General features: G+C 38.0%; 1 long non-coding RNA gene across 1 annotated transcript; it reads left to right on the forward strand.

Annotated features, from left to right (window-relative positions):
* Nucleotides 1-47,007: 47,007 nt before the first annotated feature.
* Nucleotides 47,008-52,860, forward strand: LOC128311372 (uncharacterized). The gene is made up of 3 exons (XR_008289771.1): nt 47,008-47,134; nt 47,942-48,067; nt 52,362-52,860. It is a non-coding gene; the product is annotated as an uncharacterized LOC128311372 (long non-coding RNA).
* The last annotated feature ends 19,229 nt before the right edge of the window (nt 52,861-72,089 follow it).

The following is a 72,089-nucleotide window of genomic DNA, read 5'->3' on the forward strand; positions in this document are numbered from 1 at the left end:
ATTGAGTTTTATCACATACAGGGTCTATTTGTCTCACATACATATGTGGCCTTTATACTATTAATATTGTTCCTGCTTATAAAGATCATATTATTTCAACACTTGGTTTCTTTGAAGGAAATTATGTCTGAATATCTCCCTCCTGTTTCTGCAATAATTATATTACGATAACTCTCCCAGCTCTTAAATCCTATGTGGTTTAACTGAATTATCAAGAAACTTCACTCTCCATCCTGAGATATTCCAATGTATCTTTTCCAACCCATTCTACTGAATTAGTTCATAGAGGGTTATCTGTTTAAACAGCAATCTGAGTTCTTTAGAAGCTCTGCTTGGGCCGGACTTCAGACATCACTACCAATTGGCAGTTCAGTTATCAGCAGGGTAATTCTTAGTAGCTCCTTCAGCTACACTCCTCCCTTGACAAAGCAAACAGACAAAAAGAACACCAACAAAAGCATCTTGCAACCCAGGGCTTTGGTTACTCTTAAAGTACCACGTGCAGGTAATATAACCACATGACCAAATGTTCCTTCCAGTAAAGTGCTTGCAGCAGAATGGAGTTCGGCGTGTTTGTTTTAACCATGCAGTGCATATGCCATCTGGCACATTTCGCATAAAAATGAAACTGCTTTCATGGCTGAGTAGATGCCAAAATGGAATTGTATAACAGTGATAAGGCCTTGTCTGGTTCATGAATATACCTTAGGTGCTGTTTCAAGCATGAAACTATAGATGATGTGAAAATAGTCACTTTTTTTTCTCTTCAGAGGTGAAGGATATACTAAGAGTGAAGTCACTCACTTCTGTGAGCTTAGATCCCCGCTATGATTTTTAATGTGGAGAAAAATAGTTGCAAATTCTTTGTCTATGATTTTTGAAACATAATTCAAGGCTTTAATTTAACTCTGGGTTTATGCCTCTGTGGAATAGCTAGGGGGTGGGGGAATATAAAACATACAGACTAGAGATTGGATGAAAAAAATGTCTAGAGCTTTAGGGTTTCTAGAATATATCAAATATGTAGATGATTGACAGAATTTCCTCCTTCTTTTCCATTACTTTCATGTCATGTTGTCAAATCCCAGGCCAGATCCCCTTTTCCACCTTCCCTGAGCCCTCTATACACCTTAAGAAAATGAATCTCAATCCATCTAACCTCCAGGGTTCTGGTGTAGGTTTAAGGAATTTTAGAAGACTGTACCAATTCTAGTGGGACATACCACATTGGTGACAAGGTGCCAGAGATTCATGGTTAAAGGTATTTGTAGAAAATTTGTGCATCTCTACTACGTTGTGCAACCTAATAGTATATTCTCCTCTGTCTATAATAACTTATTTTCTGGCAAACTTGGGACTCAACATTTCTCATGGTTGATATTCAGATTTACACAAAAGTGTTCTCTTAATGCACCTTCATGCATCTCATACATATTTGTATTTCTTTCCTGCATAATTTTAGGCCCAGTAGAGTGTCATAACAAACCTTTCCCTATGTTATCAGGACCAATATCTGTAGCATCTAAGCAATTTTCAAATCCTTCAAGTCATTTACCTCCAGAACTTACTTCAGTACAAGCATAAGTGTGATCAGAAATTGGGCATGTATCTATTTTTCCGGTCAACTTAACTCCAATGTACACTCGCCTTGGCACGCAGCTATGAAGTCATTAATATCTCAAACAGTATGTTCTCATAACATATGATGGACCTTATGTCATACAGCTATAAGAGATGCTTAGACATTTATGCCCACAAACTAGGTTTCTTACTTGCTTTGTAATATAACACCAGGAACCTTGTTAAGCTATTGCCCCACAATGATTATTTGTCTCTTTCAGGAGGGGTATTTCACCCCATGCCTGCAGGCATTTTCTGATATTTGTTGCTCAAGAAACTTCCACATGTTGATTCTCTCCAGTACTTGTCTACACAAGGTTTAGGACTATAATTGTTGTTAAAAATGTCTCTGAACCAGATACCAGTGTACTGAGGCTTCCCTTCACTTGCAATCAAATTTCAAATGATATGAAACTGTAGATCTGTGAGGGAGTGGAATTTAGTCAATGTTCTGCAGGAATTGATTTCAATCTCAGAGGTCTTTGGAGAACTATCATTTGAACTTTAGAATACCCTCTCTTTCTTCTAAGACTTTCTGTGTTGGAAACAGTTTACTTCTACCTGCACTGCCTAGAAAAGAGTGAAACATTATATGGACTTCTTGCATAGGCCCTTATAGCTGGGGATGAAAGCTTATAGCAATATTAATCTCTTAGTAATTTAGTTACAAGCTTGTCATTCACATGTAACTTGTGGTTATTACTCTGAGTTTTATAGTTCAATTAGGCTTTCAGGGTATAAAGATTATAGCAGATTGGCAGAGCCTAGTCATTACCCTGTTTTGCTAAGCCTCCATCCATTTTAGAAAACCTATTCCATCCCTACGAACAAAAACGACTCTGCTTTGGAAAAGCAGCATTGAGATCCCAGTGAGCATATGCACAGAGGCGCCATTTTGTCCCTGTTCAGGACTTGTAGATGACCTTGTAGATGAAGTGCCCAGTTTGAAGCTGATCTTGAGGAATGGCCTCATATATGTAGATTTGTAGATTGTCTTGGAGATGAAATGGTTAGGTTTCTAGTTGATTTGGTATTGATGGATTCACATCTAGCTGAGAGCCAGAAAAAGTGTCGTTGTGGCCAGTGGAGAATACACTTGTGATCTGCAATGTGGCACAGATTGGAAGAGATATAGCAGTGAAAATTATTTGCTTATGTTTTTCACCTGTAACTTGCTCAACTGATATGCTGTATTAAAGATAAGTGTGAAATAATCTGCAAGAATTGATAAAGAGGTTTGAAATCCTGAAGACTACATCAGTTCCCCCTTTGGCTGGTATTTAGAAGTTTTAACTTCAGTATCTCAAAATGTACAGGGGTGCAGGGAGTGTGGAACAAAGACTGCTGGAGTACTGGTCAGGTTTTGTCAACATGACCAAATAAGAGGATAAGAGAGACTGTTATAACCTCCCAATAATGTACAGAAACCCCAATCTCTCTTTAGATGGTAACAAATGCACACTTGGCATTGGCACAAAAGTATTTTCTGATGGTGTGGAAATTTTCAGTTTTTTCCTCTGTGTATTTTATTTATTTTTTAAAGTTTATTTACTTCTGAGAGATAGCACGCAAGTGGGAGAGCAGCAGAGAGAGAGAGAGAGAGACAGACATAGAATCTGAAGCAGGCTCCAGACTCTGAGCTGTCAGCACAGAGCCTGATGTGGGGCTTGAATCCATGGATTGCGAGATCATGACCTGAGCCAAAGTCAGACGCCTAACTGATTGAGCCATTGAGGTGCCCCTCCTCTGTATATTTCAGAAATGTGTAGCCCAAGAGTTAGACTGAAATCTCCAAATAACATTGTAGGATTTCTATCAACTACTACTAAATACACTATCATTCTTTCATTCATTCAACAGATGTGTATTGAGCACTGACTAACAGCTATTTCAAACGCCGCTGGTCCACTGGTGAATAAGCCCTTCTCCGTGGAGCTCACATTCCTCTCTGCATAGGGGGAGGAGGCAGGGAAAATTTCTGCCCTGAGATGGCGCTCGATATGCACACCTCCCTCTTCTTTAACGTCCCATTGGCAGTAATCAGGGAAGCCAGCTTTATATTCACAAATATACCAACACTTAACTTTATTAAGTACTTTGTACTAGTCCAACACGTGTTTTTCCAATTGTGCCTCATCTGCTATTTAATCCACTGGTTGACTTTCTAATGTCATTTTTAAAAATTATTTTAATTTTTTTTCTATAAGCTCTATTTAATTCTTTTCTGAGTATGTCTCATTATTTTCATAGGCTCCTTTTTGTTATCCTTTAAATAGATAATTTTATTTCTGTAACTGTATAAGCATAATTTTTTAGAACATGTATTTGATAATTCTAATATCTGCAGTCTTCCTGGGTCTGTTTCTGCTTTTTTTGAAATTGTAAGTATATGTTTTATGGAATATAATTTGTGGGAATTTTTTTTGTTTGAGGACCAGCTTTAAGATGGTTTCCATTTGTCTATGGTAAGTAAATTCTCATTCTAAACTAATTTTTAAGCTCCATATCCCCCCTTCCACATGTGAACATTGTAATTCTGGCTGTAACCCATGTGAATCAGCCCATAAGTATAAATTCTCAGGGAATTTATCTGTCCCTTCTCACCACCCAGAGCCAGGATGAGACACCATGTGTCCTTCAATATCTCGTTCAACAGAAAAATTTCCCCTAGCTTATCTCTTTTCATGGTTGGTATTGCATTCTGCGAGCCCTGGCTTTATGTGAGATCATCCTCTGAAGATACAGCATCCTTTCAGGTCTTTGCTGGTTTTAGGATCTTTATGCCTCAGCTCAGATCTTGCCTCTTCAAGGAGTCCTTTCTAGGGTGCCTGGATGGCTTAGTAGGTTGAGTGTTGGACTCGATTTCAGCTCAGGTCACAATCCAGTGTTGTGGGATTGAGCCCCATGTCAGGCTCTGCGCTGAGAGTGGGCCTTCTTAAGATTCTTTCTCTCCCCTCTATCCCTCTTCCTCACTCACATTCTCTCTAAAACAAAACAAAATCAACCCCCCCTCCCACCTTTCCTGACTGTCTGAAGTAGACTTTCTGGTCATATCATCCTATTATTGTCTTCATACCCTTACTAATACCTGAAACTGTCTAGTTAACTAGTTTGTGAATTATTTCTATTAAAAATCAGCTTTCCCAATCAAGACTACAAACTGCACAAGTATGAGAACTTTCCCTTTTATTCACTGTACCATTCTCAGTGCCTGAGATGGTACGTGGCCCAAAGGAGGTCCTCAGAGAATTTACATTGAATTAGAAATTGATGGAATGAGCTAATAGAATAGGTTAACATTATGTTTCACCATGCCTCTCAATACATGGAAGTTAACTTCTTTCTAGTCTTCATACCCATGTTGTTTTAAAAAAAAGTCCAAGGGCTTCTATGGTCAAAACAACTGCTGTGCTTTCTAATTGTTTACCTGGGTTCCTCTGCCCTTTACCCTCTTCCTTCTACTTTGGTCTGGAGGTTTCCTGACACCTCAGTTGGGTTGAGTGGAAAGGCAGGCTGAGTGGGGACTACAAACAGTCAAGCTTTCCACTGCATAATGTGTGAGTAGGATGAGATTCAAGTGTGACAGTACTATGGCTTGAATCCCTTAGTATTTGTAGCAAGACCCTGCCGACAGATGTGTGTACTTGAGTTGGTGATGGCAGGATACAGTGCTAACTCTCCATATTTGATGGAGCTGACTCTCATTGACTATGAAATGGTGCACTGTCATCCTTCTCAGGTGGTAGGGGCTGCTTCCTGCCTGTCCCAGATGGTTCTAGGCCAAGAAAAATGGAGCTTAAAGCAGTGGTTTTGCCCTGGATATGCTGAGAATGAAGTATTAGAAGTCATGTAACACGTGGCCAAAGATGTAGTGCAACTAAATGAAAACGTAACCTAATTCACTGCCATCAAGAATAAGTATGCAAGTATAAAACTCCTGAATATCAGCATGATTTCTCAGCTGAACACAAAAGACATCCAAGACTTTGCCTCATTTCTGATGAGATGATCCTAGGCTGCCATGACCCCTGAGGAAGAGTAGTTCTGTGCACTGTATTGCTGACTAAGCATCCCTTTGGCCATAAGTCTTGGCTGGTAGCTTAGTTCTCTCCAAAGAGGCAGAGAGTATGGGGACTATATTAGTTATAGGAGACACCCCATGATATGCCAGTGTATTGCCCCTTTCTTTCTTTTCTTTTCTTCTTTCCTTCTTTTTTCTTTCCTTCTTTCCTTCTTTCCTTCTTTCTTTCTTTCTTTCTTTCTTTCTTTCTTTCTTTCTTTCTTTCTTTCTTTCTTTCTTTCTTCTTTTCTTTTTGGCTGTAAATCTGGGCTTCTGTCCCTCTTTCCACTTCTAGATGAACTAATCCCAGTTTGTAACTTTGACTGTATAACAATAAAACTGCAGCCATACCTGGTTGATTTCAGACCTCTTTATGGCAGCTTCCATGTCTCATCCCAGGTCCCCAACTCAATTGCCTGTTTCCTGTTTCTTTTATCACTGCTACAATTTGCCTTGGTCCTCTCTTATTTGACAGTAAAAGATAAATTGAGGAGGAAAACAAAACCAAAACAGGTCCTCTGGTTAAATATTTTAAAATACCAGCATACTATTGCAAAAGCATATCCTCATAAAGTAAATGTTGAAAACAAATACAAAAATGGAAGGAAAACAATCACTTATAATATAGCCACCTAGTCATAGTAATGGCATTAATTTCTTTTGGTTCTTTTATAATTCTTAATTTTATTTTCCTCCACACTGTATATATAATTATACTAATTATACTGGATATACAATTTTTAATCCTGATTTTTTTCAGTTATATCTTTATAAACACTTGGATATGGTGTGCAATTGGTTGCGTAGTATTCCAGTTAATGGGTATACTTTAATTTCTTCAGGCTTTTACTATGAACATTTGCATTGTTTAACAGGACATATGTCAATGTAAATGTTTATAGACCTATTATATAATGCATATCATGTATTATATCAGATGCCACTCCTGGGAAATCAATCAATTCAGCAAAATCTATCATTAATTGAGGTGAGAGTTGGTTGTAAGGTGCTCTTAGAAAGTGTGCTTTGTAATGGATCACAACCTGAGAAGCAGACTGAGGACGGAGAAGCTCACATACACTGGACTGGGTGTGTGCAGACATAGGCATGTGCACTGAGCCTGGAAGGGATCCATCTGGGGGATGTAACATAAGGAGCATGGTAGGGATTCATTCTTTGGTACGAGGGAAACACATATCTATGCTTTTCTAAGCAAAATTTTGAAGTTCAAGGAAATCCCCAAATTTCAGTTTACTGGGATATTCACATAGAAATAAAAATAAAAATAATTGTAAATGCCTTTTGTGTTTCTAATAAGATCCAAAGTGTCATGTTCATTCAAATTTGCAAATTTATGAAGGAAAGCGACGTTTTAAAGTGAAATTGCTTCTATGTCAGGGATGTCATTGTTGCTTGGATGATCATAAAAAAGGAAAGATTTATGATTCTTAAAAAGCGTGAGATCAGGTTTGGCAGTGATTCCCCTTTATATGATACATGTACTTCAGAGATTTAATTTAAATTCAGAATTAAATAGCTTCATGAGATACACAATGTGAAAGTAAGATTATCTTGATTTTTAGAAAGTTCTTAAGAGTATCCTAAGTAATTTTTTTGAAAGCAAATCATTTTAGTATTTCTCTGTAAAACTTAAGCTAAAAAATAGAAAAAGTAAGTCTGTAGGGGACAATAATCTGGTCCTGATGGAAAAAAGAAATACAGCTAGGCTTTATGAAATATCTTTGCTATACTGACATGGAAGTGACATCATGTTTTAAAATATCCTTCCGGAGTAGCATAAATGAAAACATATTTTTCTCTGACTTCCTTCCTTCTAACTGCTCTTCACCCTGTCTTTGGTCTTTCTGTTCTTATCTGCCATTTCTTTTGTCCCTTCTTCGCCCCTCAGCCCTATCACTTTGATCTGCATTTCCTTATAATTTCCACTCCATTCTTCTTTAATTTGAAACTTCCTTCTTTACTTTTCAAGCATCTTTTCTCTCCTGTACTGAATCTTTCTTTTAAATGAAATAGTCACATTGATTGTGAAAAATGAAAACTGTGTCAGATGTTGCCCTCTGCCCATAAATAACAAACAAAACAAAACAAAAACACAGATGCAAGTATTAAAATGTTTTTCCCATTTTAAGAAAAGAATTTTGCTGGATGTCTTCGATCTGTGTGGCTTTACCACAGACTATCTACTTTCAATTCTTATAGCATTTATCCTTTGAAAAATGCTATTTGCACTTATCATTGATATTTTTACTCAAATAACTCCTCACTGACTGAGTAAACTTACAGAACTGACCAGTCCATCAAATTAAGGGTATAGACTGGTTAGGTTCAATCAATCAAGGCTTCATGGAGGAAGGAGAGGACACTCAAAATGGTTAAATAATACCACCCCGTATCAGGGATGTAATTTATATGTCCCACTCCTTTACTTGACTCTCATCACAGACATCACTAATCAACCATAGTACTCTTTCCTGCTCAACATGGATATGGTTCCACACTCCTAAGCATTACATCTATCATGGTAACTTAACTAGATGTGTTACTTAATTTGAAATCAATTTGTCCTCTTTGCTTTAAGACCAGGTCATTATATATCCCAAATGACCTATCTCATAGATGCTCCAATACATGTGACCTATAAGGGTCACATTATATTAAGGGTTTTGCAGGAGGAAATTTTGCAACTGAGAAGAATTTAGGTAACTCACTAATGTCACACAACTACTGATAGGAATACTTCAGTTCTTTTTATGGCAAGATCAGTATTCTTTTTTCTATAGTTGCTTAAAGATCTATTTGTGGACATTTGCCTGAGAACTCCTAAAGAGAAAGCTAGCAAATGGTAAAAGAAAATTCTAATTGTGTTGGGAAAATTTTTGTTCCACGGTTATAGCAGTGTCATTGAGGGTTGCTGCTGAGTGTAAGTGAAATATGTGACATCTATTTGCAGTGAATAGTAAATACCAAAAATGGAGCCTAATATTTCCCTGAAACTCTATCCTCTCATCATTGAGTCCATGCAGACCCATCTCATCTCCAGTGCTTGGAATCTCAGTGATATTTCTTTAGATTTGGGGAGTCCCTTTTTTTTTAAAGCTAGTCACCATTGATGAACCAAGAAAGCAATTCATTTTGTAGCATTTAATGGAAAAAGGTACATGTGATCATTTATTTTTACATTGGAAGTCTCCAACAGTACTTAAAGGAATGGAATAATCAGAGAAATGATATTGTTTTAAAGCTTGTTGGAGTTTACTCTGGAGGACAGGCTTAGATGTGGGTGATTCCAAAAAGGCCACTGAATGCATCTAGAAGAAACATGAACTTTTCAATTTTAAAGGAGACTGGCCCTTCAGCAACCCAGGGAAGATAAGCTCTCCCTGCCCCTGATCCTTTCTCTTCCAGGACTCAATCTCCCTGTGCCTTTTTCACATAGTGACAGAAGGACACTACTTTTTCCAAACAATATGGGCAGAGATCTTCCCCTTCCCGCCCACCCCTCCACCCCCAGCATTTAGAAGATTAGATATACACCCTTTAAAATATTTTAACCAAGTCTTCCATAGTTTTGCATATTTGCATAATGATAAAGTTCACTCCTTAGTTATTTTCCTTAACAAACTGAAAAATACCATGCAAACATAAAGTGGAATCGGCGAGGGGCTCACTCATATTGCCAATTCGATCTTCTCTATACTTCATCAAGTTACTTCATCTGAATCCTACTCCAAGTTACTTTTCTTCTCCATTGTCACAAATCAAAAAAAAAAAAACCTTAGAATAAATATGACATTTCAAGAGGCATCCTATTGTTCTTCATACTAGACCATGGTTCCTTACTCATGCTATTTTCTTAATACGAACTCTGGCTAGGAAGGAAGCACCTCATGCTCTGATAGCAGCAACCATGATCTATAGCCCTCTGAAAAAAGCTCTGGGTATGTTTATTGGATCAAGTAGCTATTTGACTTTACAATTTTGTAAACAACTTACAGTTTAAAATTTTTAAAAACATATTTATCTATTTTCAGAGAGAAAGAGGGAGAGAAAGGGGAACAGGAAGAGAGAGAGAGAAAGAGAGAGAGAGAGAGGGCACATACAACCGACTGAGCCACCCAGGTGCCCCCCAAATTTTGAAGAAAATAATGCTTGTATAAGAGTGTAAAATATTTCTTATGCCATATTTTTATGCTGTATGTCAGTATTATTTCCATATAATTTTAGTGAATATTTTCTCAAAGAATTATTTGTAGCAGTGGGTTGTTTAAAAATCATTTATGTGAAAATTAAGATCCTCTCTGCATTTCATTCTGTTGAAAATCAACAGATTTGAGAATTAATGTCTATATTGTTCATAATCTTCTCTTAAAGAGATGGAACAGAATTTAATTTTGGAAGATGAGATTTGCTAATTGATCTCTCTAGAGTGAACTACCGAGGAAATGAGAATATAAATAAGAAAAAGGACTTATGTCGTAATACACATTTATAAAAAAATGCATATTATCCATGACTCTATTATGTATTCTAAGAACTTCTATTATTAACTCCTGTGGCTTATAAGCCCTCTTTCAAGGTAAAAATCCTATTTGTTCATGTCAACATTGTTTACTATTTGTTTATTTCTTATTTGTTATGTGAACACTGGAATTAAATATTCTTTTGAAAATAAATAATTGCCAATTTTTCCCAGATCCAGAAATCCTAATACAAGGCAATAAAATTCAAGGCTTTGTATGCTCATGAGTGCATATAAGTCTTTAATTTCTGAGAGACTGAATAATAGCGAGTGATAAGCTGTAAGCAAGCAAATGGTTAGTGTGTTCTCTCAGGGTCCCTCCCTGGGGAGTTGGCATATATTCATCAGAATCGAAAACAGCTTCCTCTTTCCCTTAGAGGGGCTTCCGGTTCTTAAAGAACAGATGGGATAGAAGTAAACACACAACATTCGCAGGTAACTAGAGAACTACAAAAATATGTTTGGGGCAACACGTAAATCAGTACATGTTTCTTTGGCTAAAAAACAGATTAGCTTTCATAGTTACTTTCTAGATCCACTGGAAAAGAAAAAAACACACAACAACTAAAAACCACAAACAACCACCCATACCAAACTATAGCTGCTTGGGTCTTATCATCTTTTTGATCAAACTGAGAGTGTGTATCCTTCCTTTCAAGATTCTAGCTTTCTATTCCTATGTGCCACTCTGAGGATCTGTAAAGCAGATGTTCTTCTGGTATAAATCCATGTGCCTTGAATTATTTTAGCCCCTCTCAGTAAATCATCCCTCTCCAATCCCTTTCCAGGAAGCATTCCTTTTGGTAAATGTGAACACAGTTGACTAGTATGTCAACTGGGTTGGGGGCAGGCAGCAATAGGGCATTGTCCTCCAATCTCCAGTGTCCCCACCAGCACCAAACCATCTCTGATTTTGAAATGAACTAATCAAAATAGATTCTTTCACACTGGGGCGGGGGGGGAGGGGGGAAGACAAGAGGCTGTTAGACTTTAAAGGACTTATCTGAGTTACTTTAGGACAGAGTCCACAATTGGTCTCTTTTGATGTAGAGGCTGCTATGACCTGTCTGTCCCCTTTTTCCCTCCAAGGCACTTCTAGTAGAAGGGACGTGTGCTAATAGCTGTCACCACTGCCCCTTACCTAGGGGGACTGATGGAGAAAGAATGTCTTGCCTATAACTTGTCTTGTACTACAAGCAGATGTGTGCTATCTCCTCACACTCACATCCCAGTCCAATATAACCCCAATTTTTAGGGAATTTCCCTTCAGGGAATAAAACAGAGATTGTATGCTAAGAAAATCTTAGAACTTGTGGGAACAAAGATACTCTTTAGGTTGGCCAGATATACTTCTCACTTGCTAGAAAATGATCTGACTCTTAATGTCACTTTCACAGTGTGACTATTGCCACTGTCTGCGGGTGCCCTGGAAAACCTAATTAGACACAGGGGTGAACATTTTACTTTCAGTCAAGGGAATATTCCTCCTGGATAAATCACTGTGGGACCCTAAAAAATAATGGTGTTTGACTGGCTTGCTTTTAAAAGAACTGAATGAGCCCTCAGATTGTTTGGCTTTATTTGATACTTTAACACAGGACACAATCTGTAAGATGTATGGTTGGGAAATCTCTTTCTTTCTTAAGGGAAATTCTTATTTGAAACAAGCATTCTCCACAACAACCCTCTGTCTGACCAAAATTAGAGTACACTTATGTACCCTGTTCTAATTTTCTGTAGTTCTTTTTATATGATGAGAGAAATCAATTTTCTCTCTTCTTTCCTTGTAACACTGAATGTTTTGAAGATGATACTTTGCTTTAGCAAGAGAGACTCAGGATAGTTATTTGAAAAGCTGACTTGTATCTTTATTTGCCTGAATCTTGCTTATTCTTACTTAATCTTATTCATTTTATGTAGGTCTCTTCCCTATGAGTGGGTACTTAGGTAGAGTTATAGTTGTGAGGTGGCCACAGAAACTCTCCAGTCTAACTCTTTGTGTCTGCTTGGGATTCACCCTTCCTTGGTGTGGCTAATGACCCTGTTTGCCAGGCCCTGGCCTTTCAGGCCTTGCCCAGCCATGGACAGAGACAGCTCCTTTGCTTAGGCTCGGCCCTACTCAGCATCTATTCTGGTGCTGAGCAGATCAAAGAACACATGGGGAGTCTCTTCTCCAGCAATGAGTGAGGTCCAAGTTAGACATATTTATGAAATCTGATGTACAGTGTGACTGAAGCTCACAGATGCATCTTTACAGGGTTTCAGCCTTTCTCTAAGCACTGCCTTATTGGTCTGGTCTCAGGCTCTGGTTTACTATTTCAGTTCTCTTGCAGGGATTGGAAATTGAACTCCAGCTTGCTTGGATGGAGCTCTTCCCTTCTCTGGTCCTTGCTGATGGCCTCCAGGAGGAGCCTAGACTCTGTCCTCAGCATCACTTAGTCCAGATTTCAATGAATTTACCTCCACTTCCTATATATCCTGCACTTAATGACAATGTTTTCATCCCAACTGCCTTCAAAACTTGCTTGGAACTCATGTTATGCCTTCAAGTTTTGTGCATCAAATTGAATTGATTTAGATTTTGATGCCAAAATGTATCAAGTCCCAGATCACCCATTCTCAGACAAGTGTGTTGGGCTGGTGGATAATGTGGATAACACTCTTCTCACCTCTTCAGGCTGATCACACGTAGTCTGCTCTTTCTCTTCCCAAACTCGGACATTGTAGAGTGCTTACACTTAAAGGGTGGGGAGATAATGATTTACTTCCTTGTAGATAAAGGTAAGTAGGTCAGAATTTGGAATTGGAATTCTTTCGCAGTAAAGAGTTATGTGTTCTCCCCCTTTATTTATTTATTCATTCAATCATTTATTTAAATAATATGGATTTATGGGTGTTCTCCACTTTGTATAATAGTCCAGTATATTTTAGTCACAAGTAGATCAGATGCTTCTAGGGAATTAGAACTGATTCCTGCTTCTATAGGTCCCTCTGCCTGACACAGAACAGATGCAAAAAGACACTTCTTAGTTAATAGAACTAAAATAAGAATTAAGCTCACAATATCTGTAATGATTTGCCAAAGCAGCCCAACTGGTCTTCTGACATTAACTTACTACATTTTACTGCCTTTCTGATAAAGATGTCAGAAATGGGACGCTCTAATCCAACCCCTTCATTTACACATGATGAAATTTAGGACTGGAGAAGTATATGGAGCCATATGTGGAATGAGAGCCCACTTTTCCTAACTTCCAATGTGATACTCTTTAGACATAATGCATGTAGTAGCACCAACTACAGTGCCTAATGCATCCATGCACTTGACCCAGGTTGGTTGATTTTATATCTGTAGGCAAAAGAGAGCCATCACAGAAATTTTCTCTGTTCTGTTTTGCAAAGTGAATTTTCACTTTCCACTGATCTCTAAGGCAGAAATGAGCATGGATGTGTGTAAGAATGACACTGGGGTGACCAGATGAAAGCAGACCAAGTGATAGCCACTAAAGGCTGTGCCAAGCTGGTGGCAGTGAAAAAGAAGAGCAGATATACTGAGAGGTATTTTAGAAGCAGAATTGGCATAATCTGTTACCAGTTAATGCAGAGGGTAAGGAAGTAGGAGATGTTTAAGGTGACTCTGAGATCCCTGGCTTGGGCAGCTCGATGGAAGAAGAAGTCACTAATCAAGACATAGCAGGTTTGGAGAGGAAGATGAACTTGTTAGGTATGAGAGTTGTTAGACTCTTTGTACTTCCAGGAGGCAGCATACGTGTGGAGCTGAGAAGAGAAATTTAAATCCAAGGTATAGATCGAAGAGTTAATGTCAATTGACTGATGAAGTCTTCAGAGGTGGTGGTATCACCTGAGAAAGGCAGAGTAAAGACAAAGGACCCTGCCCAAGTTCACGAGGGAGAGAAGACAGAGGAGGCAACAGGAAGTAAGGAGATACTATCACAGAACCAAATATGCAGTAGTGGGGGGAAGTGAGGTGAGGAGGGATGGTGAGCTGGTTAAGTAGTCTGCGCTTCTTTGTCTCATTCTGCAATGAGATCAAATTAGATGAGGCTTTAAAGAGGCTGTGGGGATGATGGTACTCAGGTCATGGACAACTTTGCTAGAGTCCTTCCAGTGTAACGGTACAGGGCTCAATATAAAAGAATCAGACATTGCAGAAATAGAGAGCTAGATCAATACACACCTTTTCATTATGATTCTCCCTCACTCACACTCCTTTCATTTCCAAAGATTACAGACAATTACATAAGAAATAATTTAAGTTAAATAAGAATGTCTTAATAGTTTTTATGAGACATAGGAATAGATTAGTGGGGTTTCTGAATCTCTCATTTGTGAGTGTTTCAAGAGTAAAGACGTGGAGGGGTGTGTGGGTGGCTCAGTCAGTTAAGCATCTAACTCCTTTTAAAAAAAATAAATTTTTTACTGTTTATTTTTGTGTGAGAGAGAGGCAGATGTGAGTGGGGGAGGGGCAGAGAGAGAGGGAGACACAGAATCTGAAGCAGGCTCCAGGCTCTGAGCTGTCAGCACAGAGCCTCAGGCGGGTCTCGAACTCAAGACTGTGAGATCATGACCTGAGCTGAAGTCGGACACTTAACCGACTAAACCACCCAGATGCCCAAGCATCTGACTCTTGATTTCATTTCAGGTCATGATCTCACGATTGGAGCCCCGTGTAGGACTCTACGCCAACAGGTGACAGTGCAGAGCCTGCTTGGGGTTTTTCTCTCTCTCTCTACCTCTCTCCTGCTGGCACATGCTATCACTCTCTAAATAAATAAATAAATGAACATTTTAAGAAAGAGTAAAGACGTGGATATTTTATTTTTTTAACATTTAAAAAATGTTTATTCTGAGAAAGAGAGAAAAAGCAAGTGCGCATGTGGGGGACGGACAGAGAGAGAGAGAGACAACATCCCAAGCACGCTTCCTAATGCAGAGCCCAATGTAGGGCTTGATCTCATGTCTGTGAGATCATGACCTGAGCTGAAATCAAGAGTTTGATGCTTAACCCACTGAGCCACCTAGGCGCCCCAAGATGTGGATATTTTAAACTGGAGTGAAATTATTTTGAAGAATGCCTCTGAATCCCCCTTGACGTTTTTGGCTCTTATTCCAGAAGGGTGAACATATAAGGCTACAAGGAGGGCATTTTTATTTTTGCTGTGTACTTATGGGATAAATTCTCCCTGTCTGAAAATATTGAATTTGCTAACTAGTTGATCTATTCAGAGGTCTCTGAGTATTTCACTGTGCAATCAATTGTACTTTTAATAAACCATAAACCATGTTTACTGCCTTATTTATTGAATTGAATCAAAGTGACTTGATGGTTAACTAGTACAGTGCTCTTGACAGGCCCCAGAAACAGGGTCTGCGTACTGGAGGAAATAATACAGCAAGGTGATGGGATGATCTTATTCTTGAAAAATGCAACAAAGCAGAGCAAAAGTAAAAGATTTCTTGTTTGTTTGTTTGAGGGCAGAGTTTTTCTGGAAGATAGAAGGACAACCCTGTGAAAACCTTCCTGTGGCTCTTCCTGTCTTTCAAGCAGGTGCAAGTGACACAAGATTCCTATTAAAGAATAGCCTTCACAGCTCCTCACAGCCTCACTGCTGTGTTTGCCCAGAGGTGTAAATAGATTCAAAGGTCATCCGCTTCCTAATATCCCATTTCTTTTCTTTTGGAGTAGTTTCAGTTAGAGTGTGAAGCATTGAGATGAGGCAGCTCCCCAGTCAATCTGAGAGAATCAAAAGAGCCCTTATACCCCCTACAGAGCCTTTTGCAATCTTCTGGGTCTTAACACTCCAAATGATTTGATTATGTTTGGTTATAATTGCAATATTGATTGAAGTTAGAGGTGGCCAGGAAGGGTCGAACTATGCTTTATGTCTCCTTGTAGTCACATAGATCAGAGTCTGTTACTTTCACATTACCTGCAGGAAGGAATCACCATCATCTCTCTAAAAACAAAATGCACTGCAAAAGAAATTTCATAGGCCTAAAGAGAGCTTTGAAAAAACTAGTTGGCACAGTAATAATTTGATTTTCGTGAAGCAGTTTCCTTTACTGAATAAATAGCACTGTGTTTACACACAGAATGAAGATCACTGAAAATCTCTTTATCTGGTTTTGACAAGTTCATTGAAAAATTGACAAGAGAAACATCTATTTTAGACAGTGCCGGCCAATCCAGTAAAGAGCTTGCTGAACAAAATTTTTAGATTTTTTTTTTTAAATACAAATACACATACAGACTGGGGAGAGGCAGTTGTTTTCAGTATTTTTTTTATGTTTACACATCAAACACTCATAGAGGAATTGCCTTCTAAAATATATAAACCTTGGGTAGAAGCTTCTAACATGAAGGATTGATTTGGCATTTTGAGGGTTCTACCTTTTGCACTTGCCTCAAGTCCATCAACAGCAGGGGAAATCTACCCTACTAAACAGCTCTCTTCTAGTCCCATGTTGCAAACATTCAACACAGTGCTCTAGAAAGACATTCAATGAAAAGAAGCCATGTAATACAGTGTGAGGATTAAGTGACCCACAGCTTTTCCATATCTAGGGACTTCATAATGTGTAACATCTTCAAGATCACTCAGTATCTCTGGAGAGAGAGCAGAAGACATGCATGGCCCTGAACCTTGAGGATTCCTGCCGAAGTGTCTATGACTGGATTACCTCTGATTCCAGCCAGGGTCTCAGTGGCTGTCTTTGGCATGTATCTGTGCTTGTGTATGGGGAAGGGAGACACAGAAAAACTAAGGAGTTAAAAAAATCCATACTTTCTTAGGGAAAATAGGAAAATAAAATGAGCTTTATATCATTTTATTTTGAAAATGCATTTTATTTATATTTACTAACTTCCATAATAATACAGTAATTTTGACATGACCGTTATACTGTGAAGAGGCAAATATGACTTAACTAAAATAGTATTGTACTAGCTTTGAAAAAAGCAAACAATTGACAAAAGACAGAAGAAAGATAAAACACTCCTGTTGCCTCATATAAATCATAGCACATTGGAAATGGAAAATGTCTTTAGTGAGAGAGTAATGAATTAATAGATGAATAAAAAATCCCCATTAAACTGCTGGATATTTTAGGAATACAAGTATTCTGAGGATGGGAACTTTGTCTAAGCTCTCACTTTCTACAAGGTCTAGCTTTGGTGTGTATTCAATCAATACTTTTGAATGAAAAAACCGCATTCCAAAGTCTTAATGACCCTTTACTTGTTTAGAGGGACTTTTTCAAAACAAATTCCTTTCACATACCAAAAAGGAGATTGGGAAGCAGATTACAGGGTGAAATGGAACTGAGGTCAAACAAGGAGAGAAGGGTAAGAGCAGGGCATGCACAGGAAGCTAGGCATTCTTGTTTATTTGGTGAGGTGGCACAGGTCCAAGAACCTCATGTCTATGAAACTAGATGACCCTTGGGGACCTGATGCCAGAACCCCAGCAGCTCCAGTGCATAGACGGTCCTTTGGCCCCATTTCATCCTGACAAGCCCTCTCCAAGCTCTGAGCTTTCTGATGATGAAGACCCATTCTGGGATCCTGCCTAATCCAAAACAATCGAACTTCAGCACTGGCTTGGGAAAAGTAAGATTTCAGGGTCAAGGGGGAATTTTCCAATATCATCCCCAAACCCATATGCAATTTTTAAAAAAACTTTTTCTGGAATTTAAATCTTATTCTACGGGCCCTCATGGAAGTTAAATGTCTGGCAAAAATGAACTTGCATGGGTGGAATGAAGGCTGTGTTGTTTCATTGTGGCCATGCGAACTCATGTTGTTTATGAGATGGTTTGCAGGTTTTGTAAGGGAAAGTGTAGAAGAACCTGGGGAGCCTGGCATTACTAGAAACATAATGGAAGAACTTTGAGGGTTGAGCAAATCTGAAGCCTTCAAAATTTTGTCTAGATCTTACCATAAGCACCAAGGGTGATAACAAGACAAATGATGAGGCGGCATTTATGTCTAGTAGAGGCAACTAACTTCTATGCTAGGCCATGCTAATGTGCTCCAGATGTCTTAAAATCTCAGCTGATCTAATCAAGATATGCAAGTTTGGTTTATACTCCAGGTGGGTGCTTGTAAAAGAGAGAAAACCCTCTCCATGTCTGTCTTCTAGCTACAACTCTTCCTTTGCTTTTCTTCCCTCCTTTTCTCCCTGCTTCATTTCCTGCCTTCATCCATCCATTGCTAAACATTTTCCAAGACTACTGGTGTAGATGTCAGATGAGATGATGTATGTAGGACATGACTCTTGTCTTCATGGAAATAAAGATGCAAATAAATATTCAAAATATGCCTGAATATGTTATTCCATTCCCAGCATACTTGTTAGACGGGGTGGTTCCCTAACCCTAACCCGGAAAAGGGTCTCTAACCTGAAGGATGGGTACATGGACCATGTGAACAATGGAGCAGCTAAACATCTGTGTGCACAAAGAAACAAAAAAACACTAAGTTCATGATTCTGGAATCCTATATAAAATATGTAAGCTTATGTTGAATGTTTCAAAGGAAATAAAATCAACAAAGGAGGGGAAGCTAACATTGTCCGGAGACTATACAATTTTCACCTTCGTTATTTCAATTAGGTCTCACAATAACCTTAAGAGGCATGTATTTTCCTTATTTCTTTTCAGGCTCAGAGAGAGATTCACTCATTATCTAAGTTAAATTATGACTATAAAACACAAGTCTGTCTGATTCTTACATTTCTTTGGGATTAGGGATGTTAGACAAAGTGATAAGGGAATCTGAAAAAAATATATAGAGGATTAGACATGGGTCTCTTTTGGGTATTTTCTCACGTTAGGAATATGATAGATAGAGTTTCTTGTTTTTCTAGTGTTCTGTTGAACACAACAAATCCCATAAAATTAGATGTTTCTTTAATATCTTTAGAGTAGCCAAAGAGTTAAGTTTCCAGGATATCCTGAAACTTATCTAAATTCCAGCCACCCCAGAGCAGATTCAGATATAACTAGATACCCTTATAACTTAAATATAACTTAAATAACTTAAAATATCTCCCATTAGCAATGATGTTTGTTCTGTGTCTGAAAAGGTTTTCTTTTGTTCCTTCCAATTAAAGAGTTTTAATTCAAAGAGTGCTAAGTCAGATAAAGTGATTCAGGGGGATTTAATCAAGTGATCATGTCATTTTTTTCACTTTTATCTAATAATGTAATAGATGATAATGGATTTTTGGGGCGCCTAGGTGCTTCATTGAAAATAGATCACCACCAGTCTAAGAAACAGTTATGAATCCAATCTAAATCACATTTCATATATGGCCTTTGCCAATAAATAAGGTCAATCATTTACTACTTTCGCAAATAGTTAATTGAATATTTTAGAAGAATTTCTAATTGCAATGTCATTGTCTTGCCATTCCTTAGTGCTTAGCCCTCTAATTTGAGATCTACTGGAGGGCAACATTTGCAAATTAGAAACATAATTGAAATCTACTGCTGAATAAATTGATGTTTACCGCTACATAAAATTAGTGCAATGGTTTTAAATGGTACGGAATCTATTTCTTTTCACCTCACTGGCTTCTTGCTTTCCTTTGATGGAATTGTATTTGGAGATGACCCTCGGAATCAAGCAAGCTTTCTCCTTTGATATAGTCCCAAATTAGCAGTAGGAGGCAAGAAACAGTGACATTGCTGAGGACCCACAGGTTGCTGTGATTTTCCACAATGGCGGGCTCTCCCTAGTTCCCTGATTTTTTGAAGCAATTCTGAGTTAAGGATATTGTCGGGAAACTAATTCCATCTGAACAGACTTTCAAAACTTGAATAATTGAAAGATTCGAACAAAAAGTAAATTTACATCTAGACCAGGACAGAAGCAAGACTGAATTTTGTCAGTGTTGAATTTTTAATTAAGTCAAAGTGTTAAAAACAAGTGAACTCTGCAGAAAACACTGTTAAGAGAATGAGTAGACAAGCCATAGGCTGAGAGAAAATATTTGCAAATCACATATCTGATAAACATCCAGAACATGCAGACATACACATGGAGAATGTTAAAGAAACTCAAAACCTTTTTAAAACTAAACAAAAAGAAAACAAATTACCCAATGAAAAATGGGCAAAGGTTTGAATAGGCACTTTACCAAAGATATGCAGATAAAAATAAGCATATGAGAAGATACCCAATACCAACTGTCATTAAGGAATTGCAAATTACAACAAGGAGATACTACTGAGTAACCTAGTAGAATAGCTAAAAACTAGAACCTGACAATAACAATTGCTGATGAAGATGTGGATCAATAAATAATCTCATTCATTGCTGGTGGGAATGCACAATAGTACAGCCACTTTGGAAGGCAGTTTGTCAGTTTCTGACAAAGCGAAGCATAGTTTTACCATCTGTGTTTCTAGATATTTTCCCAGCTGACTTAAAAAGTTATGTTCATACAAAAACCTGTACAATAATGATTATATCAGCATTATTTCATAATCACCCAAAACTGGAAGCAACTAAAATGTTCTTTAATAGGTGAATGGATGAACTGGGGTAAACCCATAAAAGGGAATATTACTTAGTGATAAAAATAAATGAGCTATCAAGCCACAAAAGACACGGATGTACCTTAAATGCATATTAAGTGAAAGAAAAAACCCTCCAGTTGAAAAGCCTACATGATCTATGATTGTTTTTTATAATATTCCGGAAAAGGCAAAACTATAGAGACATTAGATCATTTAGTGGTTGTCAGGTGTTCGGGGAGGGAGTAGAGTTGAACAGATGAAGCCCAGGGGACTTTTTAAAGAGGGTTATACAGTTATCTTTATGATACTGTAATGGCAGATACATGACACGGTACATTTATCAAAATCCATACAACTTTGCAACACAAAGAGTGATCCTTATGTATGCAAATATAAAGATCAATTAGGAGGTTTAGGGATCCCAGGCTGGAAAGCAGATTGTTATGAAGGAATCTAACCAGATCACTGGAAGTGTGTGACATAACCTCACCAAAGGGGGAAAAGGGGGAGGAATCATTGTTTAATGGGTACAGAGTTTTTGTTGGAGATGATGAAAAGGTTTTCAGTACAGAGAGTGGTGATGGTCACACAACATTGTGAATGTATTTGATGCCAATGAATTATACAATCACAAATGCTTAAAATGATGAATTTTATATGTTTTGCCACAATTTAAAATGCATGGGAAGAGGGACGCCTGGGTGGCTCAGTCGGTTAAGTGTCCGACTTTGGCTCAGGTCATGATCTCATGGTTTGTGGGTTTAAGCCCTGCGTACGGCTCTGTGCTGACAGCTCAGAGCCTGTGGTCTGCCTCAGATTCTGTGTCTCCCTCTCTCTGTGCCCCTCCCCCAGTTATGCTCTGTTTCTCTGCCTCAAAGATTAACATAAAAAAATAAAATAAAATGCATGAGAAGAAATTATACACTTAAATGATTAGAATGATAAAACATTATGTATATTTTACCACAGTTTAAAAACAATTATAAGAAAAGGCAAAACAATGAAAGTAGGGACAATAAAAAGATCAGTGGCTTACAGGAGCACAGTGGACCTTTTTAGAGGCAGTGGAACTATTCTATATGATACTGTAATGGTGGACATGATATACATTTGTCAAAGCCTAAAAACTGTGTAACATAAGCAGCAAACCCTCATGTAAACTGTGGACACTATACGTGATAATAACATATCAACATTTGTTCATCAAATGTTGTGTCACACTAATGGAAATGTTAACAACTGAGAAATAATAGGGAAACTGTGTAAAGGGATACAGGGAAGAGGTACCTGGGGGTTTTCTACTTTTTGCTCACTTTTTATATAAACCTAGAACTGCAATAAAAATCAATTAAAAAATTAAAAAACAGGTGCTGACCTAATAACTATGGGAATGAGTGGAGATGTTAAGACTAAAGACAAAAGGAACTGTACATAAGTACCGCAGTCTTGTTAACAAACTTGTGTCTCATAGGGGAATAGCCTAACAATTCTGAAATTACTCTGCATGTACTCTAGGATTGAAAAGTATGTAAATAAATGCCTGGATGGTGGGAACTACTGACGGAAGAGAAGGTTACAGATACATAAAAGGAGGAAGGCTATCAAAAATCATTCAGTACTGGATTATGGTGAGATACATTGATATGAACTCATGTTTCGTTTTCTACAGATACAGAGAGCTAAATATAGAAACAATTACAGATATGTGTTTATGCATGGGTTAGTATACAGACATATATTTCCAAGTTCTGTTTGCTGAGAAGGCCTACAAGCAATGAGCATACCCAAGATCCATATCTTGGTTTCTAATATCATTCTCCAATAAAAGGAACCAGAAGCAGGAGCAGGGAATACACAAGATGAGTTTGGACCATACTGTAGTACTAAAATATAAGAAAGTGATGAAGAAAAAAATAGCCAACGGAGCATTCCAAAGGGATATAAGAACCAACCGAAAGAGCTCCCAAAAGCTAAAGTTGGAACAATTGAGCGACAAAATAAATAACATAGTATTGGATTAGAATCCAAGGTACAAAATAAATATTCGCAAGTCCATTCTAACATAAATATTTGATTGAATAAGTTAATTAATGAGGGGGAATAGACAAATCTCCTGTGTGGAATTCCAAACAATTCATGTAGATATTTTTCTTCACTCTCAAAAAGGTGGAACATAACTCTGATCCCTCCCCTATTCCTTAAGTGCGGGCTAAACAGTGATTTCCTTCTAAAGAGTTCAATATGTAAAGGAAGGAAGATGGAGATGAGTAACTTTATAGTATGGAAACCTGAGAAACACTACCTCAGCCATGTGATCAAGCTTAACATCAATAATGGGTAGCATGAGCCCTTTTGATATGATGTGATAAATATGGCACTTTACTTCTATGGTCTTCCTCCCTGAAACTCATATACTGTCTAACCATAAGAAAAATATCAGACAAACCTATGAATAAAGAAGATGTGATACACACACACACACACACACACACACACAATGGAGTACTACTTGGCAACCAAAAGGAATGAAAGCTTGCCATTTGCAACTATGTGGATGGAACTGGAGGGTATTACCCTAAGTGAAATTAGTCTGTCAGAGAAAGACAAGTATCATATGACTTCACACTTATGTGGATGTTAAGAGACAGAACAGATGAACATAAGGGAAGGGAAACAAAAATAATATAAAAACAGGGAGGGGGACAAAACATAAGAGACTCTTAAATTCAGAGAAAAAACAGAGGGTTGCTGGAGGGGTTGTGGGAGGAGGGATGGGCTAAATGGGTAAGGGGAATTAAGGAATCTACTCCTGAAATCATTGCTAAACTGTATGTTAACTTGGATGTAAATTAAAAACAAAAATAATTAAAAAAATAAAATTAAATTAAAATTAAAAAAAGAAAAAATATCAGACAAACCTAAATTGAGGGACATTCAACACAAGACCTGACCACTACTCCTCAAACACATAAAAAATAAGGAAAGTCTGAGAAACTGTCACAGGGGTAGGGGAGCCTGAGGAGAGGTGGCACTCTGGATGACATTCTGGAACAGAAAAATGATATTAGGGAAAAATAAATAAATCTGAAAAAAGTATGGACTTTAGTTAGTAATAATGTATCAGTATTAGTTGTGACATTCATTGTGACAAAAGTACCATAGTAATATAAAATCTTAACAACAGAGGAAACTGGGTTCTGGGTACATGGGAACTTTTTGTACTATCTTTACAACTTTTTTGCAAATCTAAAACTATTCTAAAATAAAGAGCTTATTTTAAAAACAAACAAAGAAGGGTATGAATGTAAGTACAACCTGAATTTAGCCCATAAAATATTTCAGAAGTGATTGTGATAGTAACATCACAAAGGCAAATAAAGACAGAAAAATATCAGGATAGAAGTATCTACAGAATTGTGGAATAAATATGAACACTGGTATTATAACCACTTGGGGACATACTACAAGTTTAGGAATTACCTTTCATACATGTGAAAATAAAGCTTCCTCTCTTGACTTTTACCACCATTGCCCTATTTCTAGTCTTTTTTTTTTTTACTTTATATATTCCCAAATTACCTTTCCCTTCTCATCTCCCACTCATTTAAACAAATCTGTCTTCCAGGCAAACTGATGTACTTACCACTTGATAAATACCACAAGGGTCATATGCTCAAAGTTGTTCCCCTCACATAAATGTACTTTCCTCTTGCAGGTCTAACCATCCATCCCCAAATTCTAACCATCACAACAAGAGTTCTTTGGTTCTCCTTGATTTCCCTAGATGAAAGAGATCCCATTCTCTCCTAATCCACAAAGTTGCTCTGTACTTCTCATGTCAATCATATACTACTTTGTATTATGGTATTTTATATACAGCTTCCCTAATGGTTATTAAATACTTTGAGAGTGGGGCCTTGATTTGTGCATCTTTGCATTTTCCATGGCTTTCTTCATAGATATTTACAGAAGGTTGAGCTAATGAATTTTATCAATGTGGGACAGTCATTTTCAATTAAGGGAAAAACTTGAAACCAAGATCAATTGGATTAAATTAAAAATAAAATTTTAATTATTCACAACAAAAGTCATTTGATGGAAAGGGACTGCTACATTTTCCCTACATCTGTTATTATTGTGGTCTCTCCATTTGTAGTCGATAATGCACTGAGTCCATGCATGTCAGGTAATACCTCTTGTGTGTGAGCGATTATTACAATAATTAATAACAATGGCAGCTCAGTTGATAGGAACTTGGCAATGTGTGTATCCTTATCTTCAAAGTTCCAAATGGTTTGGAATTCGGCTTTTTGTAAAACCATTTAATAGGAAAGTATGTGTTTAGAATCTGTTCCTAGCTGAAAGACTGACCCTTATCTCTAAAGTCCTTAATGAGAAAGCACCTGACAAATTGACTGGCACACTCCACTCCTCCAAGTAATTTCCCTTCCTGCCAAATGAGTCTCTTGCAGTCCCCACTTCTAACTTAGAAAGTGTTGAATGATGAACAGTCTGAAGCCAATGTCTGAAGCTACGGAAAGCTCTCTTCAAAAGGTTATTTCACAAAGTAAAATTAACTTATTGAAAAGGTAGAAAATCAATCCATCTTTTTACCCCCATTGTGTCAACTAACTACTTGACGAGTTTTACTTGGCTAAATTGACTGATGGGGTTAGTACTCCATAGCTGCCCCAAAAGGAACCTTCACGATTGTCCCAGACTTCTTTTATTTAATGGGGTTCAGTCCCATAGAGCAGCACTGCAAATAAACAAAAATATATTAGCAATCTTTACAAATACTACTTGAGTCTACTCATAAATTTTCCTAACTAGAATTTTCTTACTAATTTGTTTAGTAAACATTCCATAAATACCTAAAGAGAGTGGGATTTACACTGTGACCAAAATGCAAAAGAAAATATCTGGCCTTATTTCATTGAAAGTAAACTTGAAAGTAAAAGCAAAAATTTTTAAGTGAAAAGAATTAATCAAAATGAGGCTAGAAAGACTATAGTCACTGACTTCACTATCCTTATCAAGAGAAATAATTACTAGTTTATTACACTACAAAAACATTTCTGTTGTGTGAGATTGCAATCTTAAAACAATGTGGAAATTTGGAAGGTATTACACAGACTTTAGATTAGGTGTTCAAGAATATCAGTTATGGAAAATGCTAAAAATATAGGAGTTAAGAATTCAGTTGAAAATCAACAATGGATATTGTAAGATGGCACTGCTCTTCCCAAAAGCATGGCTGAAAAGAATATGAGATCATGAAGACAGTATAAATTAGATTACAGAGTAAAGGGAACTTAAAAAAAAAAAAAGAAAAAAGAAGATGTGTAGGGTCAGCATGATTATTTTAATAAGCTGAGGAATAAGGCCAGGAGTGAAGAAGAGACTGAGTATCAGGAGTGAGAAGTAATTGACCAGAGTGGAAGGTATCAAGAGAAACATACACAAGTTGTCCTGGAATAAAATGATGATTCTTCAGCCTTGAGACTGGAAGGAAGAGGAAAATAGGTGTGGATACATAGATACTCTTAGACCTTAAGCGCTTAATGGGGGCTGAAGATTTGCAAAAGGGTCAGCAAAGGAGAGGGGGAGATAACAAAGATCAAAAAAATACGTTGTTGAGCAGTACTGGAGGACCTACTCATTGTAGGGGCATTAATATGGATGGCGGTTTTATGATATTCTTTTGCTGTGCTCAGTAGTTTGGGTGTGATAATGGTAATGGTAACTTACTGTGATAAGTACTTTACTTAGATTAGCTCATTTGGTCTTCACAGGTAGCCTCTGAACGAAGTATGGTTATTATTTCAGTAAGAAAATAAAGGATTTGAGGCTAAGAAATTTGCCCATATCTATTTATCACTATTTATTTCAACCCAGGCAGTCTGACTCAGAGACTGAGCTTCGGGACAGCTGTTTAGGTTTGGAAGTACATTGTTTTAAATAAGAGACTTGGGCTGTTAAAGACCAAACATGATGAGAAGTTTCAATAATGCATGGAGACTAAACTGTTCAGGGACATAGTCATGCAGCCCAGGCCAAATCAGGAAGTAATGCCAGGAAGGAAGACCACTGGCTACCTGTGGAAGACCAAAGAACTGAAGGTCCCTGAGTCTGGGGAGAAGTTGTAAAGGAGATGGAATAAGGATAACTCTATAGGAAAAGATTATAGACAGAAAGTAGGATGCTGGAGGTTTCTGAGGTGGTACATTTCTGACTGATGACGCAGTTCAAGTTGTGGCCATTGGTATGAAGAGCTGGAGGCGAAGCTATAAAGAGAAGATGAAGGACTCAAAAGGATATGAAGAGTTAAAGAAATTATGGTGGATTCCTATTTATATAGAAGTGTGTTAAGGGATATTTATTTCTAAATGATAGTTTTCACTGAGCAGACATTCATGTCCCTGCTATAAGACAAAGAGAGCTCCAGGCTTTCAGGATGTGGTAGCAGGAAAAACAGAAGAAGCTGCTTCCCTCATGGAGTTTACATTCTGGTGTTCGTATACCGGGTAGTGATAGGTACCTAAGGAAAAAAAAATTAAGCAGGTAAGGAGAATAGATATTGTCAGGGCAAGGGGTATGGCTGCCTTAAAGGGTGATTAGGAACCAGGGAAGGGCCACTATGGCCAAAAGGATTGGATAGTTATTTTCAGAGATGGGGGAGGAGTGTGTGTGGGAGGTGTACAGTTTTGTTGGGTCTGAGAATTAGGAGTTTATTTTTGACCAACTAATTTGGAGATATTCATCATATATCCAAGAGAACTATTGAGTATCAGGTAAGTATTGGATATCAAATTGTGGATTTCATAGGGACATTCAGAAATCTGGGCTAGGGATATAAATTGGGGAGTTGTATAGATGGTACACAGAGCTACAAAAATGAAGGTGATCATTAAGGAAGAGAGGATAGAGACATGAAATACTCAGATGACTATAGGCAGGGGCATTACTAAAAGGTGGGGATATGCAAAGAATCCAGCAGAGACAGAGGAAAAGAGACCACAGAAAAAAAGAAAGAAAACCAGGAGTATGATATCATGGAAGCCATGTGAAGAATGTGTTTCAAGATGGAGGGACAGTCACTTGAATCAAATATTGCTGAGAAGAAAAAAAAATAAAAATAAAAAATGAAGATTGAGAATTGACCACTGGATGGGGAGGCAATTAGTGACCATGACAGAGCTGCCTGGTTGGCGATGGTTGAATAGAAGGAGGAAAGGAAAAAGAGAAGGTGAGCATCAACACGTTTTCCTAGTGTTTCTATTGAGTAGAGCAGAGGAATATTGTGACAGTTGGGGAAAGAGGTAGGATCAAAGGAATTTTTTAATGTTTAAGATGGAAAAAGCTGTAGTGTGTTTGTAGGCTGATGAAAGCTGCAGCATTGCTGAGGCATAAATGAGAGGCTATGAGACCCTGGCACAGGTGGAGGGTTGCTCCTGAGAGCACAAACAATCCATCCGTAGTTACAACTCTAAAGTTGTTAAGAGGCTGGGATGCCAGCTGACTGGTGGCAGAGACAGTATTTATTCTGGATCTGCGTATATGAATACTGCTAAGCACAGGGTAAATTCCAGTGAGTGATGGTTAATGACATTGAACATGGAGGCTATCCAGAGAATTACCCTTCTGCTATCAAGGAGAACATGACTGAATCACTGAAATGAGCAATGTTAATAAACTGTGACAATTAAAAATCTGTGTGGTAAACTAGGAAATGGATATTTAGTGTGACTTTCACTTTCAGAAGTGAGAGTCTTTTTATTGAAAACTAGTCTGTGTAGTGGGAGTTATTACCTCCTCCTGATCCCCCATCTTTTCCAACCAAAGAAAAAAACCTGCTTTTCACCTATATTGGTGTTCTAATAATGTTTCATGGTTGTTTAAAACTTCTCCCTTATAGCTTACCTCTGTAAATTTTTTCAAACAGAGGCAAACTGTATATTCTTTTACCTTTTTATTTTCAGAAAATAAGGGATGTTAGAATGGAAAGAAATCTGAAATGGGAATCAGGACACTGTGTTTCTTGCCCTGGTTCTGCCACTAACTCACTGAGAATTGGTTTCTTTTCTGGAAAATAAAGTAGTTGGTCTGGAGGATCCATAAAGTCCCTTTTGAATCCAAGTAATGAAATCATAATAACAATGTAAATAATTCAGAAATTCACAGCTAATGCCCTTTATTTTTATATGCCCATAATATTCTATGTCAAGATAAGTAACATTTATATTGTTGAGAGGTTAACAATCACCCATGCATTAATATCTTACAGGGTTATTGTGAAGATTAAAAGAGAAAATGTGCAAGAAATTCACAAACTGTAAAGTGAAATACTGTCAGTCATTAATTACACATGGACAGTGAAATATTACATCCAGATTCTACTTTTACTATGTGGCTTTTTGGGACATCAAATAAAGTCAGTATGCCTGGAATGTAAATTGGAAAGAAGGAGATTTTACTTGAAGAAGGTGTGCAATTGTTTTAACTTTTTTGTTGTTACTGAAAAATGACCATATGCTATTATGGGAATAACAAGACTTTAAGACCTAGGGAAAGGCATTGAGATAAGCACAAGGGATGGATGTATTGGTATTAATTTACCATCAAACAATATGTCTGCATCAGAGTGGCATGGAAAGAAATATAGTCAGGTTTCATAAAATGCTCAGCTTTATTTTGAAAACAAGGCAAAAACTAAATCAAAAATTATAATTAACCAATGTGACAGTGTTCAGTTTCAAGGTTAAGTCAACAATCCAAAAATTCTAATCTGTTATAATTATATATTTACTTCATTCCAAAATTATTCCTTTTTGCATAATTCTCATTTTTTTCTTTTGTATACATTCCTCCATTCATAGGAAGAAATTTAATAACAAGCATATTATCTGGCAATTTGCATTTTTTTTCCACATAACAATAACTGTGCCTTCTTTGCTGGAGAAATTGTTGAATGGATATGCTACAACACCAATAGTAACACTGAGAATACATTTCAGATTTGCATAGCATTTAATTTATTTTAGGGCAGCAATGATCTCACTTTATTCCAGCAATGCTACTTCTTAGTCAGATAAGCAGGTAAGTCATTCAACCTCCCTGTACCACAGCCTCCTTATCGGTAAAATGGGGGTTATACAAAGATTCAATGAGTTAATTTATGTAAAACATTTGGTAATCACGTTGCCCTAGTAAACATATTGCCATTTAGCATAATTACTGTTCTCAGTGGTTTGGAGATTGCAAGTGTATCAGGTCCTAGAGCCATTGTGCAGTAGTCCCAAGGATTCATCAGGTGTTACAAACTCAAATGTCTAAAGGTGTCAACAAATGAATACAACATGCTGGGGGCAATTGTGGCACACTGAATAACCCACACTTCTAAAACCAGCAAATCCTACTCAGCCCCAGGCAATGTTGCCATACAGGAATACAGTCCTGGTATTGCCACACTGTCTAACTTCTTAAGAAGGTAGGGATTTAGATTTTTATTTAATTCCCTGACTGAAAAAAAAAAGGGTTGGTAAATTATTTGATTTTTGGTAAAACACAATATGCACCAAACACACACAAGTTTGTGGATGGGCGTGGACCATGGTCAGCAGCTTCCTCATGGGCTCTCATTACCGTAGTGTGCATTGATATAATCTTGATATATTCCTAAGGGACTATACAATTAGGGAATCCCGGTTAATTCAAGGATTGAAGCACTATCAAAAACAGATATGTCAGCTTCTCGATGGGTGTTAGTAATGAATGGATTAGAAGATCTAACATAATAGATGAAGATCAAAGAGGCACTGTATACCGTGGACATGATCCCTACAGGGTACCTGGATCTACAAAGATGCGGACTGTAGCATCCTTGGTCTTTGGAGAGAAAGAATGAATGGCAGGAAGGTAAGCAGGAAGATAGGTAGTGCAGCAGGGGTGGGGGGGGGGGGGAGGGTGGAGAAAACCCTAAACAAAACCAAAAAAAACCCACAGGTCTTCCAGACATCAAAGTCCATGCTTTACCATGGTATCAGGCTGCTTCCAAATTAAATTAACAATTGTACAGCTCTTTCCAATCTACAGAACATTCGTTGAGCCCTGCTTGGGGATTCCATTATAGTATTTATTGGCACTTCAAATTCAGGTGGTGATTACTGATATCCTGCCTGTGTTTAGAGAGGTAGATGTTGAAGTTACCATTTTAGAGCCAGATAAGCGTGGTTCTTTGACCTTATTGACAGAGGGCAAAAAGCTTGTTTTATAATGCAGACAAGTAACTTACCTCTGATGTGATTCAACTTGGTATCATCTACTGTTCTTTATGACTTTTTAAAAAACATTTTAAATCACTTAAGTCCCAGTTCTTTGATGATTCCTTTATCACAGAGGGAGATTCTTAGATAATTGAAAAGGGATGAGTCATAATGAGTTTTCACTGATGCATGTTGCCTCTCATTACTAATTCCACTGATATCCTATAGGGAACATAAAGAGCCTCTCATCTCACTGAATGGTGGCATGAAAAGGCCTACATCTGACACATAGAGCTTGACTCTGTCCTTTCTGAACTGGATGGGCTTGCCCAGGGACAGAAAGGAGAAGGCCTTTGTTCTTTGACCCTCCCTCCCACAAGGGCTCTAATCCAGTCAATTTTATTCCTGGTGGATTGGAGAATACGCCACGCTCCATTAGTATCCTTCCAGACGTTTGTTCCACATTTGCACCTGCTCTCAGTTGCTATCCCCTGGGACAGTTAGAAGATTTAGATAAACATGGTGTAATTTCACATTTACTGCAAAAGGCAGTCTCTTTGTTATTGAAATATTAGCTATTCTATCATCAGTTCACCTGATATTTAATCATAAGACAGTGTTATATTTCAGTCCCACAGGCAATTGAAAAATGAGTGTTTAAAAATATTGCAAACAACATAGGGATCTTTTTTCCCCTCATTTTTGCATCCTCGCAGCCTACAGCTCCTGATGACTGTAAAGTGCTCAATAAATGTTTACTGAACTAAATCAAAATCTTAAGCAGTTGTCATTCCAGGAATTTTGTATATAGTTACGGGTTTTACAGATGTTTAATATTTAGATAACTTCATGAATTTGGGGTCTGATTAGGACGTTATTGAATTAATATAGCATCCCATTGATAAGAGAATAGAGCATTCTGGTGACTATAACCATTTGGAAGCACAACCAGAGTTCCACATGTAATTGAACTAAGGCTTCTAAACGATAGGAAGGGAAAGAAATGGTCACAAAGCCTACGTACAGGAGAGCTTTGTCATTAGCTTGTCTCTCCATCTTTAATTCTCCTTGGTTCTATTATGAAATAAATGGTAATAGTGAGGGTGTAGTGAGAACAGCACTATGCTGGGCCCTGTCGGAGCCCGAGATGAAAGGAAAAACCAGTAATACTGATCTTGAAATTTAAAATACTTTGATAACTTTTGTTCATCATGAGTTTTATTACTTTTGAGTTTTAAAAATATATCTTTTTTAGTATTTTAATAAATACTTTAATAATTACTGATTGCTGAGCTTTTTGAATCCCTTTAAAATTTTACACCCTGGGTAAGTACCTCACATGCCTTACCCTAGTCCCAGCCCAGGATATAACAATAGAAATGTCATTTTCTGGCCGGCAGCATGTAGAAAAGAACCTAACTTTACATCTTAGTATGATGCTGAGTCATTAAGGGACAGATGTAAAATAATCCAATCTCTTATTTTTAGTACGGGAGGAAAATGTGATATTTTAGAAAGATTTCTATCAAATAGAAGTAAAATTATAAAAAGCCTCTTAGTTAGGAATGCTTTCACCTGTAAATAATGGCATGTTCTATGCACAGAGGCTTAACATTTTGAATATGTCTTTTGTTTTTGTTTTTTCATATTGACAAGTGGTTTGGAGGCAGACAAATGGGGAATTCATTCTGTTAGTCTTCTAATGCTTGTTGCCTTGTGGGTTATAAAATATCTCCAATTCTGGCAATTGCATGCTTCTACATGCTATAAAAAGGGGAAAGAATCTCACTGTAAGTATATATTCCCTTTACCAGGATGCCTTTGCTCATGCTCCCTTTCAGAATGATGAGTCACCCTGTCTTCCACCTACAGAGGCTAGGAAAGCCAGACCCACATAGATCTAGTCACATGTCTGCCTTCAACAAAGGAGTTTTAAGCAAGAAGGAAACAAATACTGACTTACAAGCTAACACTACCGATGATAGTTAGCTTCTATAGAATTTGTGTAAAATAATGTTTTAATGACCTGATGGTAAACAAAAGCTGTTGTGTTTATAAAAACTCATCTTCAAGAATGAGATTCTTGGGGCCCTCGGGCGGCCCAGTAGGGTGAGAGTTGACTCTTGATTTCAGCTCAGGTCACAATCTCATGGTTTGTGAGTTTAAGCCCCACATCAGGCTCTGCACTGACTGTGTGAAAGCTGTTTGGGATTCTCTCTCTCCCTCTCTCTCTGCCCCTCCTGTGCTCATGCTCACTTGCTCTCTAAATAAATAAATAAATAAATAAATAAATAAATAAATAAATAAATAAACAAACTTTTTAAAAGAAGAAGGACATTCTTGAAATTGTTCTTAAGAGACTGTGGTTTTTATTACTTTTTACTTAGAAGTAAGCTCCCAAGGCTGACTCCCTAACATTCTATTGATAAATCTTAAAATGTAAATAACAAATATGTCTGTGTACAGATCTGCCAGAAAAAATAGATGGATGGGATGTGTTAGTAACTGCGTTTAAATATTGATTTCTGTGAGTTTGATTTCATTTTGTTAGGTCTAGTTGTGCCTTAGGCAGCAAGCTCTCATTAGCCATTAGCATTTGGGATTAAGATATCATTGACCTTCCTTTTCAACTAAACTGAAACATATATGTTAGGCTGGCCTCTTTGGGCCCTTACATGATAGTGTTTTTAAGCAAACTATTTGCAACTAGAAAATAATAGAGTTACAATAGATTTAGCTACTCTTTGTAAGTTATACTTTTTATAGTTTGTTATTTAGTTCATAGAAGCTTTTTACCTTTTAAATTGTAACTGCCTCCAAATGCTTAACAATTTAATTATATGGTATTCAGCCATTGAATGACGTGAATCAACTTCCCCAAAGTTCATTGAATAGGATAATATTTCTTTCCTCTTTTCTAGTATCTGAGTCATAGAGGTGTGATCACCAAAGTTCAGTGCTGACTAGCTGGGCTTCCTTCAGGAAGGTCTGACAGGTTTAGGGAGTGAAGAGATCAAGTTCAGGGAGCATAGGCAATTGCTATTATAAGCTTGACAAGGTAAAGTTCAGAGATCTTCCTGACAAAAAGTATAACGTATTAAAATAGGCACAAGTCACGGTAATTGACAGAATGGATTTTTGTTTCCTTTGTTGGTTTCTTTATTTTATTGTTGTACCCTGAGAGAACATTATGATTGAGTGATCCATGTTACAGTAAAAGCATGAGCTGGGGATTCAAAAGACATGGTTTAGCCAAATGACAATATTAATATTTATGTATGATGACTTCGGGTTAGTCACCCGTCCTTTGGGACTTGGTTTACTTATTTGTAAAATTGTTTTGTTTGTTTTTTTTTAATTATGCCTTTCTTCAAATTTGGTCTCACAGAGAAACCTCATCTATTTGGACAGATGAAAGCAGAGCTACTCTGCTTGAAGTTAGGTAGTGAGTCATCCTTGAACCCTGCCCACTGAATCTTTCTCTTAGATCCTGTCTTAGTCTTTGAGATTTGGCCACAAAATCGTTGGGCTTCAGGAAGTGCCCTTAACCACTGGTGAGGGAGAGGAAAGAAGGGAAGCTGTGAATAAGATCTTAAGGGATAAATCAGAACTCCTTTTTGTGTTTACTTTCCTACTTTTGCTTCTTTGTAATTTGGTGGGTTCCTTAGAAGTCCTAGGAAATTGCTTTCATGCCCCACCTTATAATTGCTTTAATGAACCTGTTTGTGAATACATCATTATCTTTATTCTAATTATTTTGTTTCTGCACAGTGACATCCAGTTACTTTCATTGACATGTAGATGCAACATTTGCATCAGCAATGTTCCTATTTTAATGTTTAACCTTCTTATTGTGCAGAGAGCAAACACAAACAGTGATTGTGTCACAAAGCAGCCATCCATGGGACCACCAGAGTCCGGAATGGAACACACTGCCAAAATTGCAGACATGATTGCAGACCTCCCCCACTGAATTCCATCATCATTGACTCCTTTTGTTATTCTGGCCCAGCAATGGTAACGGGGCCTCGCTTTTTTTTTTTTTTTCTTTTTTATATCTGATGCTCTACCATTCCTTTTCAATTAGGCTGCTTGCGTGTACTCTGTTTCCTGTCAGGAATCTGAATGACACAAACCCCTGTAGAATTTCAATACAAGTGGTATGAGCAGTCTAGGTGGAAAAGCTTCTTAACATTTCATGATTAAATATGATCCTTGCTGAAGGTGTTTTTTTTTTTTTTTTTTTTAATAGATGTGATTTATCAGATTTAGGATGTTCCTTTCTATACCTAATTTGCCATATACAAATGGGTGGTGAATTTTATCAAACCATTTTTCGGCAACTATTGAGACAATCTTGCAATTTATTTTCCTGATTCCGTTGATTCTTGAATTACATTAATTGCATGTTGAATGTTGAGTTCTGTTGAGTTCCTAAAATAAAGCAGTTTGGTCTGGTGTGTTATTTCCTTTCCAAAATATTACTAAATTTGGTTTGTATATAGCTTGTTTAGGATTTTTCCATCTGTATCTTGAGAGAAATTTATTCATAATTTTTAGTTTATTTCATGTATGCAGTTAAAACTCTCAATTATTACTCTGGTAACTGTTAGTTGTTTTACACAGGTTTTGATGTATAGTGTATTTGTGTTTATCATTCAGTTCAAAACATTTTACTCATCTTTTTTTTTAATGTTTCTTTATTTTTGAGACAGAGAGAGACAGAGCATGAGTGCAGGAAGGGCAGAGAGAGAGGGAGACACAGAATCTGAAGCAGGCTCCAGGCTCTAAGCGGTCAGCACAGAGCCCGACGCGGAACTCGAACCCACAAGCTGTGAGAGAGCCACCCAGGTGCCCCGATTTTACTCATTTTAACAGTGGTAGTTTTTATTGACCCATCAATTATTTGAAACTGTATTTCTTAATTTCAAAATATGATGATTTAGTAGTTATCCTTGTTATTAATTTTTAGCTAAATGTCCTTATTGTCAGAGACCATACATTAAGATTTTAACTTTTTGAAATATGTTGAAACTTGTTTATTACCAGACTATGATTAGTTTTTATAAATGTTCTGTGTATTTTTAAAAAAATGTTTATTCTGCAGCTGTTGGGTAAATTGTTGTATATATATTCAATAGGTAAAATTGATCAATTGTGTTATTCAAATATTCTACATCCTTACTAAATTTTTGTCTGCTTGTTCTATGAAGTACTGAGAGAGATGTGTTCAAAATCTTCCAATATGATTGTGGAATTATTATTATTATTTTTTTACCCCTGTGAAGATTTTGCTTTAAAGATTTAAAACTATTTTATTTGGTGCAAAAAATTTTAGTAGTTTTTTATTTTCCTGGTAAATTAAATGTTTTATCTGTGATGTGTGCTTCCTTCTCTCAAGTAATGCTTTTTTCCTTAAAACTGATTTTGATATTAATGTAGTGACCCCAGCCTTTTTTAGGTTAGTGTCTTCATGACCCTTCTTCCATTTTTTGTTTCTTAAGATTACTGTACCCTTTTTGCTTTATGAACTACAGATAAGGTTATGCTCTCTCTCTGTCCCAAAAATAAATAAAAAACATTGACAAAAAAATTAAAAAAAAATGCCATCTGACAATGTATATCTTTGAATTGGTACATTTAGTTTGTTTGCTTTAATGTAATTACTGATGTATTTTGGTTTAAATTGGAATCTTAGTGTTCTAGGTTTCTTTTTCTCTCCTTTTTTCAATTTGTATATTCTTTTATTTTTCTTCTAGGTGCTCAGAGGGTGTACATCCTCTCAGTGGTTACCTGGAGTTCAGAGCATTCATTCTTAATTTGTCAGTGGCTAATATTATTTGCCACTTTTACCCAGACAATGAGGTAATCTTCCAACCCACATGCTATTGTTGTCTTATATTTTATTTCATTGTATATTTTAATTTCAAGGCATTATTAATATTGATTTATTCAGTCAACATCACCTTTTATTTTCCTGGAGACTTGTTTTTTCAATGCTTCTTTTTCCTGTCTCCATCTCCGATCTCCCATCTGGGATCATTCTCTTTCTGCCTATAAAATACCTTTAGTATTTATTTGAGTGTGAGTCTGATGGCAATACATTCTCTCATCTTTCTTTGTCTGAAAATCTATATATGTTTATCTAATTATGTGAGTGGTGTTTTCACTTGGAATAGAATTTTTATTACCTGAGTGTTTTCCCTAGCATTTCAAAAGTATTCCATGTCTTCTGAATTGTATAGTTCTTGTGACGTCAATCAATGGTTATTCTAATTGTTGCTCCTTAAAAGATAATCTCCCTCTCCCTCTCTCTCTTCCCCTCCCCCTCTCTCTTTCAAGCTGTTTTAACAATTTGTTTTCTTGGTGTGCAGTATTTTCATATGATGAGCCTATGGGTACTTTTATTTTATTTTGTTATTTTATTCTATTTATCTTTCTTGAAGCTCTCCAAGCTTTCTTCACTCTTTGGCTTGATGTTTCTCATTCATTTTGAAAAACTGTCAGCTACTATCATCTCTTCACTGTTTCTTCTGTCCCATAAGGTCTTCTCTGTCTTTTCCCATATATACCTATTAGACCCAACGATGGTATAGTGCATGGCTACTTCTTTCTCTTATTTTTTAAGCACTCTGTTCTCAGTTGTTCCTTGGAAGCATTTTATTTTTCTGATTTATCTTCTAGTTTGCCAATGATCTCTTCAGCTATGTCTGATCTGCCATTAAACCCATCCATCAATTTCTTATTTTTGGTTATTTTTCAGTTCCAGAATTTATATTTGGTGCTCTTTCAATAGTTGTTAATGTCAGGTTAAAATCTTTGAATCTAGTCTCTTCTTATTTCTTAAGCACAGTAAGCATGGTTTTTTAAAAGCATGTATGAGGATTTGAGGATATTGGGCCCTTATGGGCCTCTTCTGTTGTCTGTTTCTGTTGTTTTCATTCATGTTGTCCTGTCTCCTTTTCCTCACATGCCAGTTGTTCACGATTCTATGCCAGACGTTATATTTGCAAAACTGTTTCCAGAAAAAGTGTGTGACCTCAGATGATGCCATCTACTTCCAGAGAAGGATGCACAGTTGGTTCTGCCAGGTACCTGCAGGTACTGATGATTTAGAAACACTTTGATCCAACTTTATAGATGAAAATGATTTGAAACTGAGCTATAGTCCCTGTGAATATATGACTACTTCCTCCTTCCAGTTCAATCTTACTTTTAGTTGTCACCCTTTTGTGATTCCAACCTAAAGGAAGGAGGAGCAATTGGGGCCTCCTTTAGTGGGTTATGGCTTTCAGTCTTTATCCCTTTAGTCGCACAAGGTGGCCCACATTACCTCTCCCCTTCCTAGCCATCCTCTCTGAAACCAATGAATGTTTCTAAAGAAAAGTTTAGGCTTCTTGAAATCAGCATTCACCCACGTCAAGCTCTCATAGTTCACTATCTCATTAGCTCTCTGATGTCTACTCTTCCCAATTATTCCAAGAGGGGATGTTGGTTTGAACTACCTAGTCTGCCATTACCAGATGTTGCTGTCTCAATGAATATGTATATGTACTTTTTTTCCTCAGGTAATTTATTTTATGGGTTATTCCTAGAGCATCATAGTCTCATTATTACTTCTAGGAAGATGTGGAATACTAGGCATACACTTATTACCAAGAATTATACTGAAAAGTTTTATTCACATAGAAAAAAAACTTAGCTGTGGACATAAGTTGTACAGGCCACATCTAGATACTTAGAAGATCCTGGAAATCTGGTTTTATGCCAACTCTACTTAACTTTACCTTGAAATGATTATGTAAATCCTCCTGAACTGGTATGTCAAACTAGGAGGTGGCAACTTGTCTCTGTTTCCAGGCTGCCTGCCTTCCCAAATTTCCAAAAAAACCCCTTATGCACCAACTTCTGCTCCCATTGGAAATCAAACTGAATATATTTTCAGAGCACAACTATTGCAGGGTTAGTTCATATGTAAGCCTCAGCCTAGGAAGATCCACTGAAATCTACTATAGCTAACTTCTTGCCTTTCTTTCTACTATCACTGGCTCTGACCCCCTACCGGCTTAGAGAACTCTCAAGTCACATTTTTTCATCCCATTCCAAGTGTCCAGAGGTAACACAGTAGTCAATGCACACTCATCCTGGTTTTGAATAAATTATCATTATTCTATTTAATCTTATCAGCTGTGTCTTTTACTAATCTTTGCTCCCTTGTTCCTCTCTCCGCTGTGAATTTTTCTTTACCGGAGAAACATGTTTCTGGTCCCCAGTATCATCTCTTTCTCTTTCTCGGTCAGTTAGTTCACAGAGATGCTTGCTTCCCAAATTTCTCCAACACCCACTTTTTACAAAATCAAGCAAAAACAAAACAGACAAAACTAATACAGAATGCAGCCAATTCTCCTTTATTTCTTTTCTTGTCCATATGTTTTTAGTAACCAAGGCCAAAGCATGGTCAGTATAGTTTTGCCTGGAAGATTCCATCAATGCTTTTAATGTAAATTATCACTATTGCAGATGATTAACATTTATATTTCCAGCTTACACCTCTCCTCTGAACTCCAGAGCTGTATATTCAACTACTCCTTGACCTATCTCAAGGTACTTTACGTATCCCAAAAGTACTTTTATTTTTTTAATGTTTATTATTTTGAGAGAGAGACAGAGGGTGAGTGGGGGAGGGGCAGAGAGAGGGAGACACAGAATCTGAAGCAGGCTCCAGGCTCCAAGCTGTCAGCTCAGAGCCCAACGTGGGGCTCAAACCCACAAGCTTGAGATCATGACCTGAGCTGAAGTCAGCTGCTTAACTGACTGAGCCATCCAGATGCCCCCCAAAGGTACTTTAAACTCCAGATATCTGAAACCAAAGTAATGTTCTTTTCCCAAACCTCTTCTCCAGTCATTCATATTTAAACAAATACCACTACTATCCATTTCCTAAAATATGTATTTGGAGTTTAAAAAAAATTTTTTTTAACATTTATTCATTTTTGAAAGGCAGAGAGAGACAGAGCACGAATGGGGAAGGGGCAGAGAGAGAGAGGGAGACACAGAAGCAGAAGCAGGCTCCAGGCTCTGAGCTGTCAGCACAGAGCCCAATGCGGGGCTCGAATTCACGGACCGTGAGATCATGACCTGGGCCGAGGTTGGACACTTAACCAACTGAGCCACCCAGGCGCCCCTGGAGTTTTTTTTTTTTTTTTAAGTCGATAGACTTAATTTCATAGAACAGTCTTTGATTTAAAGAATAATTGAATAGGGGTTCCTGGGTGGCTTGGTCGGTTGAGCGTCAGACTTCAGCTCAGGTCGTAATCTCGCAGTTTGTGAGTTTGAGCCCTGCATCAGGCTCTGTGCTGATAGTTCAGAGCCTGGAGCCTGCTTCCCATTCTACGTCTCCCCCTCTCTCTGCCCCTTCCCTGTTCATGCTCAGTGTCTCTTGGTCTCTCAATAATAAATGTTAAAAAAAAAATTAATAAAAGAATTGACTAGACACTACAGAAAGTTCCCATATTCTTCCTCTCTTCCTGCCCTCAGTTTATCCTATTGTTACTATTTTGCATTGATGTGGTATATTTGCTATAATTGAGGAAATAATATTGATATATTAATAACTAAATTACATTGGCTACATTAAGGTTCATGCTTTGTACTGCATAGTTCCATGGGTTCTGCCACATGCATGACAGAATGTGTGCACTTACAGTCTCATACAGGATACTTTCACGTCTCTGAAAACACCCATTGCTTCATCTACTATCCTTACATTACACTTCCTCCCACTCTCCTGCAACTACTGATCTGATCTTTTCACTGTCTCCATAGCTTTGCCTTTTCCAGAATGTCATATACTTGGAATCAGACAGCATGTTAGTTTCTTTCACTTAGCAAAATGCAGTTAAGTTTCCTCCATGTCTTTTTTCAAACTTGACAGATCATTTCTTTTTATTGTTAAGTAATATTCCAGTAAATAGACACACCTTAATTTGAATTAGTCATTCATTTGTTGAAGGATGTTTGATTGCCTCTGATGTTTGGCAGATGTGAAAAAGCTGCTATTAACATCAGTGTGCAGGTTTCTGTGTGGACATAATTCTTCAACTCATTTGGATAAATACCTATGAACACAATTATGGATGTGTTAGACCACATTTAGCTGTGTAAGAAACTGCTGAGGTGAGTTCCAAAGTGGCTATATCATCTTCCATTCGCACCAGCAATGAATGAGAGGTCTTGTTGTTCCATATTCTTTCCAGCATTTGGAGTTGTCAGTGTTTTTGACCTCAGCCACTTTAACAGGGACGTAGTGGTATCTCACAGTTGACAGCCATCTTCTTTTACGAAGCAGAATCTTCAGCCTTCTTTGACACCTTTCTCTTCCTTAGTGTCTATCGCCAGTCTTTTCTGCAATTTTTCCTTTTACATGGCTTTCCACTTTATCTACTCTTCATCTTCATGGCTGCTACCCTAGTCCAATCTATCGTTACTTCTAAATTACCTCCAGGCTCTCTTGCCTCTTTTTTTTTTTTTTTAATTTTTTTAACGTTTATTTATTTTTGAGACAGAGAGAGACAGAGCATGAATGGGGGAGGGGCAGAGAGAGAGGGAGACACAGAATCGGAAGCAGGCTCCAGGCTCTGAGCCATCAGCCCAGAGCCCGACGCGGGGCTCGAACTCACGGACCGTGAGATCGTGACCTGAGCTGAAGTCGGACGCTTAACTGACTGAGCCACCCAGGCGCCCCTCTCTTGCCTCTTTTCAAAAACACTTTTTTAATGTTATTTTTGAGAGAAAGAGAGAGACCATGGAGGAGGGGCAGAGAGGGGGACAGAGGGTCTGAAGCAGGCTCTGTGCTGACAGCAGAAAGCCCTATGAGGGGCTTGAACCCAGGAATTATGAGATCATGACCTGAGCTGAAGTCAGCTGCTTAACTGATTGAGCCACACATGCACCCCAGCCTCTCAACCTCCTAAATGATGCAACCACAGCAGTCTTTTCAAAAAAATCTAATCATGTAACATCTCCAAAACTTCCCAAACACTTCCCAGTAGGTTTGCATTGTGCTTAAGATCGGACCAAATTTTTTGTTATGGCCAAAGTGTTCCATGCGGCTGTTCTCTCACTTCTTCAGTTGCATCTGGAACCATGCCCCTACACTCTCTGCACTAACCGCACTTGTCCTGAGAGCCGTGAAAGCACTGGCGGTGATGTTCCATTTTGCTAAGTATTATATTCATCCCTACCACCATCCATTTTCCCCAACTCCCTTTGCCTGGTTTATTCTTACTCATCCCATCTACCCTAAGAACGGTTGTCACATCTCAGGGAATGTTCCCCTGAGCTCACCACAGAGATGAGTTCTACTATCCTTGCAAAATACCATGTATCTCATGTGAAAGTTCTAACATTACATGTGTTTTTATGATTATTCGATTGATGTCTGTCTCTCATGCTCGATTCTGAATTAGAGGAGGGGTTTTCACTTTTGCTTATTTATTTAGTTATTTATTTTAAATCAGTACATCCTTAGCAACTAACACATGGTGTTGCACTAAGTAGATGCCTGGTAAAAATGTGTTAAACAAATGCTTTGTGCTAGCCGATAATGAGATTTATCAGTCAGGAAGTGAAACTTAGGGGCCTAGGAGCTATATAGTCAGAAAAATCTAGTTGGCAATTGGATGTAAGGCAAGAGAAAAAGAGGGAAGGAAAAGAAAACTATCATTTCTGATGCACAGTGCGTTCTTTTTCTTCTCACACTTAAGGAGCATTTAGGGAGGTAAAGGCTACCTAAGGGAAATTTTGGGGATCTGAAAACTCATGGTAGTTTTTCAAATTTTATTTAATATCTTCATTAAAAAAATCAAACTACTGCTCTCATTTCCCCTATAAGTCCAGGAGGTTTTTTTTTTCCCTTAGTTTTTCTATTTGGATGAAATATAGAATGTATGGTTTTTAATCAGCCTGTTCATGTGCAATTCTCCCTTAATCATGATGCCTCTCTCCTTGTATTACCCCCAAGATAAAGAACACAAGTGTATGTATGCTACGGCCCAACAGGTTACAAGGAACTAATAAAAAACAGCCGGTTGCCATTCTTTCAAGTCCATTCCCAGATGTCTCTTCTGCACACTAAGGTTATTTGCATGTGCTGAGAAATGGCTAAACCTCTAACCACATTGTGCCTTTAGAGATTTCTCTCACTCTAAGTAAAGGATCTGCCATTTCCTCAGAGAGCTGTAAAGTAGCCTGTGCGGTCTCTGCCCCTTGAGGAAGCTGGTGAATTATTAATTAAGGCAATGAGAAAGAAGTGTGCCTGGGATTTTTTTTTTTTTTTGTCCCCCAGGACTCATCATAAAGCCTTTGGACATGCATCCTTAACTCTGATAGAGGTAGAGTCTCAATGAAGTCCTGTGCTCAGCCTGGCTTAGGCTGTGCACTCACATTCATAGCTTAATTCCAGGCTGGAACTGGGTGGGGATAAACTACAGTACAGAGAATTATTGACAAAGACTTAATTTTTTTAAATTTATTTTTGAGAGAGACAGTATGAGCTGGGGAGGGGTAAAGGGAGAGAGGTCAGAGGATCTGAAGCAGGTTCTGTACTGAAAACAATGAGCCCGACATGGGGCTCAAATTCACAAACCTTGAGATCATGACCGGAGCTGAAGTCGGATACTCAACCAACTAAGCCACCCAGGCGCTGCAACAAAGACTTCGGAGAGACACTGTTTATTTCAGTGGAGGCTGGCCTTCATTCAGCTATCCATTTGCCTGTTCACTTCAAAATTTCTAAAATAATTTTGGGTGCCAGCTATGTGCAAACCATGGAACTAGCCACGTGGACATAAAAACAATTTCTTTGGCTTACAAATTATGAAGTCCCTGCACGAGCAGTGGCTAGCGCCCTGTGTTAAGGGAGCCTCAATGAGGAGTATGCACTGGGGACAGGTAACACAGCGCTGCATGATTTGGGCCCCATCCTGCTTATTTCTTATTTCCTGTTGTTCACCTGGCTGGTGGTTTTCCAAATTAGAGGAGATGCAGAGAAGGAAATGGGAAGGGGCAGGCATACCTCAGCAGGTAGGCCTCCAGTCTTTCACTCCTGACCTTTGAGTAAAGTGCTTTTGTTTTACATATTGTACTCCTTCCTCTGATCTGGTTGAAAGGAGTCAGTGACTAATACATTTGAAAATGATGATTCTAGCACAGACCATCTTTTCTCATCAGACTGCTCATCATATTGTCTACCTCCCTCAATAGTATACACATTACAACTGTTTGCATGTCTTTGCTTATTGTTTCTCTTTCCTTCTTCCAACTTGGAAAGCTCTTTCCATTTTCTCTATTTACCTACCATGTATCAGCCCAGGGGAGAGCCCCCTTCCAAGGCTCAGTTCCATGGAAGCTTTCTTAGTAACTCTCACCCGAGTCTGCAGTTGTTTTCTTTCAATCATCAAAATGTTGAGCAAAGCGCTAAGCTCCTATTGTGCCCTTGGTAGATATGTGTGGGCTGAATGAGGATGTAAAAGGACAAAACAGAAAAGAAGCTGTGATGTTATCTGAAGGACAACCCCTTGGAGTTCAGCTGTAGGACACACACTGACTTTCATGTTTTAATCTGACTTTTGGAAAGTTTGTACAATTTCATTTTTTACTTAGAAGATTAAGAGTGGGAGAGGAGTAGAGGAAAAACTAAATAGGTTTCTTCAACAGAAAGCAATTCTAATATCTAAGAGCTATGCCATACTCAGGGCTCTGGAGTATCTGTTTAGCTTTAAAGAAGGACTTTAATTCCCTGTCCTGGCCAGTCTGGCAAATACTAGAGCTCTTCTGAGAATTTTACAATTTCTAAGGAAAGGTGGCCTTTGGTTATAATCTAGTTTCTTCTATTCCAACAACACAGCAAATGTTTACTGTGTATCTACTTACTCTGAGGAGTAGGAGGAAAATGAAATTGAATGAGACATGGTTTTGCATCTGGAAACTCACAATTTAGTGGAAACACCACCACAAAGAAACACCACAGCCCATGGCAAGGATTAGGGTGGAAATAGAAAGTGCAATAATAAATAGAGGAGGGAGAGATTAGTTTTGTCTGAAGGGAATCCCTAGCAGACCTGATAGAAGAAGCATTGCCTAAAGACGATGGAGAAATTCCATAGGGGGAAATGAGGTCAGAGTATTGAAGGCTTGGGGGACAGCATGGGAAAGGCAGAGTCAGGAAACTGTAGGAAATGTTTGTGATGCAGCGAATCACACATGTGACCACAGCACCAGTTACAAGGGGGAGTGGCATAGGAGACGTAACATGGAAAGTTGGCTACAGCCAGTTCACACAGGATAATTGATTTTATTTTATGCTCAGTCGAGGGCCATTAAATGTTTTCAGAAGAGGGGCGCCTGGGTGGCGCAGTCGGTTAAGCGTCTGACTTCAGCCAGGTCATGATCTCGCGGTCCGTGAGTTCGAGCCCCGCGTCGGGCTCTGGGCTGAGGGCTCGGAGCCTGGAGCCTGCTTCCGATTCTGTGTCTCCCTCTCTCTCTGCCCCTCCCCCATTCATGCTCTGTCTCTCTCTGTCCCAAAAATAAAAAACGTTGAAAAAAAATTAAAAAAAAAATTAAAAAAAATGTTTTCAGAAGGGAGATGATTGATACTATCAGCTTCGGGTTTGGAGCTAACTTTTGGTGACAAGACAGAAGAAGAGAGTATTCAGGAAACCACTGGAATGCTACTGACAAACCTATGACTACTAGACCCAGGACAATGGCAAGGAGACCAGATTGAAGGACTGGTTGGTGAGAGATACCCCAGGAGCCAATGGACAGGATTTGGTATCACTTGCATGGGAGTGTATCTTTAATACAAAGGTAAAGTTCTTGAAGATGTCTCCAAAGTTTTGAGCTTGACATACTGGGGGATGGTGATTCTATTTATTGAGATACAGAATGTAACAGAGGAAATATGGGGTAGAGAGGAGTAGAATAACTAGTGGAAGAAGATGGCGTGTTTGGTGGTACACATATTAAAATTTCAAACACCTATAAGTCATCTATGAAATGATGTCCCATGGGTAATTAAAGATGCCTCAGGAGTAAGGAGCATGTTTGGGAATCATTACTACAGTGGCAATTAAGTCATGGGGAAGGAAAGGCAAAGAAAGAGACTAGAACCTTTACAGATACTTATAGAGAGTCTGGCTGGAGAAAAAGACTAAGTCCAATGATGACACTAGGAGAATGCTCTACCAAGGAGGTCAAGAGAGTTATGAACAGCAGACAGAATGAGTAGAAAAAGAATGTGAAGACTTGAAATTGCAAATCAGGCAGATACGAATGATCTAGAAAAATAATTTCCCTAGAGGACATAGAGGGTGGAACTCAGATTGCATGAGGCCAAGGAGTTAACGAAAGGGAGAAAATGGGACAGGAGCTTGAGGAGGAAGAAGGAATGGGCCGATTCTTGGAATACATTTTGTCTGTATTTTTCTTTTCTGTTTTGTCATTTTACTCATTCAGCCCACACATATCTACCAAGGGCACAATAGGAGCTTAGCGCTTTGCTCAACATTTTGATGAAAGAAAACAACTGCAGACTCACTTGTAGGTGAAGGAGAAGGAATGAAAGAATCATCACAGAGAATGAACTACACATTAAATTAATAATAATCATGCTGTAGAAAGAAGCCAATATAAGCCAATGAAACTAGACCTCTGGCAAAAAACAGACCCAAAGGATAAGAATGGCGGAAAACAGACAGGCTGATTTAACATCAACCGGCATCAGAGAGCTCTGCCGGAAAAGGATATTAGGCTCCTTAAGTAGTTTTGATCACAGCAGTTTGGGTCACATATGGTGTGCACACACTTGGAGGGAAACCAACTAGCAACAGGGTTATCTTCAAGGCAAGACCAAGGAGGGGCTCAACAAGTGAGCCTGGGCACTAGCCACTCCCCATACTATGATGACATGATAATGACAGGAAGTGTGGCATGATGTAGTTCCAGCAGGAGCCTGGAGAGAGTAAAGAAAGAGAACAAAGGAGGGAGATGTTTGGAGTTCAGCAAAAGCACATGACTCCAAGCTGGTGTTCTGACATTATCCAGGTATTACAGTCTTGTCACCTCATTCTGATTTTGGTCAAAATCCATACTAAATTAGAAATCATGTCATTGTGAAACCAGGTGGCTCACTAATTTACTAGTCAACGTGACTGAACGGAGTCAGCCTTGAACGAGAGAATGGGGATATGTGACTCTCCTGGAAGCCTGGAGAGGGGATTTGCCTCACAGAAGCCAGAAGAGCCTACTGCTTAACTCTCCCTGCTCTAACTCAGAGTCCAGGAGTTACTAAAAGTTCTCTATCTGAAGAGGTGGGGAAAGGTACTCAGCAGATGGGCAGAGAGGAAGGTATGAGAGGCTGAGGTGACGTAGGTTGGGGAAAGAGATTCAGTCCCAAATATGAGTAAAGAGAGTCACTGGATTGGAATGAGGCAGAACAAACAGGGAGAAGAGGCAGAAAGGGATGACTCAGAAAATCTTTGAGGCTGAAAGGGAGCTGAGAGATCCATTGACCTTAAATTTCTCTAAAACTGTTGATGTGGGTAAAAGTTTAAGAAGCTGGAAAGAACTAAAAAGGTTTCAACTGTTCCTGTGGGGCATTCAATTAAGTGGGTGGATTACTGGGTGAGTTACTGGGACTCATGAGCAAGAATTTAGGGGTGGAAAATGCTAGTCAGGAGAGCTGAAGGAATGGATGGTGGCCAGGAAGGGCCAAAAAATGGGAGAAGGTAAAGGGCTGGATGTCTGAAGGATGGGCTCAGTTACAGTCAGAATGGGACAGCAAGGAAAAGATGGAAGGACTGCATTCCACAATTCAAATCAACATTAGAAATCTATGTTGTACTTCTTCAGCTGGGTCAAGAGCTCCTTGAGTTATCTCAGTGACTGCTGCCATCAAGAGGAAGTGCAAAAAAGGTGGAAGCAGAAATTCAAATGTTGAAACAGTTGTCCAATAGAAATATAAGGTGGATCTATCTTGTAAGTACTTAAAATTTTTTTAATATCCATAATAAAAAAGAAAGAAGACTTAATAGGTTTTATTTAGCCCAAGGTATCTAAAACATTATCAATTTAGCTCTTAACCAGTATAAAAGTTATGAATGAGATAATTCCCATTATTTTTCCTACAAAGTCTTTCGGATCTTGTGTGTATCAATTGCTGTCATCACATCTCAACTTGGATGCTAAATTTTTATCAGAAATATTTGACCTCTACGGAGATTTCATTTAATTCACTGCTGAGAAAGTAGATTCACGTACCCAGGTTGTTTCAAACCCAATTACATTTTGGAGAGTTTTAAAGTTTAAATTTATGTTAACTAAAATGCAATAAACAATTCAGGCTCTGAATCACAAAGCCGTATTCAAGTGCTCAGCAGCCACATGTGGCCAGTGGCTGTGGTATTGGACAGTGCCTGCATATTTGCCAGCTGCTAATATCATTAAGCAGCTATTGATCGCTCCTGGGGTTTATGTACTGTTTTATGGAGATTAAGAGGTGAGAACTGGAACTGCCCTTTGGAAGATAAAACCATGAAGGCATGAGAGTATGGGCATCTGATTCTCCTAGTCTGGGAAAGTGCCAGGAGACACAGACCGGCTCTGTCATAACCAGCCATGAAGAGAGTTACCATGTTTTCTCTCACATACAGAGGATTTATAAAGCTCACCTCTCTTCTAAAAGTATATCCCTGCCTTAAGCATAAAATGCAAATGAGGATAACTGTATTATCAAATGGTTCACTCTATTTTCCACGTCCTTTTGCTAGACCAGGCCATTGATGAGAGGCTTCTTAGAATTACCTTCCATTTTCCTTCCTTGAAAAAATATTTGGCTCTTGTTCTTGCACCAATTAGTAAGCTTGGATAAAAGGAATTGGTGTAAAGGAGAGAGATCTGCGTTGTTGTTAGTGTGATTTATGCTGCCTGCTCTGTATCACCTGTATATAGCTCATAATCAATTTGTACATAAAGTTGATTGAGCTCTATGGGAATATTTAGATGAAAGAAACTCTGTAAATGCCAGGTATTTATTATGTTCATTATGGTCATATAATGTGGTAATAACAGAAATGTTACAATTGATTTAATGGCGCTCTGTACTTTGAAGTACATCTTTAGAATTATTATTGTAAACTTACTTCTTGAGTTTTTATATTATTTCATGCCTGCTGTTTCGTCTATGAGCTTTCTTGTATAGTGACCAGATGCTGAGTAGATTTAGTTGCTTTCAGAGGTATATCATGGTGTCCTACACACACGATTTGCAAAGAACAACTGCATATATTGTCTGATAATAGTTTGTACAGTAGAAAGGACTGTGTGATCAGTCCTATTTTAGAGACAAGAAAAGTGAGGTGCAGAGGTACGTAGTTTAAGATTACATAATTAGTAAATGGCTGTGTGAAGACCAGTACTCATCCCTACCCTCACCTTTTTCAGTGTTTTTGTTTTATTGTTTTCCATTTTTATGGAGGAATACCAACATACATCACTATGTAAGTTGAAGGCCTGTAGCACAGGGGTTCAATTTACATCTATTCTGAAATAATCACCATGATAGGTTCAACCAGCATTCACCTTCTCATACAGATACAAGAAGGAAAGAAAAAAGAAAAAAAAATATCTCCTTGGGATGGAGACTCAGGAGTCAATCTCTTAACAACTGTCCTAGCACATGGCAGAGCTAACTGTAGTCATCATGTCGTACATCACATCCCTAGTACTCAGTCATCTTACAACTCAAGTTTAGTATTTATCCTTTTTTCCACAAATTCGCAATATCTAAGTTATGTGTTAATGAGTAACGTTCCAGAAAAGCAGTATAAAAGAATGGCTAACACACAGGCTTGGAATTGTCATGGCCCCTGTTCAGATCCCAGTCTGCCACACACTACTACCTACTGGTACTGCCAGAGCCCTGGTTTCTTCACTCATGAAAGGGGAAATAGTAAAAATTAAATGAGATTTTTGTTTAACATGGAGAGTATTGCCCAATCTTGATTTTAGGTGAAGAATATGAATCTTTACAATGGCTTATTACATAAATAACGTGGAGATATTAATATTAGGTAGAATACCACAGTGACCTCAATGGCTATGCCACGTGAACACTTCTATCAACCACATCCCAAGCCACTGGGCCACTTACCCCCTATCTCCCGACCCCATTAGTCTCTTTTCAAAGCTTTGAACCTACTAAGCGCTTTCCCCTCCACAGAGCCTTTCCAGACACTGGTCCTTCTGCCCAGGATATTGTTGAATAGGCTCCTTTCTGGGTCTTTTCTTCCTTCCTTCCTTCCTTCCTTCCTTCCTTCCTTCCTTCCTTCCTGTCTCAGGTTCAAAGTCACCACCTCACAGAGTCCTTTCATGACTGCCCTATCTAAGGAGACTACCTTCATCCCCAGCTATCTCCTATTGCTGGTCTCTCTGCTCCTTCACAGCTAATACTTGCACTTTGTCATTAAATTTTATTATTTATTGAATGCCACTCGCTTGTCCACGTAAGATTTGCCCAGAAATACTCTGAGAACTGTATGTAGTATGCATCTGTGTTTGAATACATGTATTCATTTAGAATTTTGCTTTAATAAGCTACCATTTTACTGTGGACATTTTTCAGGTCATTAAAAATGTGGTTATGACCTAGCTTTTAATGTTTGTATATTATTTGGTCACATGGATCATTTATTTAACTACTTATTTAACTCTTACTATGTATCTTCATGCTTTAAAACCTATTTTAAGAAGCATTGCTATGAATATGTTTGTACAGATGTCTCCATTTACATCTTTGATTATTTTTTTAGGATGCACTATGGGAAGGTGGATTTACAGGATTAAAGACTGGCTACCTATTGCCAAATTTCTTTCTGGAGAAATTATAATAACATATTCTTGTGACAGTGTTTGAAAATACCTCTTACATACAGTGAAGAACAACGAACTTTATTCTTCATCAATAATGCCATTTTATAGGCAACAAATAACATTTCTTAAAAAATTTTTTAATGTTTATTTTTGAGAGAGAGAGAGAGAGAGAGAGAGAGAGAGAGACAGAGTGTGAGCCAGGGAGGGGCAGAGAGAGATACAGAATCTGAAGCAGGCTCCAGGCTCTACGCTGTGAGCACAGAGCCCTACACAGGGCTTGAACTCACAAACTGTGAGATCATGACCTGAGCCGATGTCAGACGCTTAACCAACTGAACTACCCAGGCACCCCTGCAACAAATAACATTTCTTATTTAACTTGCATTAACTTGCTTAATCAGAAGTAATCATATTTGTATGTTTATTAGATACTTGTATTTCTTCTATCAGTGGGCTTTTGCTCACTTTCTTATTTTGGTTTTATGTTTATAAAGTCAATTTTATATTAATATTAGCCAGTTGTCCATAACATTATTGCAGATATTTTCCCAATTGCTTGATTTTTACATTTGTCTATATTTTAACTTTTTTTTAAGTTTGTTTTTTGAGAGACAGAGAAAGAGAGACAGAAGAGAGTTAGCGAGAGAGAAGAGCGAGAGCGACAGCGAGAGAGAAGAGTGAGAGTGAGAGCGGAAAGCGAGACAGAGACACAGAATTAGTGAGGGAGGGGCAGAGAGAGAGAGAGAGAGAGAGAGAGAGAGAGAGAGAGAGAGAGAGAGAGAATCCCAAGAAGTCTCTGAACTGTCAGTGCAGACCCTGATGTGGAGTTTGAACTCACAAACTGTGAGATCATGACCTGAGCCCAAATCAAGAGTCAGATGCTTAACCTACTAAACCACCCAGGCATCCCTAAATGTTTATATTTTTGGTGGATAGGCCTTTGGAATTTCTGTACAGTCAAACTGACTGGACTTTTTATGGTCTTTTCACTTCCTATGTATTTAGAAGGTCCTTACAAATGACTGAATCAGTTAAATAACATTTTTCTTGGACATGGTTTACTTTTTTGCCACTTGTGATTAAACTCTTTAGGTCTTCTAAAATATATCCTAAGGTATGGTATCATAGGATATATTCTAATTTGTCTTTTTTTAAAAATAGAAAATAACTCTGTATTTTCCAAAAAAATCTATTTCCTCCTCATTGGTTTATGATGTTTTACCACACATCCTGTTCTCATCATGTATACAGGATGGCCAGGTGGAAACTTAACACTGGTGCCTTTTTTTCTATAACTACTCTAGGTTTCAATCATTCTTAAATATCTAGTAGGATGATTTTCCCCTCTCAGCTTTCCTTTCTCAAAAAATTTTCACTTATTATTACTTGTTCATACTTGCAGATAAAGAGCCATCTTGTCCACTCTGGTTAGCTGGATAACGTCCCTCAAAGATATCCAGGCCCTAATCCTTGTAATCAGTGAATGCTACCTTATACAGAAAAAGGGTCTTTGCAGATATAATGAAATCAAGGGCCTGGAGAAGGGTCCTTCTGGATTATCTAGGCAAGCTCTGGAGGTCGTCGCAAGAGCTTAACTGGGAGGCAGAGGGAGATTTGACTATAGAGAAGAAAGCCATGTGATGCTGGAGCAGAGAAAAATTTGAAGATTTCTGCTCCTGGCTTTGAAGATAAAGCAAGGGGCCATGAGCCATGGAACTCAAGGAACACGGCTCTGGAAGCTGGAAACAGCAACTCTTCCCTAGATCCTCTCAAGGGACAAGGTCTTGCCAACACCTTGAGTTCAGCCCAGTCAAACGGATTTTGGACTTCTACCTCTCCAACTGTGTAAGAATCAATATATGTTCTTTTAAACAAGTTTGTGGTAATTAATTACAGCAGCCATAGGGAACTAATATACCAATTTAATAAAAAAATGTTCATGAGATATTTTTGAATTTTATTAATGCCCTTCATTAATATGTGAAGAATTGACATATTTAAATATTCAATGTTTCCTTCCAAGAAAGTGTCTATTTTACTTTTGATTAAAATTGTGTAGCTTTTTGAGAAATTTCTTGCACTAGTATTTTCCAATGAAAGATTTTTCATTTTTCAGAGAATCAGGAGCATGGTTTTTATAAAGCGACTGTACAGAGCATTCCTCTGTAAACATAAGCACAGAGGGAATAGGAGTGTCATTAAGAGTGGCAGGAGTTGGGCATAACAGGTCAACTTCAATAATATTATATAAGGAGAAACAATTTGGTTCTTTAAAAGAGGTTAGCATAAAGGGATAAACTTACAATTTCCCCCAAGTTATTTTATTCTTTTGAAAGTCTCTTCTGTGAGCAAATTTTGTTCATTATATGATTACAGATGATGAATAAATGGAAATATAAAGCTGCATTATCTCTCTAAAGTACAATTTCTACAACACTGCATTAGAGTATACCCTAAATAGTTCTTAAAGACTGAAATCATGTTCTTCACAGAAGACTTCGTAATTCTGAAGTTTCTGGAATTTTATTCACAGGCATTTTCTTTGATAAGCATTTGATATTTTACTGTCCTTTTTTTGATAACCAAGTAACTTATGTTAAAAAGTTTTTCATATTTCAGAAATATTTATGGGAGGAAATTCTGATATGTCAGAGTGGAGTTAATTACTCACATGTTTTTAATATGACTTACTGAAACATTTTGCTCAGGTAACTTTTTATAGTAGGTGGTTCCAGTAGGTGAACATCAGAATCCTATAAGAAATTTAAAAAAAAAATGCAGATGCCTTGGTCTTCCCCAAAATGTCCAGAAGGGAGTAAAAGCATTTGTCATTTTATTTATTTATTATTTATTTATCATAGGTTTCTTAATTTCGAGAGAGAGAGAGAGAGAGAGAGAGAGAGAGAGAGAGAGAGAGAGAAGTGAGGGGAGGGGCAGAGAGAGAGAGGGAGAGACACAGAATTCAAAGCAGGCTTCAGGCTTGGAGTTGTCAGCACAGAGCCCGATGTAGGGGTCAAACTCAAGAACCATGAGATCATGACCTGAGCTGAAGGCAGATGCTTAACCCACTAAGCCCCCCAGGTGCCCCTGCATTTCTTTTTAAAAAGCTCTAAAGATGATTCAGGTGTGCCCAGAAGTCTCCTCACTTGGGGTTATTCAGTAAACTCTGAGGACTTAGAGATTTCTGGAATTCTCAAGCACTCCCAAAGGTCAGTTGAGATGTCACTGAGGTCACTGTGTGAATGGTCTCATTCTCTTTGAGCTAAGGATCTAGTCCCTCTTCTACACCCAGCAGCATCTCCCAGAGTTTTCTTCTCTATATAGTAAATCTCATTAAGAGTCAGAAAGGGCAACTTAAAATAATCAATTTTACTTTAGTTTATGGGGAAATTCTTAGGATAGTGCAGCATTTGTGAATCAAGGATTGAAAGTCCTCCAGTATATCTTTTTCAAATGTCAAGGGTATATCGATTCAGGTTTATGTTAATATTGTGAATATACATTTATGGGAAAATGAAAGATATTCTAAAATTTTTGAGGGAAGGAAGTAGGTCATCCTTTATCACTTTCTAATCCTGAATAGTCAAGGAACTGTTTGAACACAGCTTTCTTCTTACAGACTTTTAAATACTCAGTTTTACCCAATGGTGACCTTTCTTGTTTCCAGTTGCGAGACATTTGCAATCATTTTGGTACCTGAATATTACAGTTTTTATTGTGCTTCAAATATTGCATTCATTTTTGTTTTTTTCCTCCCTCAACAGGTACGAGGCTGTTAAGGGCTGGGAACTTTAGTACCTTCTGCAGTGCTAAAAATGTTGTCAAGGATGTTTTAAGTCTATGAAATTCATATATTACATCGAATGAAATAAAAACATTTTTCTTGGGGCACCTGGGTGGTTCAGTTGGTTAAGTGTCTGACTCTTGATTTCAGCTCAGGTCATGATCTCACACTTCCTGGGATCCAGACCCACATTGGGCTCTACACTGGCAGTGCGGAGCCTGCTTGGGATTCTCTCTCCCTGTTCTCTGCCCCTCCCCGGCTTGTGCTCGCTCTCAAAATAAGTAAATGAACTTTAGAAAGCAACAACAAAGATACAGATTTTATCGGTGTCAACTAGCCAAACCTCACTTACCTGGCTTTTTCCCTTAATAGTTAGAAATTTTAAGCAGACTAAACAAGGTGACCACTTTCTTGATAGTCAGTGCTCACAATTGGATTGCCAGTTGGGTAGTTTAAATACATGCCTTCTTAACGAGAATTCATTTCAAAAGCTACCGGATTCCTCTGTAAACAGCAAAACCAAACTTTTTAGCTATAGTGTGCTTTGGTGTGTATGTTTATATTCTTACGTCTGTGTTTTGTTTACATGTGTGTGGGGATATGAGGGGAGAAACTTTCTATGCTGTAATTATCAAAGCAATAATTAGCTGGGAAATATGCAACAGGTATGTGATTCAAGATAATTCAAATCCATTATTAGCCAAGACAATTAAAGTGTCTTAACTTTGATTAACACAACAGTAATGCATCACCTGTGTGAATGATTTCTTGGCAACACTGGCTGAATTTCATATTTATCATAAATACAGTGTTTGTTAAAGAAATGGCATCGTAAATGCTTTCTTCCACCCTTATGAAAGTGAAATTAAAACGCCTTTATAGGGTACAGCATCCTCCTCATTAAACTTCACAGAAGGGCTCAGTGAAAATAGGATTTCAACACAAGTTTCTTCCCCCTTATCTTTCTTTCCAGCTGTTCTGATTCTCCTAAAAATCAACTTCTGTTGGTGGTTTCTGTTAATAGGTAATAAGACCGGTGATTTAAATCACTGATTATTCTCTTTCGGCTTTCAAACTGTTCTAGCATGCTTCTAGTTAGAATAATGATGGCAGTGATAAGTCCATGTGAGAGGATGGTAATTTTATACATTAATGCTCACCGAGCTTCTTAGGTTTACATTAGCTTTTGCAATAATAAAGAAGTTCTAATGGTAGAAGAAATACTTATGAATATCTGAAATATAGATGTGCCCTCTAGCAAAATTAGAGATCTACACAAGCCTTGTTGGGATTCGTTTTGCTGCAACAAAACACCTATTTCCAGCACTGGTAATTAGCTAACTGAGATTACTCTGGTGTATGTGTATTCAGTTCTCAAAATGTTGTATTTTGATCAGTTCCACGAGCTGTGTCTTAAGAGACCTTCAAGGGAAATTCACTTCTATTTATAAGACAAATCTGAAATAATTTCCTTCCACGGCTGCACAAGTGCACACAGACGTGCTTATATTTACTACGTGTGTCCGCAGAGTCTCCGTGACCTGGTGACATGTCTGGTAACAACTCTGACACAGAAGAAGATGGATACTTTTTAATTGGGAGTAGCTACACTTTCAAATTCTTTAGCAAACCATTACTTAGCATAAAGTCACTTTGGAATCAAATATGAACCTTTGTCACATCAGTATTCATTGAAAAGCGCTTAGGTGATTAAAGACCCTTGGCCCCTAAATATTTGGCGACGTACCAGCACCAGCCATTTAAAAAACCTTATTAGCTCTTTACACTTCCGGGGATGGCAGCGTGAAAAAGTACAACAAAATGAGAGAAAACATAATTGCCTCCAAATGAATGTGCCCTCAGTATGGCCAAGGCTGGACTATTCTGAGCTGCTACTATTCTCACCAGCTCCCTACGTCTCTCACTAACTTCTGAGACTTCTGAACTCTCTGCTTCTGTAGTGCAATATTTTTTCCATAACAATGCAAAATTAAAAAATGAATGAACTTTTAAATTTGCATTATCCAAGTGAGACTGGGTTAAAATATACATTTAGCAAATGTAGCAAATTTCAGCATGTTTAGTATTTCAAAAAATGCCTTTAAATTTTTTTAATGTTTATTTACTAAAGATTTTAAGATTTATTTGACACACACACACACACACACACACCCAGAGTGTGTGAGCGGGGGCGGGGCAGAGAGGGAGACAAAGAATCCAAAGCAGGCTCTAGGCTGTGAGCTGTTAGCACGGAGCCTGAAGGAACGTGGGGTTAGAACTCACAAGCCCTGAGGGCACGACCTGAGCTGACGCTGTTGGACTGACTGAGCCACCCAGGAGTCCCTCAGGAAATGCTTTTAATTTTAAACAAACTTGTGGAGCAAATATAAACCGGGTATATGCAGATGACAGCTCTTTAATAATTTATTATACTAATCTTAGTAACTACCATTTATTGTGAAGGAATTCTATGCTAAACTGTATGGTCAGGCACACATTTAATCCCATCAGCAAAGCTATGAAGTGGATATTCCCATTGCTGTGTATGGATGGGAAACTTGAGGCTTGGAGAAGTAACTTAAGTACTTTGTATAACCTATAGAAAGTTATAAAGTGCGCAATTGGTCTGGTTGAAATTAGAATCCAGGTTTGCCTAACTTCGAAGCTCTGTTTCTTGACCACTAAGTCCAAATGACTCCTCATACAGGTTCCCTAAGCATTTGCAAAAAAGATTTCTTTAGGAACTGTTCAAGACATGAATGAATGACTTTGTGTAGGTAGTCATTGAATGAACCTAAAACTTTTATAAAGAATACCCTTTGCTCAAACTGTTTATAACTCATACTTTAACCTGTTCAAAAGGAAATTTCCAGTCATTAAATACTTAGTACTGCAGTGAAATCCAGTCCTTTGATAGGTAAAGATTGTACGTATTTTTAAGCGTACAGACTACGACAATCTTTCAATGTCTGATTAAAATTTGCAAAATGTTTACCTATACCTTATTTGGATAATCAATATTGTTTAAAAATATTCTACATCATAAATGTCCTAATTTAAAAGTAAAGATACTTTTTAATAAGTTGAAACAAGTAATTATAAAAGGAGATATTTTTTCTCTAACAGGATAATGGTTAACAGTCATTAGTGAGTGGCTAATGGCAAAAAGAATATGAAACAATTATGATCGTACCAGAAAACTGATTTATAATAGAAAGGAATAACGCACATTGGCAAAAATAAAAGAGGTGTTTTGAGGTCCTTGAAAAGAACGAATACTATTCCTTCAGGTTTATGATTTCCTGTTTCTCCTTCTATCTAGTGCCTTTAACTACAACAATCTTATTGTTTCTTTAATCCTATAACAATTTTAATCTTCAATATAAAATCTATATGTTTATTAATCTGACTCAGGCTTGAGAATGAAGGCTGGGTTTTTTCTGCACTTTGTGAGATCCCCCTATTTTCTCCATCTTGTCAAGTTACTGCTAAGATCACCTAACACTGTCAGGAATGTTAAGAAGTAATAGACATTGAGAGAGCAATGATTGAATTTTCACTCAAAATATTGTTCTGTAACTTTGTCAGTCTGCAGTATCACGAAGCTCAGTATTTTCGTTGTTGTATTATTAATATATTGCACATTTACCCCCCTTCTCCTTTCAACGCACGCTTTCCTTCTATTTCATAATTCGGAGGTCAGGCACACATGTTAAACTTTCATTTGGTGTAATCCCGTGGGTACCAAATGTATTCTTATTTGGGCACTCACATGACATCTGACCATTTCCTGGAGTCCAGGTGGAGAAGAGAAATAGCTTTGTGTGACATGAAATGCTGGGAGAAAGGAGGAGAATGTTTTAGGTCAGAGGTTGCAGTAGGTAAGGAAGATTCTGCTCAAATACTTCCATTTTCTCAGTGGAGCACACAGCAATATTAGGATTTATGGTGAAGAGCTGGGAAAGCAAGCTTAAAAGGGATCATAACATCTTAGAGCAGCTGCCATGGGAAATGTGTAGGAGGATGACGAGGACAAGGTAAATAATAATGAGCAATTGTCAAGTTCTTAGACCCATGTAGCCAGTGCAGATTTGCTAAATGGCCAGGATGCAATTTTAGAATGAATGTCAACTAAGCCACCTCTGGACTGCCAACACTTAAATCTACCCAGATATTAATTTGGGGGGGGGGGGAGAGTGGGGCTAAAAAAGCCCAACTCTCTCACTTAGGTTACTCTATTAAGTTAAATATAGGCAGTGAGGCTATTTCCCTCCTAAGACAGTAAGAAAAGCTCTGTTAATTTCGAATTTTAAAATAACGTCCAATAAGCCATGGCATATAAATGCAATTGAACACTACACATATTAAAAGGACTAAGGCAGTACTATATATGCTTACACAAGGGAATTTCAGAGATAGTAAATCAAATGCAACATCGTATGTATAATATGATCTCCATGTTGTAAATAAGCTGTGGTTAGAACATACCCCTGGAATGTTACCAGTTTGTAGGCATCAGACAGAAGTTTTCAGGGTGCAACTTTGGAAATTGAACATGGCTTTATAACAGCATGTTCCTTTGTTTCTGCAGCTGAATGCTTAACCTTTGTTGAAGGATATATAAGGTGGGAGGCTGCCCACTTTAATCATATCATGTATCAACAGGACTCTGGATGGAGCTATTTGACAAAGTATATAGGTGGAGCTTGGAGACTTAGAGGTCTGTCTAGAGCAGGTCAGAGCCTTACTGGAAAAAATCATACTTTGCCAGGAAACAGAGGAGCCCCCAAATTCTGTTAGTGAAGCATTGTAGGAGGAGGAGAGAGGGAAGTTTTATTGATTACTCTGGGCATCAAAACTGTGTTCTATGCTAGTTCTTTGAAGCTTCAGTGCTCAGTTGAGGTGCTGGAAGTAGTCCAGAGGCAATCATCCTTTGGAGATGGTCACATAGGCTAGGTCCTAGGAGGTACTTCCCCTCAATGAAAAGGGCTTAATAGCCAGCACATGGCCTTGGGGTGGGGCCCACAACCTTACATTGCTTCCAGGATGGTTGTTTAGGTAAAATATAGATCACCTGAGGTCACCTGAGTAGCAACTAAACCCTTCCTTATCTTGTGGACCACGGTAGAGGACAGATTCGGAAACAGACATGGGGACTTTTGTTTTCAGATATGGTAGGCAATTCATGTCAATGGTCACTGAACTCAGCTAGACCACAGATACTACATATTTTAGAGATTTTCTTTAAAGGTACTGAAAAACAAACATACAAACTAATGTGAATTACTGAACGAGAATCCTAAGGAGGGCAGAGCCATAGGGAAGAAAATCTGGCATTCAGAAACGTTTTAGGTTATGGAGTAATGTGCTGATTACTGAGAAGGCAGGCGGGTCAGGAGGCTGACTAGCCCTTTTTTTTTAATTTTTTTAACGTTATTTTTTTTGAGACAGAGAGACAGAGCATGAACAGGGGAGGGTCAGAGAGAGGGAGACACAGAATCTGAAACAGGCTCCAGGCTCTGAGCTGTCAGCACAGAGCCTGACGCGGGGCTCGAACTCACGGACCGCGAGATCGTGACCTGAGCCGAAGTCAGCTGCTTAACCGACTGAGCCACCCAGGGGCCCCAGACTAGCCCTTTTGAAAGGGATTGAGGTAGAGATGCCAGATCAAGTACCGGACATCCAGGTGAACTTGAATTTCAGATAAACGATGAACAAATTTTCAGTATAAGTATGTCCCATGTGATGTTTAAAGTGAGTGGAGGAAAAGCTAATATCCATGGGATATTAGCCAGCACATCTGGGTGTTCAACAACAAAATGTTGATACACTTTATTGCTATGTAAGGTTTTAATTTGTGGTAGACCAATACTTTGATAGCAATAATTTATGACAATGGCTAGTTTTGTTCTTTCCTAGTGTGAAAATAAAGACATATTTGAAAGCTTGGCTGAATTTGGCAGGAAAAGGAGGAAGAATTAGGATAAAATGAAGTAAGTGGTTGTTTTTTTCTGCCTTCCAACACCCCCTCTCCCCTACCCCCACGATATACACAATGGAAGGAAAGAAAGAAAATCAGGTTTTCCCTTGTTGCTTGAGAAGACTTAAAGATCTAAGATTAATAAAATCTGTCTAATTCTTTGGCCAGTAAGTTAGTTCAAGTACCCCAGACCAAAAGGTATGAAAGAGAAGAAATGGATAGATGGCTTGTGGAGATAAAAGAAGTAAGAGACAGAAGAACACTTCCTCTGACTTCCAAAAGGAATCTAGTCAAAGGTGTCGCAGGCTATGAGTCTGGAATTCTCCCTTGTTCAGCAAGAAGGCAGACACAGAGCCAGATATGAGAAAGCCTAAGATTCGGAAAGAGTCAAGAGCTCGTCCTGGCGCTTCGTGGTCGTATTTATTGAGCTCACAAGATATTACCCACGTGGTGAACACGAAGAAAACAACATCTTCTACCCGTGGATATGGAGAAAACAATCAGACAGTAATCGTTAACTTGTGTGTGTAAGAAGCAAAGGGTGGGGGGGGGGGCAAGTGGAATTTATGATATTGGTGTCAGATGGAAAGTAATTTCCTGCAGGTGATATAACAAGTTACTTGTGATCCCATTACAATATCTCGCTAGCTAACCTCGGGCGTTTTCGCCCCGTGGTGGCGGCTTTCCGCCCTAAGCTTTTTTCTAACCCATTCGTATAAGTAGAACCTACTACCCCACAAAAGGGAATGGAGAAGTAGCGGAGGGGCAGGGCCAAGAGACCTACATATATTTGAAGAAATGTAAGGTGAGGGGAAATTTACAACCGCATAGAGTGGAGAGGACAGGACATCCCAGGTCATAGATGGTCAGCACAGGTGGTGGAAAGCTCCATGAAGCCATACTCTGGGAACAGCTGTGGGCTGAAAGCTTGGGGAAGCTCTAGCAAGTGTGGGCACAGATTGGAGAGGCATATCTACAGAGTGCTAACGATGACCCAAATCTCAAAATGATCTCTTTTTTCTTATTGGGATGGTTAATTTTTTGTGTCAACTTGACGGGGCTACAGGATGCCCAAAAAGCTGGTAAAACATTATTTCTGAGTGTGTCTGTGAAGGTGTTTCTGGAAGAGAGTAATGTTTCAGTTACTGAACTAAGTAAAGCAGATGGTCCTCCCCAGTGCGGGTGGCAATCATCCAGTCTGTTGAGGGCCCGAATAGAACAGAAAGATGAATGAAAGGCAAACTTACTTTCCTTGCTGGAGGTGATACACCCATTTTCTCCTGCCCATAGACACCAGCCCTCCTGCTTCTTGGGCTTTTGGATGCAGACTAGGGCTTCCACCATCAGACTCCCAATTCTTAGGCCTTCTGACTTGGACTGAATTACACTACCAGTTTTTCAGGTTCTCTAGTTTTCACAGATCATGTACCTTCTCTGCCTCCATAACTGCATGAGCCAATTCGTATAATAATCCTTCCTCTCTCTCTCTCTCTCTTCAGTTGGTTCTGTTTTGCTGGAGAACCCTGACTAATACACTTACTAACCCTATTGGGCAGGAGGCCATAGACAAGTCAGAGAATAGAGAAAATTCTGGAAATTAATATGAAGCTAGGATGTAACTGATTCATAAACCTGAACCATCAATAAATCACTGTATTGGATTGTGAGAAATCTGAAATTGATCTGAGTAATATGTTCACATTAGGTAAGCTGAGATTTCAGAGCCAGGAATGAATGGATTATAAAAATGAAGAAAATTTGCTTAACATTTTGACTATCAATTGTATACTTACCACACTAGTGTATACACAGAGAACCTGAAGAAAAATCATACCCAATTGCTCATGGTGATTTGGGGCTGGGGTGGAGTGGAATGGAATGGGGTATGAGATTATAGCAATTTTCTCTTAGTGCATTGTGTTTTCTCAAATGTTTGAATTTTGTACAGAGAATAATTTCCTCTGTAGCCAGAAAGAAACGCTTCCCCAAACAAGAAAGATTAACATCAACATGGGGAAATGTCCTGAGCATATATCACCATGACTTCCCTTCTGTTGGGGCACTGAATTACTAAGCTAAGCCTAGCTTAGAACTGGAAAAGACAGAAGAGATCCCAAATGTGACATCTGAGGCTTAGATTCACTAATGAGAAGATGCAAGTTCAGGGCACCCGTGTTGTCAATGCTGAAATGACCAAGGACCTAGTCATTTCAGTGTGACTCTACATCTGTGGCAAAGCCCATAGTGAGATTCTCTGCCTCACAGCTGACTTAGGTGAAGCACTTGAACTAACACAGAACGGACCTATCTTCCTACCCCATGCATTCTCCAGAAGAAATACTTTTCCTGCTGATACTACTTGTCTGAGAAAAATGTCCAGATAGGGTAGAATTTCTCCTTTTCCATATAGCTGAGAGGTGATGGTTCTCTCCACTAGAAGAGCCTCCTGCCTCTGCCCCAGTGGAGAGGACTTGATTTAGCCCTGTCACCTCCTGTCTTCTGGTGGAGAAAAATCTCACCACATCTTTCATTGCCTGACAACCCACTACTGCTGAAGAGGTAGGGTGGAAGCTCATGATGAAGAGACTCTCACTTTCTAAGAGGAGTACGCAAACAAAGCTCAGGATGAGGCAAAGCTGAAAAGTGGAAGCAGGTGGCTCTGACTGGGGAGATTGCATCCTTAAAAGTGGAAAACAGAGTCAATACTGCTGAAACCCGAGTTTGTGATCAGAAGGTTAAATGGAGGAAGTGTATTTCAACACAAAAGAGGAATACTAAGAAATGTAAATCACAATTGAAAATATAAGCGATATGGATGACACTCCTAGCAGAAGTAATATGCAAATGATCAGCATTCCAGGAAAAAAAGGAGCAGATGGAAATGGAATCAATAATCAAAGCAATAATCTTCAACTCCCTGATCTGAAGATCAAAAGAGTTTACTAAATGTCAGGCAGAAGTGATGAAAAAAAACACAAAACTCCACACACATCTAGACATATCTTTGTGAAATTTCTGGCCTCTTGTGGAAAGAGAAAAAATATACATTTTCAGACAGGGAAAAAAAGTTTGAATATAATGGAAAAAGAATGTTTGACTTTGACTTCTTACATGCTACACTAGATGCCGGTGGAATAATGTTTATCAACTTTTGAGAGCAAGCACTGTTGTCTAAAATCCTACCTCAGAAAAGTTATCATTCATATGACAAAAGAGGGACTTCTTTGGATATGTAGGAACTCAAAGTATTCTACTCATATTCTTATTCAAAATTACTCAAGGATGTACTGCAGCATAAATGATAGTAAATTTGAATAGAGATCTAAAGCAAGTGGAAAATAAAGAATACAAGAATGAGCAGTGAGCAATGAATCCAGTAAACTATGTGGATGAGAATAAAGTGATTGCAAATTGTCTTGGCACTGTTGAGTAAGTATACTGAGAAAAGGCCTACTCGAAGGAAAAAGTGAAAAATAACATGGAATTACATTTCTGGAGTAGTTCAGAAAATCTAGGATGTGAAAATGGTGTGAATGAATGACAGAAATATTCTTAAGGTCCCATCATTATGGGGAATGGTAAAAGTACTATTAATTTTAATAAAATCACAGAGAAATACCGGTTTAATATGACTGTTTAAAGTACATGCTAGTGAACTAGCAGATAGAGAAACGCTATAATGTTATTTCCAAATATAATTTATCAATAATTATAATTATTTATTTATAAAATAAATTATTTATTAAAAAATAAATAAATATTTATAAATATAAATAATTTCCAAATTATTGTTAGGGGCAACTGTAATAAAAAACAAAATAAACATGGCATCCACATACAACTTGTTCAATTCAGCAGAAGTAGAAAAGCATAAGAATAAGTATAAAAAAAGAAATTAACATAACATTAGATGGGAATGAGAACAAATCACCTTTCACAGTAAATGTAAATAGGTTGAATTCTCCAATTAAAAAACAAAGTGCAGCTGTCTGCTTTTAATAAGATATGTAAATGAAATTAAAAAAAAACACGCCCAAGGGTTGTAAATAAAAGGAGTCAAAGACATAAACAGTAAGTGCAAAGAAAAAGGGATGGTCATATTGATATCAAAAAATAAGGAATGCCACATAAAAATAAAGCAGCAAATGTATCAGAGAGACACGTATAAATGATGTTTAAAAAGCTACAAAACTCCCTGGTATATGTATCAGAAAGGGTTCAATCAGGAGATAATAATCACATTGCAATTTGAACAGGGAAAATTTAATATAAAGAATGTTTTGCTAGTAACAGGAGATTAGCTTCTAATAAGTAAAGTGAGCTCTAAACAATGCAAGAAGAACAGATAAAGGGAACAGACACCACCCCTAGGGCTGAGACTGAGCACCTAAGGAAGGAACAAGTTTGGGAGAGCTACCTCCCTCACCTCACCCTCTACCCCAGCCTAAGATTTAGAGATCATTAGAATGGATGTGATTAAAGCCCTTGGATGGTGAAGTTCATCAGAATATACAGATTACAGCTGGCAAGCAGGCACTGCCTGTTGGAATAGCAACATACGTTGCTAGGAGGTGGCCTATGAGGTGCAGTTGAGCTGCTTAGAAGCTATCTAGGGTGCCTGTGAAACTTAAATGGAACCCAGTAGTGTTGGCCAGTGGGGGCAGGGATGAGGGTTGGGGAATGTTGAGGGATTGGGGGTAAGGGGTTAGAAGGCCCTGCATGAGGTAGAAAGGGAAGCTGACTGGAACTAGAAAGAGATGTTCCTTACTCCTGCGGTGTCCCTCCACCACCCTCTACTGACAAAGGCTAATTAACACTGTGTGAGGTGTCAAACGAGAAATGTTCATAGCGTCCAGCTAAAGTTTTACAAGTAGGCCAACGAAGGGTACATTTGGAACTGAGAGACAAGAACTTGGTAAGTGGCAGAATATTCAAGGAGGACAGTGAGACTTTAATATCCCTCTTCCAGAATTTGATAGATTATATTGAAAAAAATGCTGTTAAAAGGATTTCACGCAGAACATGTAAGAATTACAAAATTATCATGTACTTGACCAAAAAAATCACAAAATGTGGCTATTTTAAAAGTCTCGTTATTTGGCTGTAAAACAATATATAAATATAATTGTTTTATATTTATAAGATATAAGAAAAATGTAAGAATAACACCTCAAGAATGAGATAACTAAAATAAACTTTAGCCAAGTCTTAAAAGAACTTCAATTTAAATTAAGAATGTTTTAAAAGTTATTTCCAGATTCATGAGAGATACCAAAGTGAAATTACAAATAATCTAGAAGTTGACAAGAATAAGAACACTAATTATCAAAATCTATGGGATATGGCTTAAATTTTAAAAATGCATAATCTAGAAGCTTATTTTTTAGCAAAAGAGAGAGAACATGCATATTTAAGTGTTCTACTTAAGGAAAGAGAAAAGTAAAAGAAAGCAAATAATAAAATTTATAAGGGAAAAGTAAACTAAAGAATTAAAAAACAAAATGAAGAGTAGAATGGAACACTAAATGAAAGCAAAAGCAGCTGAAGAAATGAATGATTTTTATCAATCTATAAAATATTTACTCAAGAAGAGATAAAATATTTGAAAACACCAATAGCTGTATGTATTTTTGTGTTGTGTGTATGTAAAATATTGCTAACAACTTACCAATGAAATGTATAAGGCTTGGATGATTTTATAATTAGGTTCTAATTAGCCTTCAAGAAACAGCCATTTTCTATGTATTCAGACTTTCCCAGAGCATGGAAAAAAAATCTTTAAAAATTCATTTCATAAGGTGAACATAACCCCTCACACAAAAATTTGAAGATGTGGTACAAAATTTTAGTTTAGGTCACTTGTGAATGTAGATAGAAATATCCCAATTGTGATCTTGGCAAATGGAATCACAGCAGTGTTTTAAAATAATAATAATAATAATAATAATAATAATAATAATAATAATTACTGTGGCCAAATAGTTTATTACAGGGATGTAAGAATGTCCCAAAGCTAAGATCTAGCTATACAACTTGTAATATTAAATTACAGGAAAAAAGAGCTTCTCAATAGCAATAGAGTCTGGGAAATAATTTAAAGTAAAGAAAAAATAAATTGGGAATAAAATGGTAAAAATTGTTATCCAGGAAGAAAAAGAAGAAAAATCCTAATAAATGATGAAATAGTAAAGTCATTGATGTTAAAATCAAATAAAAGAGAGGGATGGTCCTTATAAATCATTACTTTCAATTTATTTTGTATTTCTGTTTCATGCAACATAACAAAAAAATAAAGTAAGTTGTGTCTCTACTTGAAAACCAGAAATAAAATTATCAAGGGGCACCTGGGTGGCTCAGTTGGTTAAGTGTCTGACTTCAGCTCAGGTCATGATCTCATGGTTCACAAGTTTGAGCTCTGCATCAGGCTCTGTGCTGACAGCTCAGAGCCTGGAGCCTGCTTCAGATTCTGTGTCTCCCTCTCTCTCTGCCCCTCCCCTGCTTGTATTCTCTCTCTCTCTCTCAGGAATAAAAATATAAAAAAAGAAATAAAATTACCATGATTTTCATACAATTTGTAAGTATACCAAAAGAATTCCAGAGTCAGAAAAAAATCATTATAAATAATAAGAGTATATCGTATGTTCCCTGGATACAGGATAAATATACAGTTTAGTGACTTTCCTTTGTATTAACAAAAACCTGTTAGAATGGAAATTTAAAAACCTTCTAATCCTGATAGGAATATATGAACAGGAATGTTAAAAAATGTATTTAAAGATAAACATTTATTGAATGACAAGTGAAATGAAAAGTGATGATATTTCTGATGGGGAAGATTTACTGACAAACATATCAATCATTCCCAAATTAGTGTATGCATTTAACATGGTTCCAGTAATAGTCCCAGTGGTATCTCTTGTGTTCCATTCACAGTTCCTTTGTATATCATTAACTTCGTGACAGAAAGTAGATGGCACATCCAAATTTCAAAGGGAATAATTGAGGAAAGTTTAATAAAGGGATGATTTACGAAGGTTTTGGTAGGGTGAAGTGGAATCTGCAGGAGATGGTAAAGCCCTAGACCCACATTACCATCATCAGTCCTAAACAAATGGGAAAGGGGAGGGAGTGGTGACCAGAGAGTTCCAACTCTAGCTGTAGAAGGGGACCACCCCATGAGAAGTGTGGCTACTGGGTGGAAGCCGATGCGGACTGGTAGTCCTGATTGGAAGGAGCTGAGTCAACAAATGCCTTCTCTGTCCTTCAGTCTCCTATGGATGCCTCTCCTTGACCAAACCTGAATGGCAGCAGGCAGGAGATTCAAAAAGAGCAGGCCATAGATGCCAGCCTTCTAAGATATAGATAGAACAGGGTAGTAGAGAGAGACAAGCAACACAGTCTCTCGACTGGAGAGACAAAGACAGATGTTCACAACCATATGAAAGAATCAAGTATAACATTGCTAATAAACATTGAAAACTACACATAATAGAAGGGGACTTGTCTCATCCCAGATCTTAAAAATTTGAAATAAGTGTGTGGATTAAGAAAAGGAATAAGCAAGCAAAGCAATAGAGTTGAACAGAGGGCCCAAAATAAGCTTGTTTATATGGGAATTAAATATACATTAGAGATTCTATTCCATTATGTAGAGGAAAGAATGGCTACTCAGTAAAAGTTTTTAGCTATTTGACCATTGATTTGGAAGAAAACGAAGTTGATATTTAACTCCTATAATTCAAAAGTAAATTTAAGATAAATGAAAAAAACTAATTAGAAAAATGAAATAGAATTTATCTGTAAAGAACTATGGTTTTATAACTTTGGTTTTGATGCATTTCCTAAATAAAACAGGAATGTCATAGAGGAAAAATATAATGGATTTGAGCAGATAAAAATAAAGTCTAGATTGCAAGAGATAACAAACAAAACAAAGGTATATAACAGCAAGAACATATCTGCAACAAAATAATACACAAAGGGTCAAATTCTATAAAATAAGTAAAGGTATTTTCTAAAAGTAAGAAACAATCATACCGTCAAATAAAAAAATGAGCAAATTGTATGTACAGGCAATTACAGAAAAGGAAATATAAACAAAAAATAAACAATGAAAACATGTTAAACCTAATAGAAAAATTTATAACTTGAAAATATTATCAGAATGGAAAACTTTAACTACCCAAAGCTATCTACACATTCAATGCAATCCCAATCAAGATTGCACCAGCATTCTTCTCAAAGCTAGAACAAGCAATCCTAAAATTTGTATGGAACCACAAAAGGCCCCAAATAGCCAAAGTAATAGTGAAGAAGACCAAAGCAGGAGGCATCACAATCCCAGACTTTAGCTTCTACTACAAAGCTGTCATCATCAAGATAGCATGGTATTGGCACAAAAACAGACACATAGACCAATGGAATAGAAGAGAGACTCCAGAATTGGACCCACAAATGTATGGCCAACTAATCTTTGACAAAGCAGGAAAGAATATCCAATGGAAAAAAGACAGTCTCTTTAACAAATGGTGCTGGGAGAACTGGACAACAACATGCAGAAGGATGAAACTAGACCACTTTCTTAAACCATTCACAAAAATAAACTCAAAATGGATGAAGGACCTGAATGTGAGACAGGAAACCATCAAAACCCTAGAGGAGAAAGCAGGAAAAAACCTCTCTGACCTCAGCCGCAGCAATTTCTTACTTGACACATCTCCAAAGGCAAGGTAATTAAAAGCAAAAATGAACTATTGGGACCTCATGAAGATAAAAAGCTTCTGCACTGCAAAGTAAACAATCAACTAAACTAAAAGGCAACCAACGGAATGGGAAAAGATATTTACAAATGACATATCAGACAAAGGGCTAGTATCCAAAATCTATAAAGAACTCATCAAACTCCAACCCGAAAAACAAATAATCCAGTGAAGAAATGAGCAGAAGACATGAATAGACACTTTTCTAAAGAAGACATCCAGATGGCCAACAGGCACATGAAAAGATGCTCAACATCATTCCTCGTCAGGGAAATACAAATCAAAACCACACTGAAATATCACCTCACGGCAGTCAGAGTGGCTAAAATGAACAAATCAGGAGACTATAGATGCTGGAGAGGATGTGGAGAAATGGGAACCCTCTTGCACTGTTGGTGGGAATGCAAACTGGTGCAGCCATTCTGGAAAACAGTGTGGAGGTTCCTCAAGAAATTAAAAATAGATTTTTATTTTTAAAAAAAAATTTTTTTTTAACGTTTATTTATTTTTGAGACAAAGAGAGACAGAGCATGAACGGGGAGGGTCAGAGAGAGGGAGACACAGAATCTGAAACAGGCTCCAGGCTCTGAGCTGTCTGCACAGAGCCCGACGCGGGGCTCGAACTCACGGACCGCGAGATCGTGACCTGAGCCGAAGTCGGCCGCTCAACCGACTGAGCCACCCAGGCACCCCGATTTTTATTTTTAATAAAATAACCCAGCAATAGCACAGCTAGGAATTTATCCAAGGGATACAGGAGTGCTGATGCATAGGGGCACTTGTACCCCAATGTTTATAGCGGCACTTTTCAACAATAGCCAAATTATGGAAAGAGCATAAATGTCCATCAACTGATGAATGGATAAAGAAGTTGTGGTTTATATATACAATGGAATACTACTTGGCAATGAGAAAGAATGAAATATGGCCTTTTGTAGCAATGTGGATGGAACTGGAGAGTGTTAGGCTAAGTGAAATAAGTCATACAGAGAAAGACAGATACCATATGTTTTCACTCTTATGTGGATCCTGAGAAACTTAACAGAAGACCATGGGGGAGGGGAAGGTAAAAAAAAAGTTAGAGAGGGAGAGAGCCAAAACATAAGAGACTCTTAAAAACTGAGAATAAACTGAGGGTTGATGGGGGGTGGGAAGGAGAGGAGGGTGGGTGATGAGCATTGAGGAGGGAACCTGTTGGGATGAGCACTGGGTGTTGTATGGAAACCAATTTGACAATAAACCTCATATTAAAAAAAAGAATGGAAAACTTTAAAAATATTAGTAACATCTAGTGATGATGAGGCCATGTAAAAACAAGTGCTTTCTTACTGTTGGTAGGAGTGAATCTGTCACATATTATCAGTAATTACTTTTAAGTTCCAGTTAAAATGTGAATATAGTTTGTCCCATTATTCCGTTAGAAGTATAACGTATAAAGAGTATCCTTTCTTTCTTTCCTACCTCCCTCCTCTTTCCCTTTCATCCCTTCCTGTTAACAATATATTAAAAAAATTTTTTTTAATGTTTATTTGTCTTTGAGAGAGAGAGAGAGAGAGAGAGAGAGAGAGAGAGAGGGAGGGAGCGAGGGAGGGGCAGAGAGAGAAGGAGACACACAATCTGAAGCAGGCTCCAGGCTCTGAGCTATCAGCACAGAGCCTGACACAGGACATGAACCCAGGAACCGTGAGATCATGACCTGAAGTCAGAAGCTTAACCAACTGAGCCACCCAGGTACCCCAACAATATATCTTTTTTTAAAGAAACATGCATTTAACATGGTTTAATTAAATGTCCTTCTGCAGTAGAAGGTTTTATGGCTGAATCTGTTAGTGTTCTCAAATAGTTATGGCCTTGTCTACATAACCCAAACATCCTTGCAATTAGCTTGAGACCACATGACTATTTCTGGTGTATGAATATAAGCAAAAGGGAAGATATGTGGATGCAGTTGGGAGAGGTGTGACTTCTCCCATCCTTCTCTTCCTCTGCTATGTGGGCCTTGGAGGGCCTGTGTCCCAGATGGCATAGTTACAATACAGAGGAAGACTGCCCCACCCATGCCAGATTTACATCATCAAGAAATAAACATTTATTGTGTTGTGCATCTGAGCTTTATTTGTTATGATAGATGTTTTGTCATTTTTGGTCTGAAGTCTTCAACTGATCGGATGAACTCCACCCACAAATTCAAGAGTAATTGCATTTACTTAAAGTCAACTGATAGTTGATGTTAACACATCTACAAAATACCTTCACAGCAACACCCTGTTTAGTGTTTGATTAAACAGCTGGGTATTATAGCCTACCCAAGTTGACACCTAAAATTAACCATAACATAGCTCCATGTGTACTGACTTAGAAAAACATTAGGCTGTTAAGTAGAAATAGAAAATTGTCAAGGAACTGAACAGAATTTGAGGCAGATATTTAGGGTTGGCTGTTCAAGGTCTATTCTAACTTTTGTGTTTAGCATGACTCTGTGCACTTATGAGACTGAAGGAAGAAACTGTATTTCCCAAGATCATGTGAATCTTGGGTGCCTGATGTGGCCAAGGTTCTCCTGGGCTGACACGAGATAAGGAAGAACAAGGTGAGACACAGCTGTAT

The sequence above is a fragment of the Acinonyx jubatus genome, chromosome A3 (genome assembly GCF_027475565.1).
Source record: "Acinonyx jubatus isolate Ajub_Pintada_27869175 chromosome A3, VMU_Ajub_asm_v1.0, whole genome shotgun sequence".
Taxonomy (NCBI): Eukaryota; Metazoa; Chordata; class Mammalia; order Carnivora; family Felidae; genus Acinonyx; species Acinonyx jubatus.